This window comes from Hesperophylax consimilis, chromosome 16, assembly GCF_061612785.1.
Source record: "Hesperophylax consimilis isolate HC1 chromosome 16, BYU_Hcon_1.0, whole genome shotgun sequence".
Taxonomy (NCBI): domain Eukaryota; kingdom Metazoa; phylum Arthropoda; class Insecta; order Trichoptera; family Limnephilidae; genus Hesperophylax; species Hesperophylax consimilis.
This window is the reverse complement of record NC_142851.1, coordinates 11153901-11225989: the sequence shown is the minus strand read 5'-3', so window position 1 is coordinate 11225989 and position 72089 is coordinate 11153901. Positions and strand designations below refer to the sequence as shown.

General features: G+C 33.8%; 1 protein-coding gene across 1 annotated transcript; it reads right to left on the bottom strand.

Annotated features, from left to right (window-relative positions):
* Positions 1-26036: 26036 nt before the first annotated feature.
* On the bottom strand, positions 26037-58852 carry LOC149416690 (melanization protease 1-like). The gene is made up of 5 exons (XM_089641300.1): positions 58771-58852; positions 57779-57981; positions 31846-32026; positions 28240-28519; positions 26037-26280 (listed from the first exon to the last, which is right to left on the bottom strand). Exons 1-5 carry the CDS (start codon positions 58850-58852, stop codon positions 26037-26039), a joined length of 990 nt encoding a protein of 329 aa, XP_089497426.1.
* Between the last annotated feature and the right edge of the window lie 13237 nt (positions 58853-72089).

The window sequence follows — 72089 nt, the reverse complement described above, 5'->3', positions numbered from 1 at the left end:
TTTGAATACAGAATAAAACATTTATTTAAAAACAAAAATTACAAAACAATATTTTACACTATATAGAGTAAACATACTAATAAGATTAAAAATTACTTAAAACATTCCTTTTCAACATATGTCACTACACCTAATACCTTACATAAATTAAAAACCTCTGTTTTTAATTTTTAATTTAAATACATTTGTTAACATGTAATTATTGGGTTATGTAATATAATGTGTTTTGTTGGATTAGCTGGAAGAAATAGGATGAAACCTATAAGCTATACCCTTTGTATTCTGTATTTTTGTGAAATAAATATTTTTTTGAATTTGAATTTGAAAATTCAATTTACAATCAGGTTATAAAAAAAATGTTAACTATTAATTGTGTTCAAAACATCTTTGAAAAAATTTTTTGTAAGTTTTTTTGGTACTATTAAAAATAAACGCTACTTTTGCTTATTGTATACCAAATTTTTGTATGCGTGGTTTAAGGAGTTTATAAACTAATTGGTATTGATATTTTTGTTGTGAAAGATATTTTAGTTCGTGTGGTTGTGTATTAGGAACGTGAAATCAATAGCACTAATGCAGGTCTGTCAATAGGAGAATTAATGATTTGAATAAGAAAAATGATATCCAAGTATTATTATTATTTTTTAAAAAGAAATACAAACATTCCCGGGTTGCGAATAACCTGACAATATTTGAAAATCTCCTATCTGAGATTTACCTACATCAAGGGGTTCTGTTTGATTTGGCTGTCATCAGTTGTTTTGTTTTGCTCTATCTAAAATTAATTTTTTACCATTCTTTTTTGTTTTCTGGCAAAAAAAAAGTGTAGTGTGTTGTGCCTTGAGGTTTCTTCTCCCTCCTGATCTTCCAGGAGTCACTTTTCGCTGCTGATTACCAGATATTTATAAACTTTTTTACTTCTGTCATTTTTCATACTATTATTGTAGTTGTTTACTGTTGTGAATAATGGAGGAAGATTTCCCTCCTGGACCCCCTACAAAGCCCCCAGATCCCTCTCCAGACCCCCCAGACGGGGAAAATGTAGAAATTTCTGACAGTGATTCTGTCATCTTGACTTCTACCAAAAAAAGGAAATTTACTCCTTCTTCCCCAATAAAACTTGACTCGCCTTCGACTTCACTGTCCCCACCAGCACTTTCTCAACTTCCTCCAACAAACTTTTATTCTCCTCATTCCCGTGGCCCATTCATAGCATACGCCCAAAAAACTGAGCAAGGAAAAACCATCCACCCTCTTGAATTTGGCAAATTCCTATCAAATAGCAAGAATCTTTCAATCAAACCTGGAGGTGTAAAAGCCGAGGGTCGCTTCCGAATCTCCGTCGAATTCCTCTCAGGGCCAGCTGCCAACAGTTTCATCAAAAATATCTTCATTTCATCTAATTCAAAGTTCAAGGCATATATCCCTACTTTCAATGTCACTCGCATGGGCCTGGTCAGAGGTATCTCGACCGATCTGTCCATCGAAGAAATTCTGTCTTCACTTTCAACCCCCCAACACATTGGCAATCCCATAAAAGCCAGGAGGCTAAATTACAAGGACTCCTCTGAGGGTATAATTACCTGGAAGCCCTCCCAATCTGTTGTTATCACCTTTGAAGGTCAATCTCTTCCCTCCCATATATATTTATTCTTCAACTCATTACCAGTTGAAATGTATACATATCCCACCACTCAATGTTTCAATTGCTGCCGTTTTGGTCATACCAAAGCTGCATGCAGATCTCAACCCAGATGTTTTAAATGTGGAGAAAACCACGCAGCTGACCAATGTCCTTCTTCCTCCTCACCTAAATGTTTTAACTGCTCAGGCTCACATACAGCTATCAACACATCTTGCCCAGAACAATCTCGCCAAAAAAATATTAAAATTTCTATGGCCTCTCAGAACTTGTCTTTTCTGCAGGCTTCTAAATTATTCCCGCCTGTCAAAAAATCATTTGCTGAGGCTTTATCCAGCAACTCCTCATCCAACCCTCTTCCCTCCACTACAACAACTTCTTCTCGTTCAACTAAATTCACATACAAAAACGCTATCTCTAAACCGGCTCCTGGATACGATCAGCAACAACACAACTCACTGCTCTTAAATCCCAATGGTTCACCTCTTTCAAATGCCACAAATGGGTGTGCAAATAATTATAATCCGTCCTCAATGAACTCTCTTAAACTTTCTGAAAAACTCTCCCAAGACAATTCTTCATTTATCCAAACTCTTATTATGCTTCTAATTGACCTTATTTCTTCTCAAAGTAATCTACCGTCCAACGCTGCTACTATTATTTCCACATTAAAATCATTTATTCAAAATGGCTCTTCAGGATGTCAGAATACTTCAGTGGAATAGCCGAAGTGCTATTTCTAACAAATCTGATCTCCTTAACCTATTAAATTCCAACTTTATTTCTTTGGCTGCTATCTCGGAGACTTGGTTTACTCCATCCACCCACTTTAATGTGGGAGGGTATTCCTGTCTCCGCGACGATCGCCCGGAAGGTTCGGGCGGCGGTGCTGCCCTTTTTATTAAAAAATCCATATCATTTTCCCCAATAAATAATATCAAACCCCCCAATGCTGACTTCCAAATGGTTGCAGCTAAAATAAAGGACACATCATTTATTTCAGTCTATCTTCCCCCAACAGCCCACTTCAATAAACAAACTTGGTTGCAAATTGTAAGTCAACTAAGCCCTCCTTTCTTTATATTAGGCGATTTTAATGCCCATTCCCCCGTCTGGGGTTCTGCTTTCTCCGACCGAGATGGTCGAAGTGTGATGGATTTCCTAGATCAATCCAACCTTTTCCTTTTGAATGACGGATCTCCTACTAGGATCTCACGCCCCAGGACAAACCCCAGTGCAGTGGATCTCTCGATATGTTCTACTAGTCTGGCTTCTCTCTCCTCGTGGGTGGTGTCCCCCGACCCTTGCTCCAGTGATCATTTCCCGATCATCATTACTTATCAAACTTCTTTCCAATCGGACAAGTCTCATATTTCGACAAAGATTAAAACGAAACACACCAAATGGGATGAATTTAACTCTCATATGGACAAGTTTCTACTAAATTCACCCGCCACCGATATATTTTCCGTCAAAGATGATTATAATAACTTCAAATCAATGCTCATAACTGCAATAAATAAATCAAATCCTCCCCCTAAAACTAAATCTCTCAAAAAACTCCCTCCAACTCCCTGGTGGGATGAGGAATGTTCCAAAGTAGTAAGAATTCGGAAAGCTAAATCTCTTTCCTATCGTTACAATATGACTATGGAGAACTATCTTATATACAAAAACGCTGAATCCAATGCCAAAAGGGTATTGAGGTCAAAAAAAAGATCCGGGTGGTACAACTTTTGCAGTTCAGTATCTCCGAACACTCCAATTTCGGAAGTTTGGTCTATGATCCGAAGATTTCGATCCTCCTTCAGTTCACCATCTCCTCGAGCGTCCCATTCTAAATGGATAGATGAATTCTTGGACAAAATTGCCCCCCCTTCTGTTCCTAACTTAGATGAAATAACGCCCATCTATAATACTCCCATGTCTAATCATTGGCTAGACTCTCCATTCACCTTAATTGAGCTAAAAAATGGTTTATCAACAGTCAAGGACTCATCTCCAGGCAGAGATGGTATACCTTACAGCATAATCAAAAATAGTAATGATAATGTTCTAAACCACTTCTTAAGCATCTTAAATAAAATCTTCCAGACTGGTATAATGCCTGATGACTGGAGTTCTCAAATAATCATCCCTATTTTAAAAACAAACAAATCTCCAAATTTTGGATCCAACTACAGGCCAATCGCTCTTTCATCCACCCTCAGTAAACTTTATGAAAAATTAATTAAAAACCGATTAGAATTTTTTGTCGAGAGTAAACAGCTTCTCTCTCCATCTCAATTTGGATTTAGGAAAAAAAAATCCACTCAGGATAACCTTGCCATCATCAGCACTGATATTAATTTATCAATTTCTAAACAGGAAGTTTGTCTTGCCGTCTTTATAGATATAGAAGGCGCCTTTGACAATGTTTCCATCCCAATCCTGAAAAAAAAACTTCTAGGCCTTGGCCTTCCCCCCATGTTTGTCCAATCAATTATTAATCTATTTCTAGATAGAAAAATTTTCATTGAACTTCCAGATATTTCTCCTCAAAGTAGGTCTATTTGGAAGGGTTTACCACAAGGCGATGTATTGTCCCCCTTACTGTATAATATATACACATATGATATGCATGTCACTATTCCCCCACAAATAAAAATTATCGAGTTCGCAGATGACATAGCTTTCTTCTTATCATCCAAAATCATCCCTCTTGCCGTCAAATATCTTAACGAAGCCATGAATGCCCTTTGCACATGGCTCACGTTACATGGTCTTGAACTTTCAATCCAAAAGACTCAGTGTGTCACCTTCTCAAACCGCCATAAAAACCCCCCCGTTCAAATTTTATTTAAAAATTCTCCAATCTCCAACGCTTCTGAAGTAAAATTTTTGGGAGTAACATTTGATAGGAAACTTAAATGGTCTTCCCATATTAATAATTTAGTTACTAAATGCGAAAAAAATTTAAATATCATCAGATCATTATCTGGCGTTTGGTGGGGAGCTCACCCTACTTGCATTAAGTTGCTTTACAATGCACTTATTCGAAGCCATCTCGACTATGCCTGCCCACTTTTTAGTACTGCCTCAAAAAATGTACTTAATAAATTAGACAAAATTCAATCTAAATCTTTGCGAATAATAACTGGAGCGATGCAATCGTCACCCATCAATTCCCTTCAAGTAGAATGTTCTGATCCTCCTCTTTATTTAAGGCGTCAACTATTTGCTGACAAATTTGTTCTTAAATGTTTAAATTCTAAATGTCATCAGGTTATCCCCAGCGTCTCGTTGTTCATTGACTCAACTCATTCATCTACAATCAGAGCTTCAACTAAACCTCTTCCTGACATCTGGAAAAATTTTAAGTCTCTCTCAGAGCTCCACATCATCCAAAATGATCTACTTCCCTTATACAAACTAAAATATAGTCACGTCACCCTATCCCCAACAATATTAGAAGGGATCGGAATCTTTAAAAGTCATTCCAATCTCCCGGCCCGAACTGTCAATAATATGTTCAATGACATTATTTTATCTAAATGGCCCAACTTTTCTCTTTTATTTACTGATGGATCCAAATCTCCCGACTCTCCTAACTGTGGTATAGGTATTAACGTTTACCACAATAATTCTAATGATAGAATATTTCATTCAATTTCAAATCAATTTTCAATATTTTCAGCTGAGTGCATTGCAATAATAGAATCTCTCAAATATATAATCAAAAATAATTTTGAACATTCCCTCGTTCTCTCTGACTCTCTCAGTTCCCTCCAAAAACTTAAATCCAGTCCTCTTCTTCATCCTGATGATCATTTTGTATGCCTTATTCGAGAGATGATAGCATCCATTCAAAGCTCTGGTAAATCTGTAACTCTGATTTGGATTCCTGGACATGTTGGTATCATGGGTAATGATATTGCGGATGCCTTGGCAAAACAAGGAGCGTCCAACCCTGTTGTTACCCTCGTAAACCACATTCCCTTATCTGACATTTTTTCCATCATCAAAGAAAGATCCCGCAATGTTTGGTCAGAGTATTGGCACATTGCTAGTCAATCCAAGGGAGCCTGCTATGCCTCAATACAAAGGACTATACCATCAAAACCGTGGTTTCAGCAATTCCCTCATTTTTCCAAAAAAGAAATTTCTTCACTCATTCGAATGAGGATCGGTCATTGTTCCGTTCCTTCCCATCTTTTTAAAATTCACGTCCTTGACTCCCCAGATTGTACATTCTGTGGTCTAGAAGTGGGAACTTTAGATCACATATTTTTTGGTTGTCCCTCTCTAAACAAATATCCTCTCTTCTATCAAGCCTTAACTAAAATTGCCTCCCCTCCATTCAACATTTCATCTCTTTTAAGTCTGAACTCGACTCCAATTTTCATTATAATTTTGAAATTTGCCTATTTAAATAAAATTAATATTTAAATTCACCTTTCAATACACCTTTCTCAATAATTTTAAATGATGGCCAAGAACACCCTTGAAGGGTGAAAGCCAGAAATAATGGAAAAAAAAAAGGGGTTCTGTTGAATTTAATGAGTTGATGAAGGTAACACCGGTTTATTTATATATTGAGATATTGGATTACAAACGAATAAACGAAATGGATTGTTTATTTCGCGTTTATTTAGATTTATGAAAAAAAAAACAAACTCTATTTGACATTTTTCCAGTGAAAGGTTTCTTTTGTGTACCTAACGTCGATGGCATACAAAGAAAAAGGTGTAAATAATTTAGACCTACACAAATTTGAGAATTCTTTGATTTTTAGTTCGCGCCTTTCTGCTCCTGTTTTTTTAAACAACTTTTAGTATGCATAATTTCGCAGGTATTTTCTTTATTCTTTGATTCTGAGTAACTTTTCTTGTTTTTCAAAGAAATACATTTTACTTTACTCAGATTTCGATACAACTTCAAAACAAGTTTAACAAAACAAGTTCAAAAGCAAATGTTTTACACATGTGATAATTGATAATAAATTGCCTGTTATGAAAACAAATTTGTTTTCATGCGTGAGTGAAGTTGCGTATTAAGATAAAATTACGAAGATTTAGAAATTAGTTGAATGAAACCACGCGATTGATCACAAGTGACTGGAGAAGCAGCGTGGTTGTGGGTATTTATATAAGAATGACAATTATAGGTACCTACTATTCAATATATATTATTTTTTGGAATAACTTACTGAGTAAAACCTCAAATTGTAATATTTAATTATTGAAAATAATATTGGCGATTCCTAAGCGAAAATCTGAAACAGAAAAAGATACGGTCACATCTAGAACAAGAACCCAGGACCCTTGCCATGCCGGGGTACCGCTCTACCAACTGAGCTAATGGGACCCTATCTCCTTTGGTCATATTTAACTGTATCACTCTTCGAATAAGAACTACCAACATTGTCTTCATTTTTCTCACAGCACATTTTTATTGGCAACTACCTTTATGTATGATCGCAAGATTCAACCAGAACTAAATGTAATCTAGACAGTGTCTTTAGATAAACATTGACATTTCTGCAAGTCTAGGATTCCTAAGAGTCCTAAATGTGACCGTATCTTGCCTGATTTTTCTGTTTCAAATTTTCGTTTAGGAATCGCTAATATTGTCTTCAATAATTAAATATACTATTTTCATTAGTTTTTTAATGAACCGATGCACTGGGGATCGATGATGCTAGCTCTTTAGAGCAGGCTCCATGAAAATATCTGTAGAAAAGACTCATCATGCCCACATTGCATGTGTGCTTTATAGATGGCAATCGGTCTGTTAACAATACATTGTCAGACGGACTGCCCTCCTTTGCACAGAATTAAGTGGGTTTATCAAGTATTCTCCGGTTCCAGCTCAGAGGTGGCTCCCAAATTTAAAAGACATTCTAGTTTTGTTTCATTTCCGGGAAAAAAAGACAGAAAGGTCTGTTCGCGCAATATAATTTTATCGGAGTAGAGGTATGTATTCGCAAATACTTGATGGAAAGACACCTCAAGAAAGTATTCTGTAATATTGTCCTACCTACTCAATGTACCCATCCCAGATGTGTCACCATGGAAGAATTGTTATAAGAAGAAGAAGATGGTAAAAACTACCTTTTAGTGTAAATTGATACCTGGACAGGGTATATAACTTACTGTGAATTCAGTATTCTTTATCCTCATTTTACAAGTGAAGCATGCAGAAACTGGAATGCTAGGTTTCCTCTTATTATCCAATCTGGGCTTATATTATGTTTCAAAAACCTACATTTAATATATTGAGAAGTAATGGAATTTAACATATATTACAATAGCTTCGATATAGTTTTGGAACTGGGTTTATCCCAGCACCATCTTCAATCGCCAACTTATACAGCGGAGTCGTAATTTCGTGACACCAAGTACTACGAGATATGACGCTGTAGATGTTTAGAGAATTTTTGTGCATTTCCACATTGCAATCAAATCCAAATAAACTGATTGTTTCTAATGTATCCGAAAAATAATAACTGAATGAAATTCGTATTCAATATTTGTTTTAGAAATAAAATATAAATTTTTCAAATAATAACATTTTTAATGTTAACATAAACATATAAGTGTAACGGATGCGTCTGCCCACCAACTGCGTGGTATGCCAGATCGCAAGACACTAGTTTGAGGAGACTTTTTGACCTCTCGATGTGGAATCTTCCAAGGAACATCACCTTGCACCACAGTGGGAGGGATGAATTCATACGTCCTTCACTCCTGGACACACTGACCAATAGATTCCTGCCCACCCCTCATTTTTTCCTTTCGCTCCTTCCTTCCCTGAAAAGATTTTTCATACAGCATCCCCAAAGATGACATGAGCTGAGGGATTTTTTTCTCTGGGCCTTCTGTATGGAGCTAAAGTAAAAAAAAACTCTTTCTTGTTTACACTTTTAGCTTACATAAAGAGCAATATGGAGGATTCTCAATCCATCGATAGTCGATAAGTCGCATTAGCAAGCCCTTAGCACGGAATTGTTTCTTTGGCTGATCACCCCCATGGGTGCCGCAAGTCGCCATGGACAAATAATAACCTCGCCGCAATATTTGTCAAATTACCAGGGGCTTAGCCCTGACGGAAACTGCCGTGCGCTGGGTGAGAGGGGGGATTAAATCTTAAGCCTCTGATTTAGAATATGCAAGATTTGGGGGTTTTTCATCCTCTTTTAGCTATAATAAAGAACCTCGAAAGTCTACGACCAAAGTTATATCACTTATTGGAACCGATTTTATCCGTATTAGGTGGGAGTAAAGAAAAAAAAAACTAAGCCAGTAATATAAAAAAAGTTTTTTTACACCATGTACCTACGTATTATTTATCCTGTGGTCTTACGTCAAAAATTATGAAAATAAATGTCCTAGGTATGTAACTTTTTGTGATGTTTTGTGTCCTTTTTATCTTTTTTTTTTATGATAACCATGGCAACTCTACCTTATTCATAAACATGGTCCCCGTACCCCAAAACAGGCATATTTATTTTGAGCTTTTCAGTCAAAAGTATTAATGTTTAATATTAAAACAGATTTATGATTATTCCACATCCCAGTTCCTACTCAAATTGCCCTTTAAATTGTTTTTTTTTTTTTAATTTTCTACCTTGAAAGAAATAAGATTTGAAAAAAAGACTGACGCAAGAATCATTTGATTTTTGTTCGAATTTTTATTGTACTAGTCGTTGCATATTATTTGGCTTCTCGTAAAACGTCCGTAAAATAGTGCAAATTATCATTATCCCCAAGTTAAATATCTTAAATAATGTGGTGTGGCGATTGCAGGAGCGTTCGTATTGTGGGAACCTCGGTAAAGGTGATTACAAGAAGTTACCATGATTTCTTTCAGGGGTTTTACGCCGTGTTGTGCTTTCTCTTTACTTGTCCAACGTTTCGGACAGCAAAAAAAATAACGCATGCGTAAATTATGAAGGACATTATACCGATTTTTTGATTAAAAACTATGTACCTACTACTTACCTAAGCATAGTCAAAAAAATAAAGATGAAACATAATAAATACAAATAAATAGAGAACCTTTAAGGTAGGCGACACTTTACACTATACGCATAATGGCTTGGCCTATTTCAGCATATCGCTCAACTAACACTGCAAATGTGAATGTATAGCGAGCGATAACTCTGAAATAGGCCAAGCCACGAAATTACAGCGTGGTCTCTCACAGGCTTAATGCGAACAAAACCAGCAACAAAACAATAAAAAAACAAATTTTCTGATAATTATAAGTAGGTACTAAATATTGGAAAATGTACCAGGGTTGGATGAGTGAAAGTGGGTCACGTCGTTGGCAACTAAGCTCAGCCAATAAAGGGCTTTGTCACATGATGCCGAGGAAGCTTGCTGTCTTGTGTGACGTAATAGTTTCATCCTGGTTGTCATGGTAACGGGGACATGTCTTCTGCCTTCCGGGGGATTGGCAGGTTACATTACGGATATACTAGAAGCTGCTATGGAGGATGTGTAACATGATAGAGAATTAAAAATCAATCCTTAATTTGCTATGTATTTTTTTTAATATTATACTGCGGAATATTTTTTCATACAGTGTGAGGGCAATACTCGATAAAAAGCATTTTCTGGAATTGGAGACGAGATCAGAGGTATCAAGTATTACGTATTAGGGAGTCTGGAAATCTTTCTTTGTAAACATTTTAAGTCAATACATTGTATGGAGTGGTAGTGTGTAGATTTCATAAGGGTAGGAAGGAAAACTGCAAGTGAAAATTAAGTTTTTGAAGTATGTGGATGTTCAGCTTTGGTAGTTGAACATACAGTGGGTGGCCAAATTACTAGTGCACGTGTAGTTTGAAGCTGTATAACATTAATAAAAGGTGGGAATTTATACCTTTATTTGTTTTTTTTTATTAAAATTAGGTATTTCCTGAACAATTCAAAATGTATACATATAAATTTAAATAAGTATTTGGGAAAAAACACAATGATAAATGCTTGGAAATATCTTTTAATATTAGTAGAACTTACCTTGGCGTCAGTTACAGCTTACACAATTTTTGGTGTGCTCTGATTGCATTCTCAGAGAAACAGTAACTCCGGCTTCATTCTACCCCACTCCTTAATAGCGTAACTCCTTCGTACATATTCTTTTATTTTCTATGCAAGTGTCTACCATTTTTCGTTCATTTAAAGCGTAGAAAATCACGTTCCTTCTTGTTTTCTGTTTTTTTTTTACTCACTATAGGTATATTTTTAATCTAGTTTATAATTAGAGTGAGCAAAGGCTATTACAAAATAGATAAAATCATAAATGTAACTTTTAATTTGGCCACCCACTATTCATATACGAGTACGTACGTAGCTATAATAAAAATTTCAAAAGAATGTTTCGATTTTGATCAGATGCCTTTTCCAAAGGCAATTGATAGCATTTTCCGCTCTCCAACAAAGATGTTAAAATTAATGCTTTATAAGCATTTAAATTTTGAAATTAAACATTGTGTGTGCATTTTTATTTTTATTTTTTTAAAATCCTTTATTTTTCCCAATTTTTACATTAATTACATACAATTTTATATAAATCAATACTAATAATGGTAACTCGTGTACGTGGGTAATATATTTAAATTATTATATTATTGTGCCTAGAAATAAACAAACTGTGGGCATATAAAACAAAAACAAGATTACATTTTGTCTAAGCGGTATGTATAAAAAGTGTTCACAATTGTGTATAGTGAAGTTATAAGTGTTTAGTGTAATATATGGTGAATATTTTATGAGAAACATAAATTGATACAAACTAAATAAAAATAGTTTCAACTGCTGTATCAAAAAGCCATAATTTTAACTCTTTTAAATATTGAGGAAGTTTAGTAATCACTTGAATATTTTTCGGTAAATGATTGAAAGTACGAGGTCCAATGAAACTGCAGTGTGTTTGCATTTGTTTTGTGTTCGTTTGGGGAGTATAAAATACATTATTATTTCTAATGTAGATACTGTTTTCATTTATATTGAATTTATTTTTGTTTTTAAATATGTATTTCACAGTTTGCAAAATAAATAGTTTGCGGAGACAGAATAGTTTAGATTCTTTGTATAACTCATCTGTTGAAAATGTTCTTTTCCGATTATACATAACTTTGATGATATAATTTTGAGTTATTTGAAAAGGTTTTATATGTGCATGAAGCGCACCGCCCCATCCTATTGCCCGCAGTGGGATTTGGACAGAACAGATCATTTTCGTATGTCATGCTAATTATACGCCATGCGTTACCTTATACTATTTAAGTAAAAGACAGATGAATTAAAATATATATATATTTGACTTTAGGTAGAATATTAAACGCCTTTAGGAGAATCTTACACTTCACACTTGCCGTTTGTTTAATTTGTCAAGAAGAATACACAAGGTAAAAAATGTGTCTATTCTTAGTGTCACCACAAATGTAGGTAATGGGCATAAAATTCGCTAATCAAATGAAGTATATTATAGCGAAAAAGTGATTTTTATTTATTTAGTGTAAAATTTTATAAGAAATTAAAAAGTTAATCAAAGGAAACTGTCACAGATAATCTTAGACACAAATTTATATTTTTAAGAAGTTGTTCTTATAAGCGTTCACACAATTCTTATGAAAAATACATATTTTAGTAGTTTACGCATATATTTTTGAAAAAGTAATTAACCATTTTATTTTTATTCTACTTGGGCGAAACGATAGGAAAAAGCGTATTTTTTGTTATTCGTAATGTAAACTGATTCATAGAAAAGGTTAATCGATAATAGCGATAGCATAATAAAATAGAATAGGTAATAATAATAATAAGACTGAACTCCAGAACGTATGCAGGGGTAGAGCAATGCAATACATCCGATATTTTGATATAACAAAAAATAAATCAAACAAATAATTATAAAAACACAATACATAGATAGGCACTAAAATGCAGAGTGATTAAGCTTTGCCTAAAGGATTTTTACAATGCTTGTACCAACTTAAAATATAATTACTCTAAGCAGAGAATTGTAAATATAACAATAACCTCAATACTAACTTTTTTTTTTTTTTTTTTTTTTTTATTTATTTTTTTAATTTAGTAGCTATATTATACATTTTTTTTACATTTTTATAAGAATATATATATAAAAAATAGATGATGATTATACTACTATTATACTATTATATACAATTATACTACTCTAGTTATTCACCAATTCCAAGAATTCATCACCTTGTGAACTATTGATATGCTTGGTGTTAATAATTTTTTGGGTTTTAACTTTATCTTTTATCATTTCTTGTATTTTTTTTAAATCTTGTCTCTATTTTTTCCTGCGAGTACATTGCTTACTCTTTTTTAGTTTAACACGTTTTAACAAACATGTTAATGATTGTATGCATATACGAACATACTTAATTAATATATATTTATTTTTTGTTGTTCTTTAAACAATAAAAACCTTCTGTTGGCATTGTACTATGCAGTAAATCATGTAAAATATGTATCATGTAGAAGTCTATAAGGGCGTTTAAATTAATAAATAAATAAGCAGAATCTTTTAAAATAATCACGTGTCACCATCTCAGTTGCATCGTTTCATCTTAGTGCTGAATTCCGTACAGCTCTTTGATCTGGTGGATTGGCACGTTGGATTAATGAACTCTAGATGAATTTAATTTGTTTTCATAAGCGATTACATCGGAGGCTGTTCGTTATCGCGTTGGATGCACGACTATTCCTATACATATTTGCCAAATGTTACATTTAATTAAAACATCTTCCCGGGGGTACAGAAATCGACCTGGGGCGCTGCTATTGAACAGTGGAGGAATTTCAATGGTATTTAAAATTTAATAACGTGTGTGTAAATCAAGATGTACACACATATGTAGAAACAAATGATTGCATTTTGATCAGGGGTAGAAATTTTGTATTTTTCTGTATCATCATGATGTAGTAGTTGTCGGTGCAATGTTTTAAATCAATTGGAATGAAATTATGTAAAGAAAAACTTAATTAGTGTCTAGCCTCGCATTTGTAACTACCTACATGCAAAGACAACCTAAGGTAAAACGTTGTAAATTTAGTTTTGCCCGTAAATAATTGTAAATTCAACAACACAAATATTTCGAAAGATTTTGGCTATTAGGGAATATTGTTTTGTTTAATTTATTGTAACAACTTTCGAAGGTTATTCAGTACACACATCAATGAAATATTTGATCAGTGAAAACGATAATATTAATAAACCTAAATCTAAACGACATATGAAACAGTACAATACACAGGATATAAAAAAACTTAACGGTCGAAACTGGGGATTTAACCCAGGTCATTTGCCTTATCGGGAAAACGCTTTAACCACTAAGCAGTTAGATTAATAATAAGGTCTGATTTTTTCCTTCATTTTTGTCGATCTCGTTTTAATTTAATAATTACTAATATTTTCCTCTACTATCATGTTCGTTGCCATGATTTGTTGTAGCACGGCATAGCATGGCAAGAGGAATGTTGCCATTGAATAAAATAAAATAAATAAAGCATTTAATTACTCTTTAATAATTTTTTTATCCCTAATTTCCCAAAAGAGAAAATTCTTGTACCGTAAATGGATTATTAATCTGTCGCACAAAGATTTAAGTTTTTTTAACTATTTTCTGTAATAAATGAATAAATTTAAATGTTTTGCTTCGATAAATATGTTCGACGATCAAATAAAATGCTTTAATTGTATCCAAAATCAAAAAAATACTCATGGTACGGGTTATTTCAAAGAATTTAAATATCAAATTTTAAAGTTCTGTAAAAGTTCTATTCAAGTTGTGTAAATATTTCAATTCATTACAACTGGCCCATTATAAAATAAAAGCAGAACTTGAAAATTAGTTTTGAATTTTTTTGAATTGTTAAATTCTGTAATACAACCCTTCCTTAGACATTATCGTAAAAGCAGAAATATTCTGATAATTGGGTAAACGAATCCCTGCTCCAAATATTTGTTTATTTATTTATTATTATAAGTTGATAGTATATGTATGTAAGTGTAACATGTACATGGATAAAATAGCTAAATATAATTTACTCATAAGGTAATTAGAAAAAAATAATATGGTAAAGTAAATCAAAGTATGAAGGCAAGACCTTTTTTTTAAAGCTTATAAATAATACAAGTTAATAACTAGCAAATAGGTCTAAAATTAGTTGCCTTTTGAAACTCACAAAGTTATTAACACCAAATATATCGATAAGTTTACAATATTTGTTTGCAAGGTGATGAATTCTTGGAATTGGTGAATACATAGAGATGTTTGTATTGAGGTTATTGTTAGATTTAAAAGTGTCTATGCTTCGAGTTTGTCTAGCAGGTACATTCATATAAACTAGCAGTTAAAAACCCGCTCCGCGGGTTTTTGCTGCTAGGCCCTGCGGGCGGCACTTCTTGCGCGGCACTGATATTAACTGTTATGGTACCTAAAATAATTTGCTCATAGGAGACTTGCAGTGTTTAAATATGTGTTACAACCGTCAATGTCTATAAGTTGAATCAATATCGTTATAGTTTGTCACAACAATTAAAGATAGTTATAACAAAGATGACTGAAATAATAGATTATTACATATTGATTAATTGTACCAGTGTTCATGGATAAAAGGAGGGTAATTGTGCGATGAGATTAACAGTCGGTTTAATTAAAAGGTGTAAATTTTACTCCAACTGGTGGTAATTCTTTACCTAAAACTGTTACTGTATCTAATAAAGTTTAAAGTTAGAATATATATACACCTTCATCAGGAGAGTAAAAATCTATAATATATAAAGGTAGATTATTACAATATAGCGCCCCTGAGGTGATATCTCACAAAAGCGGCGCTATGCAAATTGTCCAATTAATAAATAAATATAATGTTTACATTTTATTATGTACGTATGCATTGATATACAGTGGAAATAGATAAAATAATGTTATCCTATTAAACTTTATTTTATTAAAAAACAAATAACTTTTTTAACATCACTTTATTATATACAACCAATACATGTTTCATGAACGAAGTATACACCGAAGTAAAAAATTAAATATAGATTACAATTGGAAAAAAGAAGTGGCAGGAGGGGGGAGGGGTAAGAGTAGGCTGGGTTTATAAGAATTCGGAATTACAATATGAAAGACCAGTTAAGTGGGAAAATATTTAAAAGAGAGTTTATAAAAAAAATCTTGTTAATTATATCTACTTTTATAAACATGTTCTCTTATTTCTAAAATTTCGAAATTATTTATTTGTGATGCTTTATATCCTGTGTGAAGTATTTTAAGACCTGAAAAAAAAATTGCATAAAACCATAAAACAATATATTCATAAGACAAATAACATTTAATAACGGTTATTCTAATAAATTGAAAGTTGAAATACTAAATAAAAAAATTAAACATATTCTCTTCAATCGGTATTTTTACCCTATTTCTTAAGATATAAATAAACAATCAGGATTAAAGCATCGCAAATCAATAATTTTTAAATTTTAGAAATTATAAAACATGTCAATATAAAATCAGATATAATTAATAAGCAAAAAAAAATATAAATAATAATGAAAAATGCCATTGCAAAGTTTAAATAAACTTCCAGAAGAAATCTTCTTATGAAACGCTTAATGGTCAAGTAATTTTGCATATTTAAATATTCGCGCCAGTTATTTGGTTAGTTTTTACACCGCCAGAGGTGCGCTCTGTGTCGGCCAGCTATTGCCGGCCATATTGAATGAACGCGTGCTTTTTTCGTCAAACGTCAAACGTAATCACGTAATTGTGGATAATTTTCACTGTAATTTAATTAATCCAATGGATTATAAACTTTCTAAAACATATTTTCTTCGATATTATCCAAAAATTATATGAGGAGAAACGATATTTTTGAAGAAATATCGTATTACATGTGGCGATTCTTTTTCAGTATGAAATCGTGTCTTAATTTTTGATGTCTTATTTTTTTTGTATCCAGTCGCCTGCAAACCGAAATGAACCTTACGGTCGCTTAAAATTGAGGGGCAGATTGGTATTTTTTGCCTGCAGACCCCCAATGCAGAATTTATCCGAATCACATAATATGAATTTGACCTATCAGAGGGCCTACATCGTCCAGACGCTGGGATAATAATACTATCAGATTAATTCCAATAATTCAGGGCTGTCAATGAGAGATTTTATAATTTTGAATAAAAATAATATATCAGTTAGAACTCTTCTATCTTCTATAGTTTGAGAAGTCTGGTTTCGGTACGTAAGTTATTATAATTTATAAATTCGATGGAAATATTAATTTTAAAATTGATGTACCGAAGAAATTTATTTTGTACCTTTTCTAAGGCTTGATAATGGACTTTGTAGAACGGTGACCATACTGTTGAATTATATTCTAATTTTCTTCGTACTAATGAGCAATATCATGTTTAATTTTTTTTCGGTGAAAGCAATGAAATTAGTTTGCTGTAATATCTTTTTATAATCTTCAACACAGACGCAATTAAATCATCCTAGACTCGTTCACATAATAAAAATATACGAAAATACATAAAGTTTCCGAGGAACGAAAAAGACGCCGGTAGCGAAACGTAATTAAAACGTGTAATGGGTTTTCCTCTGTTTAGTCATTTGGTGTCCGACATTTCCACATAGATATGACTAAACCTTTTACTGTACCTTTCTAGAGGAACATCATAAAATAGTTATCAACTAGCACCTTAATAATAATCGCTAAGTCATATACAGACAGCTTATTCTGGGATTGGTTTTTCAGTTGTTTTGTATTGTTATAATCAGTGGGGGTTCAAGATTTCAAATCTCAAACACTGAACACTCTGCTAATAGTACGAATGAAGTTAATTTGATGGCTTTTACATTATATTTTGGCGCTGATAATTTATGAGAAAGGCCAACACCAAATTCACGTACGAAAATTCATTCCCTGTTCTTAAAATAATTAGTACATTTACCATTGCCAAAAGGCGAATACCACCGATATTACTTTTGAAAATAATATTATGGAGCTGTTATACTATGGTGTTACTGATTACCAGAAACAAATAACTAAAATATTGCAATAAAAATTTTAACACGAACAAATGAACTTGTATATTAAATTACGATGTATAGGCAATTGTATAAATCAATGATTTTAAACGCATCTTTGGAATGTTTATGTGATAATTCAATAAAAAATAAAATTAATAAGGAATACATATGGTAGTTAGTCCCAGAATTTCTGAACTGAATTAAATCCTGACTTCAAATTATTACGTGGTGGATTCCGATAGCTTATCAATTCACGTAATTCTAGACTATGAAATGCAACATTTGGAATTTTATGAAGAAATCAAATTAGTGAAAATCGTTCTATCCATAGACATATGAAAATTAGTAGACCTGCCCTAAGTGATTAAAAGCGTATTATCCCCACTCCCCATACCGGTTCCATTGGAGCCGGCTGTGTTCGCGTATGGCCTCAATTGAAATTTGAAAACGTGACGTCATCATTCTTTTGCGAACTATGGTCGAGGCATCATCGGTTCATTTTACGAAATAACACGGCAAAATGTTGACTTGTGCTATGAAAACTTGTAAAAATAGATGTGAAAAATAGAATAAACCCAATTGTAGTATTACATTCCATATATAAGCATTATTTTAATTTTTTTTACGCATATTCACATCGTATAATATGGATCAATTGTAGAAACATAATATACTATCACATCGAGAAACGTCTGGACGCGGAACACAAAGCTGGTTGGTTGCTGGGAAGTAAATTATGAACATTTATAAAAGTGTCTTAACTAAATACTTAAACGAAACATTCGACTCTGAAAATAGAACCGAATTTTTTTGCCGAATTTGGACTTCGCAAATTTGTTCATAACGTGGCGAGTAATTTGCGCTCCCATGTAAAAATGTCTATTCATTCAAAAGCAGATTTTACTTTTAAGAAGTAAATGGTGATATTATAATGCGAGATGCCTATTTACTGTCAGATTGATTTATTGACGAATCACAGTCAGCTTCACCCCCTTCGTTCTTCAACAGTTGATTTTACCCCTCGCCATTATCTTCTCGTCTATTAATTCCTATGTCTGTGGTTCTATCTGACAATTAAGCACATTCATTAGATCATTTGGAGTGTTGTAGTAGTTCAACGAAATTGCTGGAATACATATTTTAAATCCTAGAAAACGTAAGAATTTATTTTGTATTCTTTCAATAGCTTGTACATAAGTATTGTAATGCGGGTAGTATATTGTATCAATAGTTTAAAAAGGACTCATTCAAATTAAAAGTATCACGAAATGAGACGTGGGCGTGTTTCCCGATCCAAAAGTCTGACCATACTTTGCTTAAATTTCAAATACAGAACCATGTTTTAGCATAATTATGAAATTTCGATAAAATGGGATGGCGGTATACGATGTCAGGTAAGAAAGGAGGGACAGAACGCGTGGTGAATGGATATACAGGGACGACATTTCTATGAATTATCTATACAGTGTTATTTAAATTTCAAACTCAATAAAAATCCTCAGTAATCGTTGATTTTAATTGATTTGGTGGAAAATTACATCAATTATATTTTACATATTTCGTAACCTCAGTCATGCATTTTTATTCTCATATCCGCGATCTTGCAACTTTTCCCCTGAAAATTGGTCGGCTTTTCAACCATTCACGGAAATAAATTCATTATCTTAAGTATTTTTTTGCTTCGTTGGGGAATAAATATTTTTCACGGCGCATTTTAATTAACCTTAATGGGTGATAGGTCTCCTACAATACGTATGTTTGTATGTATGTCTCTCTGCCTCGGAATAGAATGCATCAGAGAAGCCCTTCACTGCGGATTTACCTAGATATGTCTGGTTCAAAATAGAGTCACGTAGTTTGCCTCCATCTCGTCGAAATTATACAAATATTTTATGTTAGGGCATATCTATTAATTTGAATGTCAGTAGATAGAGTATAATTCTTAACTCATAAAATGAAAATTGCTCGGAATGACTTAATGGAAATAATAGATACATCGACAACAACAAATACTGATAAATATAAATCTTCTTCCAGAGTTGAAGATATTATAAATTGTGCCCTGGCGAAAGACAACCATTCAGAAAAAAACACTATATAAAAAAAAACACTATGGCGATGCCATACGTAGTAATGCAAAATCATGTGTTTTTGTTTTGAAATTTGGTCGTCTTCTTTCAGATGCTTGAATTAAATAATTTCAAAGGCCAAGATGTATTCTACTGCGAGTAGAATACATCTTGGCCTTTGAAATAGTCGAGTATAAGTCATTTTTACGAACCCATTTTCGGTTATGATTTTATTGTATAATGTCGCAAATAAAGTAATTTATAAAATGATCGGAAACAAATTAAATATTTATGCCTGAACATCCAAAAAATAAAATAAATGTTTATTTGGCAATGTTTTTTTCTTGCAAAAATCAAAACAGGCGGATGGTGTTAAGCGGGAATTTAAACCTTATCGCCATCTACGTAAGGGTTGTTATTAATAGCGGCTCATTTTAAAATATTACACGACGTAGTGCATCGCCTTAAATGGATTTTATGTATTGACTAAATCTAAAGAGAATAATTAGCCAGAGTGCAAAATTGAGTTTATGGTGAAATTATGACACTTTATTGTAACTGATACGGTTATTTTCATAATAAAAATGCTAAAACACACAATAAAATAGATATTTTTTCATTTAAGTGAATGAGTTTTGACTCGACCGCTTTGCAATTCGTCTGTTTGTAAATTTGTTTGTGTGTTACGTATCCGGTTAATTCTGTCAACGTGTAACAGTGTTTTGACTAGACCACTTTAAAATTCGTCTATTTGTAATTTTTTTAATGTGTTCCGTATCCCGTTAATCCTGTCGAATGGTAACAGTGTTTGTTAGTACCTTTTTAATATACCAGAGCGCATCACCGTTGCGATTGTTGCGAACTGTCAAGTCGGAGTAATCAATATTACGCGATGTCTGTTGTTCAAAGAAACACCTTTAGTTAAAAAAACGAGATTTTCAAATACAAACCGGAATATTTAACTTTCTTTAAACGAAAAAAAAAGATTTCCAACTTAAGGCCAAAAGTAGATAAATGAGAATAACCAGTCTATTTTTCAAAATTTTATGATATACCTGTGGTATTACTAAAAACAATGCACCATTACTGAAAACAAAAGCTTATTTACTCGGAATATTGTAATTTTGTCACCATAATTCTTAATCTAGTAAATTTCTAATCAATGCTCGTTGCGTATTCAAAATGGTTCCTTTATTCACATAGCTTATTATAAGACTAGTTAATAAGAAGAAAGTTAATTTCCTGTTTCGTGACACTTTAAGGCTAAAGAACGGATGCCACTGAAGGAAAATGAAATATATAACTTATAAAGGATTTTATAACGAATAAAAACAATTTTAATATTTTTTTAGAATACCCCTTGTGTGAGAATTTGATTTGCTCTAGGTTAAATCTATTCATTCTACAAATAACATTAGTTTTAAAATTTTGTCTCTTTATACATACAACAATTTTTATTTCGCTTTTTGTTTTCGTAAATGAATGAATAAATGGAAGTGGAAATTCCCGACAAACGATCGAGCTGAAACTTAGCAGGTAGACTCGTTGTCGATGTCAAGTTTTGGTGGAAATCACGCATACACACGCGGATATTTTGAGATTGGATGACATTACAGCAGTTAAAATTCCAAATAAATGACGGTCCTACCCAATCGTAATTTGACGCAGTTGATAGCGAGGTTGACTCTTGTCCCTGGGGAGGAAGGTTCAATCCTCATTCAAGCAAAAAAAAAAATTACATAGAACGTTATTTTTTACTTTTTTTATGTGAACACATCATAAGAGCTCTAACTGCTCTCGATTGTCCAGAACAGTGGGACAAGACATCCGCAGTTGGGATTGTGTAGCTGAAGAAAGTAGAGAAGGGATGGAGATAGGAAATAAGAAGATTTGGAATTGCCTGGCTGTTAAGATCTGGTCACCAAACACGGCTTCAATTCTGAACTGTGGCGATCACCAGGGCGTTACTGAGGGTAGTCTGGAACGAACATCAGATATACTAACTATACATATACATGGTATTTAGAAACTCACAGAACAAGCGGGAAACAGGTGAAATTACATTACTCTTGGAAACGATTTAATGGTATAATTTGTTTTTGCTTTGAGCTTTCGTTTTCAATTAAATGTAGTTCGAGGTTGGAAAATTCATTTCTCTGCTCCCCGGAAACCTTGATACCCTGACTCGGTAGTCAGATTCACGTCAGCATAAGTATTTAGAAAAGTACGACTCTATAAACACAAAACATTTTCATGAAGAAAATAAATAAATTAGGAAACAATCTCATTGTATCTCATTGCCATTTCCATTCTTCTTGGTAGATAACATATGAAGAATTTATTTATTTCGGATTGGATTTGGGAAAGTTCATATATACTATTAGCTGCTGCTTCCCCATAGTTTATTATGCTTCACACTACAGACCCACCTTAGGCCTACTGATCTTCAAATCCAAAAACAAAGTAATGGTAATTCTACAGGAAAAACACTTTCGCTCTCACAAATTAGTAAACGACATCATGGTTGAGCTCGTCTACATGCGACGAAAGAGACTGAAATAGAAGTAAAAATAAGGATTTTATTCACGAAAAATGAAGGAGGCGTAGTGAAAAAAAATAAGATGAGATTAAATTTTCACCATATTTTATTGTGTACAAACATGAACAATTAGAGTGAGAAATGCGGATAGAAGACCTGAAACGTGGTGCTGCAGAAAAATGAAGAAAGGAAAACAGCAGTTTTATAGTGTATGGTAAAATACATATAATTATTCAACCAATATTAGGTTTTCTATATGTAACGTAATTTGGTGAGTATAAAAGAGTTATTTTATTTTTATTTTTGAAATAACTTAATGAGTAAAAGGCGAAGGTCTTGGGTTAAATTCACAGATGTGACCGTATCTTTTTATGATATTTTATTTAAAATTTTTGTCATTATCTTCAATAATTAAATATAAAATAATTACATTAGCCTATGGGGATGGGATGGAAGGAGGGAGGGGGATGGATCTAGTCTGTGTAGAGTAATATGAATTATGTGAATAATATTTAGGACGGGTTGTTTCGGAGAATCTGAACAATTCATCAAATTTCAACGTTCATTTTCAAGTTCTGTGAAAGATTTTTTCAAGTTCTGTTTTTATTTCAGTTTTGTCAAGCAACTAGCCTACAATGATATAAAAACAGAACTTGAATAAGTCTTTCACAGAACCCGAAAATGAACGTTGAAATTTGATGAATTGTTCAAATTCTCCGAAACAACCCGTCCTTAATAATTTTAGGTTTGAAAATCTGAGGTGCTGTGTTAAATAAGTCGAATGAAATGTCAAAAAAAACCGCGGTGAATTAATTTGCTATGTTTTGAGTTAGTGTTTCATTGAGGAATGTTTATTGTGTGGTTTTGGCACTCTGAATTGAATTATTTTTATTAATTCTGGGAAATTTATCAGATAGGTGGCTATTTTTTACAAAAACAGAACGTCTGCGGAATTTCAGTCACAAAATCTCGAAGAACTCCTCATGGCTTGGATGAGGTCGTTAGCCCCAAATATCAAGGTATCTTAGAAAAAGATTTTGCACTTTCTCAATCCTTTCTACGCAATATATAATATATCACGTAGATACGAGACACATAGTTGATAATGCTGTGCGTGACCACTGGGAGTAGAGTAACCTTGCCAGTGAAATGGAGTGGCAAGGTTACTCTATATAATACATCACGTAGATACGAGACACATAGTTGATAATGCTGTGCGTGACCACTGGGAGTAGAGTAACCTTGCCAGTGAAATGGAGTGTCAAGGTTACTCTATATAATACATCACGTAGATACGAGACACATAGTTGATAATGCTGTGCGTGACCACTGGGAGTAGAGTAACCTTGCCAGTGAAATGAAGTGGCAAGGTTACTCTATATAATACATCACGTAGATACGAGACACAAAGTTGATAATGCTGTGCGTGACCACTGGGAGTAGAGTAACCTTGCCAGCGAAATGAAGTGGCAAGGTTACTCTATATAATACATCACGTAGATACGAGACACAAAGTTGATAATGCTGTGCGTGACCACTGGGAGTAGAGTAACCTTGCCAGTGAAATGAAGTGGCAAGGTTACTCTATATAATACATCACGTAGATACGAGACACAAAGTTGATAATGCTGTGCGTGACCACTGGGAGTAGCTGCCAGTGAAATGAAGTGGCAAGGTTACTCCATATAATACATCACGTAGATACTAGACATATAGTTGATAATGCTGTGCGTGACCACTGGGAGTAGAGTAACCTTGCCAGTGAAATGGAGTGGGGGTCACGATCTCCAGCAACAAGGATACGCTTAAAACATAATTTTCCACTTATTAACCAGCCGGTTTGTTATTCACGAACAAGTTCCACGACGTAAAAAACAGGAATGGTTCAGATATCAATAAAAAATAATAGATTGCATGTAATTTACTACAACATATTACTGAACTAAACAAACGGATCCGGCTACATAATAAGGATGAGTGATGCATAATATGTATTTATTTATTTTATTTATTTATTACACACCCTAGTGGGCTTTTCTTTAAAAAAAATACAAGCATTTTGTATCAGAGTAAACACTTAAAAATTAATACAATAACGAAGAATGTAAACATAATGGCAAAAATGAATCCTCACGCATATAATTGAATTTAAAAGATTCAACAAAACAAAATTGTAGAAGCGGAGAAGTTATATGGGCACATAGGTCTATTTGTTTCTAGAAGAATAAAAGTGATAGAAAATACAAAATTTATACTGATTAGTTTTCAAATCAAATATATCACCCATATCAGAATATTTGTTTCCGAGATTTTATTAGAAATGTTTCGAAATAATCGATTGTTTATTTTACCAGCTAGGTACTACTTATACAGGAGGATAATCAAGATGTCCATTATGAGTTGAAGGAGCTGTTAACACTTACGATAAGGTATGCACATAATTAAAGAAAACATGAAGGACCGGTTGGTGGCTGAGTTGACATCGCGTTTGGGTCCCACCCACGCGTAGTGTGTTCAATTCCTGATATCTTGAATGTGCAGGGAGGGGGAGGGGAAGGATATGGGGGAGGAGGAAGGTTGGAAAGTTCTTGGTCAGATCTGGTCGCTAAAACTGGTCAAGTTTTAAGCAACGCCTTGATACAGAATGACGGTTTTTACGTATTTACTGCTCTGGAATAAGTATGTCGCGTAAAGGAAAAAAAAAACATTCGTATTTTTCGATTCGGTAAAAGACCATTATAATTATTTTTCTTAAGTTTTGTAATTTTCACTATTAAAGCGCCGCGATGTCATGTGATGTGAAGAAACTTGTTAAATTTTTGAAAAACGTACATGGTGTCCCAAAAATAATGGTACAAACAAGAAACTGGTAAATCTACATCACGATTGGAATCGAATTCGAGTTCGAAGTTTGAATTTTTTTGGTAAAATTAAGTTAATTAAAATTAGCTTCCTTTAAAAGACGTCGGAGCGTAGGTCCGATTCCAATAGTTTCATAATCTTTTGGTTGCTGAAAGTGCAAAAAAGTAAGAATTCGAAATGCTCCAATCGAAACATAAAAGCTTTTTTGGATTCTTTATGTGCCATGGATTCACCAGTTTCCTGCTTGTACCACTAGTTTCCGAACACCGTGTATAAATAAAAAAGTGACTTACTAATTATCACCATACATTATTCAATAGGTTAGCTGTAGTGGAATAACTGTAATATTGAATCATTTAAGGCTTAGAGCAAAGCCCGGCAAGGCTGAGGTTCTGGGTTCAATTCTTAGATGCGATCGAAGATTTTTCAGACATAATTGTAACACACAGTGTAAAAAACACATAAAAAATGCACAGGTATAATATTTTATAGGTTCAAAAAAGCTGTTTTAATTTTATTATTTTTTTTTATTTATTTTTTTTATTTATTTATTTTTTAATTTTATTTTTTTCAGATATTGATTTTTTATTTATTTATTTAACGCCCAGAGGGCTTTCACAATTTTGATTTGCCCCCATAAATGCTATAATAATAACTCTAACGTTTGTACGGGCAGTCAGCAACCAGTAAGTAGCCTGCGCCGGTCGTAGCCAAATTCGAAACTTTGAACATTTAAAAATTTTACATTTATAGTTCAACTATCAGAATAACAAAAAAAAACTTGATACATTGTATAAAATGTTTGTGTAAATACCACACGCCTTGTAATCCTTGCAATCAAAAACAGATAATAATAATTCGACATCACGGCTTTATGTTATCAAGTATCCAGTCCATGTAGTACAACACGTTGGTGAGGATGCCAGGTTGGTCCTTTACGCCACAGATACTGTAACCGGCGCTGATTACTCCGAACTGCACATACCGTACCCTCCTTTTCACGGTCATGTCTAACATCATGGGGCCTCCGGAGTCTCCGGTGCAAGTGCTGACCCCATCGATGCCACTGGCGCACAAGTGGCGAAAGCCTATGCCACCCGTGTTGGAACTGTAATTAAATGGAACTGTCAATCACTGAAGATCAGAGATATTGATAAGTGTAAACCAACCGACTATCGACTAAAGATATTCTGTCCGTACCTCCTAAATTATTGAAAATAATAATTAATATTTTAATGTGTGTATGCCAAAGATGAACCATTCTTGATCGAATAATAACATGGATTTAGACGTTGCCGATCAACCACTACAAATTTAGTGATATTACTTGGCGATATCTCTCGATAACAATGAGCTAGTTGACACATCATACCATGACTCTGGGAAGGCTATCGATAATGGTGCGGGTGCATAAATAAACCACTCTTGCTCGGGTGTTTACTGATATAAGGGTACGTATACATTTGCGAACCGTACCATGAATTACGGGAAAGGAACGAATCAACTGCAAGCGGCGTTTCGCGCCATTTGCGGTTGCTTCGTTTCTTTCCCATAGATGATTCATTGATGTATACGTAGCATAACGAGCTATGGTGTGAGGTTTGCAATAAGTTACAAAAAACGGACATAAACAAAAGGTTACTTTTTACTGTAAAACAAACAAATAAATAATAATGTATAGGCTGTATTATAAGATAATATAGCACGAGACGTATAGCTGACCCGTTGACTCATGATTGCATTTTATAAGAGAAATATTATTACTGTCTTGTTTAAACCGTAGGTCAAGATAATAAGAAAAATTTATAAGGAAGCAACAAAGTTAATCAAATGAAACTGTCAGAGATAATCTTAACTATAATACTGTATTTTTAAGGTTTATTTAAGCGTTCATACTATTGCTAAAATGTTTTTTTTAGTAGTTTACATTTATATTTTTTTATTGAGTAATTTATTTTTTAATTTGTATTCTACTCAAGCGAAACGATAGTAAAACATTCAATTTATATAAAGCATATTTTTTGGTATTCATAATGAACACCAATACGTTATAAAGATTAATCAAAATAGTGATTTGGCATTAAGCTTCGTCTTAACTCTGTCGCCCGGAATGGTATGTACCTCGGATCGTACCCGTGCGTGCGGCGTGGGCGTGCGGAAAGCAAAACTTGTATCCGCTATAAATTATCCTCAACCAAATTAATATATTTAGATTTCATTTTAATTTTTAACATTTAAAAAAAAGTTTGTCTGCAATTTTATAATTAAAAATATTTTGTAGTAATACGATGAGCTGTAAAATGTTTTTTTAAAATTTTGTTGGCGGTTCAGCGCACGAGTGAACGTTAGCGCGAGCGGCGCCTGGTTAGGGTCCTTATTATGTTTAAATTTAACAAAAAATGTCCGATACGTACGTTATTTACTATACGCTGATGAAATTAAATTCAGCTTGAGAAAATTTAAAATTTCTTCAGCAAATTTGCTAAAATAGAAATAACAAATAAATAACCCACTTGTTATATTTCTCGGCGCACATGCGGTTCGAAACAATCGGCACGGAAATCTGAAGAAGCCTTGAGCTGGATAAGTTTTTGAAGTCTTGAAATGTATTTGTTTTTCCCCATCCTGTGATCACGAGTTTTCGTCCCGTCAGATTTGCTTCCCTCATTTCCTTCGTGGTCGGCAAACATATTGGCGCTACGTTTGCTTGAAATAAAATTGAAAAATATTAATCAACTTCGTCAATAGTTGTAAAATTACTTTATGGCATCACTTTGATCATATAAAAATGAAAAGCTTTGTATAGAATAATCGATGTTTTTAGAAACCAATATTTTATAACCCATAATATAATTTATAATTTAAAATAATATATTTTCTTCCTCAATAGTTGCAAAATTACTTTGTGGCTTTATTTTAATTATATAAAAATTAAATTGTATACATTACTTTTAATATAATTTTTTTAATGACTAAAAGTGGAAACAGAGTATTTAATTTTCATCTTAATTATCAATACCGGAAGAAGTTTTTCTCAATTAAAGAGAGGAGTGAGCTATTAGTATACGTACATGCAGTAAGATTTATGGGGCTCGATAGCCTCAAAAGCCCAATGTCATTCCTGAGGTCACTGTTGCTAGACATGTATCCTGGATGAGGAAGGACCTCCTCAATGGCGATGTCCTGGTAAGGAGGGGCGCAAAATTCATCCTCGCAGTCTATTTCCGTGGACTTGTCCCACTCTCCCAGCCGGACTCCTGCCAGCTCTCGTTTGTTGAGATTTGTAATGCAGTGGGCAGCGGTGAGGATGTAGCGATTGTTGATGACGGTACCTCCGCACGTGAAATCTAATTCTATGATGCCACTGGTGTCTATAAAAAGAAGTAAAAAGTATAGATTCACTATCGAGAGGATACCTAAATCCAACATCCACAAACAGCCACGTAAAACATTTAAAACAACTGTGCATGGCCATTAAGGTGTTTCTTGTTTGAAACTTTTGGCGTTTCATAACCGAATAGCTACATATATCTTATTTTGTTAAATTCATTAACTTGTATAATTAGAAAACTTGTGGAAGAATCACTAAACGGCGCTCTACAATTCATATTCAGAAATGCAAATAAATAAATCTCATTCGACTAAAGAGTATAAAGAGGATAAAGATCCTCCTTTATTTCTTATATACCTACATCTGTTGAAATTACTCATTGAATTTCTGAATATTTACAAGGTATTTTAAATTATCCATGTACACCTTTTGAAGTTATCATTAAAAATTATTATTAAATTTGGCTTTTTTATTTATTATTTGATATCAATGTTTTATAAGTGTGAATATTTCAATTTCAAACGTGGACAAAGTTGAAAAAAGCTTATCACATATATTTTTATTCTGTACAAGGATAAATTTTACAGTATGCGATATTTAGAAAACATATTCCATTTTTAGGGAATCAGGACGAAAACTGTCGCTTCATTTTTCATCTAGTTCATACAATATTTTTTTTTATTAATATTGAGGATGCTTAGAATTTCCAAAAAATAACAAAAAACAAACATCATAGATTCATTGTTTTCACATCATAAACGTTCATTTCTTGGATTTATATTTACTCACATCGGCATGAACAATTTAAGGTTTTAAAAAAAAGTATTTATTCGGGATCGCTGACTACGCTACGTATACTATATATAAAAACCTTTTGATTCACCTTAATTACTATAAAAAGCAACTATATGGATTTGGAAATTATAATTTTAACATTCTAATTTTCAATTAAATTTAATTAAAATCAATATTCGCTTTCCTTGTATGACAGTCATTTACGATAATTTAATAAAGCGTGGACAGAGATCACGAATATTTACCAAAAAATATCACTTTCATAGAATTCTTATTAAATTCAAATATATGAATTTAGGAATAACCTCATTTTTTACATAAAATGATGCTAAATTTACGAAATGACCTTATGGTATAACTGTTTAATTAAAACCGACGAAAAATAGGTGGTTAATATGTAGTGGCACGTCACTGATATAGCGTTCGAGCTGTGACTGCCACTACTCTAGTCGGACGGTTCCGGGCACTACTGAAGTACATAGTACCAAACGCTAAGGTACTAAATTACATAGGCTGTCCTAGAACCTAATGGACATGTCGGCCGTTGCCTAGAGGCGCCAAGCGCTAAGGTACTACAGTACCTAGGCTGTCCTCAAACCTACTGGACATGTCGGCCGTTGCCTAGAGGCGCCAAGCGCTAAGGTACTACAGTACCTAGGCTGTCCTCAAACCTACTAGACATGTCAGCCGTTGCCTAGAGGCGCCAAGCGCTAAGGTACTACAGTGCCTAGGCTGTCCTCAAACCTACTGGACATGTCGGCCGTTGCCTAGAGGCGCCAAGCGCTAAGGTACTACAGTACCTAGGCTGTCCTCAAACCTACTGGACAAGTTGGCCGTTGTCGAGAGGCACCAAGCGCTAAGGTACCACAGTACCTAGGCTGTCCTCAAACCTACTGGACATGTCGGCCGTTGCCTAGAGGCGCCAAGCGCTAAGGTACTACAGTACCTAGGCTGTCCTCAAACCTACTGGACATGTCGGCCGTTGCCTAGAGGCGCCAAGCGCTAAGGTACTACAGTACCTAGGCTGTCCTCAAACCTACTGGACAAGTTGGCCGTTGTCGAGAGGCACCAAGCGCTAAGGTACCACAGTACCTAGGCTGTCCTTGAACGTACTGGACATATTAGCCGTTGTCTAGAGGCACCAAGCGTTAAGGTACTACAGTACCTAGGCTGTCCTTGAACCTACTGGATATGTTGGCCGTTGCCTAGAGGTACTAAGCGCGAAAGTACTACAGTACCCAGGCCTTCCTAAAACCTACTGGACAGGGGGGTATAACTCCGATCGAAAATTGGAACCGAAATATTTGTCCAACTATATTCACCAATGAAAAACTCTGAAAATCATTGGAAAAAACTTTAAAAGTTTTTCATTGGTGTATAGTATAATAAGTAGGCTCCGAATGAGAATTTTACTGTATATATATTGGCATATCTATGATTTTTTAGGAAAAAATTGTTTCATACAAAAATACCGAGGTTATCAATCTATAGAAGTTGATTTATGCTGCTGGAAATGTCGGCCGTTGTCTATAAGTACCAAACCCAAGGCACTTTAGTACCAGTTCCGGGAACTCAACGGTCAAATCGGGCGATAATAGAAACTACCACGCTGTTCATGCAGGTACTTGGCGACTGCTAGAATCTTCAGCGTAAAGGGTGATTATATAAAAGGCAGCAGCAACGGGCACGTCACCTAGTCAACCAGTCTACTTCTTGCAAATCTTAACGCGCTAATCAAGATAACTTAATCACCCTCTATGGAATGTGTGGGATTGCCCTCAACTCCACACATCCTGAAATAAAGAATTTATTAGTATTTATTTATTTATTTTCGCATTACAGAAGCAGTAAATAATCTTTACTGCTTCTGTAATGATTAATTACTTGTGTGGTTTATATTTTTTTCACGGCTGGTTCATCCCGTTAAACAGAATAAAACCATTGTAAAAATATTGTATATTTTAATTTCGTGAACACAAAACGCATCCCCAGCCTTACAAACTTATTGAATTAACTAACTAACTAACTTACCATCACGCCGTTTCCCACAGGGGTAGGCAGAGATAACGCCAAACAACACGGACTTGGCACACACTCCTTATCTTAATCTTATTTATACATCGTCTCATATATACTCTTCTATTATTCTGACTCTTGACATGGCTCGACTCAAGTGTCTGATTCACTTGATCGTGCCATATCTTCCTCGGACTTTTCCGGCTTCTGCTACCATACTGGCCTTATTTTGAAGAAATTATTAACAAGAACGCGATTCACGAAAAGCTCCACAATGACTTCAAAATAGATCGTATACAGTCTTTATTTAATGTGCAACTGAAACACCGTTCGACGGTTGGTAACTATTTTTTATTAGCAAGGTTGATAAAATATACTATAGCGTTCGATTTAAAGGTACAATTTGTTTTTCTCCTGAATAATATTAGATTTCGCTTTTATATATTTATCCTCTTTAGAGGTTAAATTCAATTCAATGGTGCAAGTAATATAGACTATAATATATAAAATAAAAATCAACTAGATACGTACTACTAAAAGTAGAAATGAGGGCCATCCAAGGGAATTCCTGAAGATCTGTCGTATTCGCGCCTAGTAAGAGTCTATTTGTCAACGCTTTTTTTCCGCACACTGGCGGGAGCAGACGCAGGTTCCTGTGACCCTCTACTAACGGGGGAGGTTCGGAATAAGGGGTGTCGTTCGGGCAACACACCTGCAAACATAATTTCAACATTGAGGCTCACATACTAATTCACATTCATTGATTGAACCATCGCAGGGTCTTGGCCGCCCGACACGGGCACCAGATGCTGTATGGTGGGTCTTTTTAGGGAAAGAAGAGTCGGTAGAAATCTGAGGCTCAGTGTGTCCAGGAGTGACGGACGTATACATACATCCCTCACACTGCGGTGCAAAGCGATGGGTCAAAAGAGAATCCGGCTGGAGAGGTCAAAAGGTCTCCCTCAATCAGTCTCTTCCGATCACTACACGTAGTAGGTGGGAAAACACATCCACCGTCAAGACCTAGACAAACTTCAACCCATGAACCCGGGCACGCCTGCTAAGTCTCCACACGTAGCGAACCACTTGGGGTGACCTCAGGCAGGGGTGTTGGTTTGTGTATCCAATAAATGTTTCCCGGGCGGCGGTACCCATACCCGCCTCCCAAATCAAAAAACAGTGTATGCTAAGATATTTCGGGCAGTGCCCGCCAAACTGAACAAAGTGGTCCGCGTCTAGAAAGTCGGTGTTCGCGGACCTTTGTGCAGCAAAAGACCGCGAGGAGTAGAGAAACCTTGTTCACTAGGGATATTACGATCTAAAGAATAAAGAAGAAGAAACCGTCTCTGGTCTCTTTCTGTTTCTTTCCGTATCCTTACCCACATTTTAGTGTCCATACCACCCAGCTACCTAAGCTTAGGCCTCGTCTTGTAGATGTAGTAATAAATGGAAACTTTTTGGTGGTTGGATTTCTTCCACTCTACCCACAATTATCCTCAAGAAACGGGGATAATTTCAGAAATAATTGGCTGTATAAAGTTTTACCATGCCAGAAATCATTGCTGGGGGATCTTTTCTGCTTCGGTAAAAATGTATAGAATATTTTTACTTTTATTAAGTCAATCTTCTTACCAACGTGCTCCTTGGACCGCATCGCCAAGAGGACAGCATATCTTTTTGATTCCTCGGGCTTAGTTTTTTAAAAGAGCTTCTCGTTAGAATCTCCTTGTACGGCTCGCAGGACTCCCTGTTGACGCATTCTCCCACAATTTTTTCGGATGTTTGACATTGTTGAGCCATTGCTGCAAAAATTCAAGTTAAACAAGTTAAAGTACATCTTTTGATAATAATTCGGTGTATTTCTACCATTTACATATACATTTAAATTTACATTTCCGTTAAATTTAATGAAATGTTCAAATTCTGCGCAACAACCCATCCTAAGTGTATCTAAACTATAATTGGGTATAAAACCAGATTACATTATTTCCCTTCATGGAAGTAAAAGGAATTTAAATTAATAACCACACTTAAAAAGTAACATAACATATTTTAAACAACAGCGTGTGAGAGAAGAATCAATAAATAAATGTTAAGGTTTTCCTTTTTACAGGTGCAACACAAATCCAAAGTATTCTTCTAACCTTTCTTTTAAACTATACAAATCTGACAGCTGTTTTGGTGCTGCGCTCTCCATATAATAATGGTGGATGAGCTCTCGTGGGTGCCGACATAACGGCAAAAACAATGATGTCGTAGAAAATAAATGTCTTTTGTAAAATATTTATCAATATTTTAGGGATGAGATTTTGTGGCATGATACATTTCGATTTATAGAAAAAATCTAGATTCAATTGTCAAAAAGTTGGGAAAGAAACATATGTTTTGAAAACCTTGGAAAAGCTGTTGTTCTCAAGGAAAGTGTAAAGATTTCGCAACCTAAGATCCTGAAGTCATTGAGAGGAAGCTACAAGCCAAAAATGTTTATATTCTTGGTATACCTTATATTGTTGTTCGATTTCAAGCAAAAAACTTGTTTTTATTTATTTTCTAAATAATTTTATAAGAAAGCAAAAAAGTTAATCAAGTGAAACTTAGCTATGATAATGTATTTTTTTAAAGTTGTTTCCTTTGTGCCTTCATATATTTCTATTGAAAAAAAATTTTTTTTTAGTAGCTTACATTTATATTTTTTATTTAGTAATTTATTTTTTTATTTGTATTCTACTCAAGCGAAGCGATAGGAAAACCTTCAATTTATCAAAACGCATATTTTTTGGTATTCATAATGTTCACCAATTCATTATAAAGATTAATGAAAATAGTGATTTGCATTAAGCTTCGCCTTAAAGAAACTGGCGTTGTAAAAAAATGAAACAACGAGAGGGAACAAACAGCAAAAGGCAATTTAAAAAAATATATACATTTTAAACGTGTATTGGTTGATTCATTTCGATTTGATGTAATGAAAGTATTGTCAGTAATAAGTATATAGTAAAACTTACTTAGACTTGCACCAATCATCACTAGGAAAAACACTATTGCCTTCATGATAAAATAATGTTGAAGCACAATTAGGTACTAATGAGTCGTTTACACGTTCTTTACAAACAAGTGTGCAAGTCCCAGCGGCTGGAGATGAACTGGACTAACCGTTTCTGAAAAATGTAATATTAATACTGTAATGTAAAATATTCATTGGCCATTTAAGTACTTAACTTGTCTATTAAATTTACTATACGTCATTTGAGGAAAACATGCATGCTATCGTAATTACACCTGCTGCACTTCTAATAGGGAAGTACACATTTATTTTCATTCTCTAAGCAGGAATGCTGTTTAAAAAATGTCTTATTATTTATTGAAACAATGACAAAAACGTGTAATTAAATTACTTTGAAATATTATTTTTAAACATTTTCCTGTCACCTCATAGGCAGAGAATAAAGATGGGTATGATGTATAAGTGATTTAAAAAGAGATTTAGATTTTTTAGAAATTAAAATTAAAAGCAGAGCAGTATATTGGTGGCATTATTTTAATCAAAGGCTTATTTACCTTCGATTTGTCAAATTCGTAATACTACAAACACGAATTTGGCCACAAGTGAGGATATCCGTTTTGATAATTCTCATTTTCATGTGTAATAAGATAATATAATAAACTAGTGGACTATTGTTAATGTCTCTCTCGGGCGTCTCCGACTTATTTCACCATTCACTAGTGTATACCACAATATTACCGTTAAAAACTACAGGGTTTTCCAATAAGAGGTGTTATTTTGATATTCAATCGTAAAAGATCAATGGTTTCGTTGCTTGTGTGGCACGTAGCGCCGTCTGGTTGAAAGTAAACGTTGTCCAGATCAATACCATCCATTTTCGGCCATAAAAAATCATTAATCATCTCTCGATAGCGCCATCCATTCTCCGTAACTGTTGCTCAAGCCTCATTTTAGAAAAAAGTAAAAAAGTACCAATGACTCCGCCGGACCATAAACCGCATCAAACAGTCACACGTTGAGGATAGAGAGGCTTTTCAACAATAACTCTTGGGTTTTCCGAGCCCCAGATGCGACAATTTTGCTTGTTGACTAAGCCACCGAGGTGGAAATGGGTCTCATCGCTCAAGATGATTTTTCGATGGAATTCTAATAATTAAGAATAGTGAATTTTAATAATTTCAATGCGTTGTTGAAGCGTGCATCGTTCCATTTTTTATTAATGGCGTAGTTTCTACTTGTCAAATGTCAAAAAATGACAGCTTCAAAAGTAACATCTACCGAAATAGCGGGCTATTCAAAATAAAACCTCTTATTGGAAAACCCTGTACATAACAGTGTCATTAATTCCACTTCGTATCTAATTCCGGTACACTGTAAATAAAAACAAACTTTGATATTTTCAGCGATATCGTTCGAATACTTTTCGAGTTTTGAGAGCAAAAACATATGCAGGCTGAATTGAAAATATCATTTGTCAAGCATATTTAAAAAAATTGTTTGCGATAAAACTCATTATTTTTTAAGTTCTACTGATCTATTTAACGCCCGCAGGGGTTTTACAAAACATAATACAAGTCGAAATGTGTATAATTTGCTTAAAAAGACCCTTCACACAGTATCCCCAAAGATGACATAGGACCTGAGGGAAATAACTTTCTTAAGGGCCTCCTGTATGCGATTAATGTAAAAAGAGGCGTGACTTGTAGCTCCGTGACTGGAGATCTACTAAAGGCCCTGACTTATAATAATAGAATAAAAATACAATTTAATAAAAAATTGACTTTTTACCAGAACCGGGAATAATAATATAAAAAATGAAAAAAAAAAGAATTTGGCATTCTAAGACTATAAAAATATTACCATTCGTTATTTCGGTTACTGGCATTATACCTAGCTCTCTCATTAAAAATTTAGGCGTATTAGATCTATCAAAAAATTTATATATAAAGATGCAAAAGTCGGTCATTTTGAATACATGTAGGATAACGAAAGATTTTTTTAAAATTTATGTTGAGGGATCAGTGGGATTTATAGGACCTGTTAGAAGTTCTACCGAGCCGAACCCTCTGATATGAAAATATCTGGAGTCGGTGAATTATTTTCCCATTCGATCTCTGGTGAGTTGATGTGTTGTTCTTGTATTGTTTTGTATTTGTTTTGCTTACATAATGTTGATTGACTAGATAATCATTTGTGGAAAAGTGTGTGGAAGGGTTTAGTTTTTCCTATGGGGAAGATTTAACCCGGACAGCAAAATCGGAAGCATAAAAAAAAATAATAATAAAAGACATAAAAAATTAAATAGTTAAAATGCCATCTTCCCCCATTTCGTCGGGGTAAGATGCCACAAAAGTAGTTAAACTGCCATCTTCCCCCCTTTCGTGGGGTAAAATGCCACAAAAGTAGTTAAAATGCCATCTTCCCCATTTCGTCGGGGTAAGATGCCACAAAAGTAGTTAAAATGTCATCTTCTCCCCTTTCGTAGGGGTAAGATGCCACTAAAATAGTTAAAATGCCATCTTCCCTCATTTCGTCGGGGTAAGATGCCACAAAAGTAGTTAAACTGCCATCTTCCCCCCTTTCGTAGGGGTAAAATGCCACAAAAGTAGTTAAAATGCCATCTTTCCCCATTTCGTCGGGGTAAGATGCCACAAAAGTAGTTAAACTGCCATCTTCCCCCCTTTCGTAGGGGTAAAATGCCACAAAAGTAGTTAAAATGCCATCTTTCCCATTTCGTCGGGGTAAGATGCCACAAAAGTAGTTAAAATGTCATCTTCTCCCCTTTCGTAGGGGTAAGATGCCACTAAAATAGTTAAAATGCCATCTTCCCCCATTTCGTCGGGTAAGATGCCACAAAAATAGTTAAAATGCCATCTTCCCCCCTTTCGTAGGGGTAAGATGCCACAAACCTATTATTATTTAAAGTATGTAGGTTTATTTTTTATTTATAGAGCAATATTATGCATTTTCAAACGTTATTTGATAATGTGGGCCTCACTGGGTACCCGTGCTGAGGACCCCATTTTAAAATTTAATAAAATTTAATAAAAAGATAATAAGAATAACTGAGATGAAATTAAATATAATACAACAATAAAATGGAAATGCATAAAAAAAGAACGGCAAATATTATGAGGCAAGACAGTACATAATTAAGTGTTTATTGTGATGGTATTGTGTATAAAGTTTATATGTTTTATTCTTTTACCATACACATTTTGTAATATTGCCTTTTTTGTTTTTAATCCATTTTGAATGTTAAAGGTTTTTTGTTTCTTTCATTTTTTTATCGAGTGAATGATTGTTGAATGCTTTTGTTGGCTGATATTTGTGTTGTTTGTCCAAAGCTTGTGTTTACCGTCGGAATTTTGATGTTTTTTTGTACGCTTGTCTAACTGGTCTATTATTGATATTTTGTGTTTTTTGAAAGTTGGTTTCTTGGTCAAAAATGTAGTTTAGTAGTGTTTTTATTTATAGTTGGCCTATAGCTATTCCGTGAAACATGTTGAATATTTGGTCTATATCAGTCATTCTATATTTAAGTATTATCGTAAAGATGGTTGTCTGTGCGATTTCTATACGACCGAAAGATAGAGAGTTTATTACTACTCCCCAAACAGTGATTTCAAATTTTATTATGGATTGACAAAATGTAAAATATATTGTTTTAATTTATATATGTTTCTTTTGTTTAGGTTTTTATTCGGCCTTATGTATGTTTGGGGAAAAAAGAAAGAATGACAATAGAAACAGTATGAAAAGAAATTATGTTTATAGTAGAACCTGTTTGTGTCAAATACTTTCTTTGATCATAAAGGTATCTATCAGTATTCGTGGGAAAGAGGAAATGAGATGTCAATTATTGATTTTGCGGTAATTGGCTCAAGGTTGAGAGCCGTTACCGAATACACAGGAGTTTTCAGAGGGGCTGAGGTTGAAACTGACCACTTCTGGTAGTGTCCAGCGTAAACCTTTTTCACGGTTGGCGCTTTGAAGAGAAAACGATATCAACTCCAACAAGAGTCAAAATAGAAGATCTTTAGTCTCTCGAACGAAGTATGTATGCAGAGTGAGTTAATGATGAATATAAGTAAGTCTAAAGTAATGGTGGTTGAAAGAGAGAGAAAAAACAGAGAGAAAACAGTGTGCAATCTAGTTGTTCATAATTAATTCTTGGAGCAGGTGGATGAGTTTGTGTACTTGGGAAGCATGTTTATCAGAGATGGGAAAGCTGAGATATTTAAAGAAGGGTAAATACAGGTAACTCCCTTAAAAGAGGGCAGAACGCGGTTGGTGCTAACAAAAAATGTCCAAAGAAACGAAACTTGCAGTCCACAATGGAGTGCTGGTACCTACAATGATGTATGGCAGTGAGGCATGGTACTGGCTGAGGAAGGGTGAAAGTAGATTGAATGCTGTAGAGATGAGATGAGGCGTGTGAGAAATGTGGAGATCCGCAAAGAATGCAAGACAGACGTAGGCGTTGTGAGTAAGAAAGGACGCAGAGATGGTTTGGGCATGAAGAGCAAATCAACGAAGACAGGAATGTAAGGACAATGTATGACACAAATGTGAATGGAAGAAGAAGTCAGGGACCCCCGATCAAGTGAATCAGATACTTAAGTCAGAATAATAATGGAGTATATGTGAATTTGAATGAGGCAAGGAGTATGTGCCAAGACCGAGTTGTTTGGTGGCCCGTCTTCTCTGCCCACAGTTCGGGGAAATGGAGTGATGGTTAGTTAGTTAGTAAATCAGTTTTATGTTTACGAAAATGTGTATTGGTTTGAGGAGTTTATCTGTGATTTGTTTGATGCGATGTGTCAATCGTAAATATATTATTCGACACAAATACTGCTTGAATTAAAATGTAAATTGTGTGATGTATTCAATAATGAGGTGTGTAAATGTGTAGTATTCTTGATCTAAATCAAAGTTCATTGAATATACCTCATCTTTATTATTTCCCAAAACTTGACGTAGCAAAATTTCAATTTCGTTGATGTTCTTGTGGAAGGCGTCCGAGACGTCACGGCGGCCAACGTTTGTAGACAGTTTCTTCGATGACAATTTTCGACCTGGTTGTTCCATAAAAAAAGTGTTTTGAATGAGGATTGAACCTTCCTCTACAGGAATTGGAGTCAAGACCGAAAACACTTAAGTCAAAACCAAATTAGAACCGACATTCCAAGTTCCACCAAAATCGATGTCGAGAATTTCATTCGTTCATTCATACATTCATCATTCTTTCTATCGAGAAAACAAAATCGGAATTGAAAGAGATGTATTTAAAAATTGAATTTAACACTTTTAGTGAGACGATTAAGAAAAACTTTTTATGTTTAAAAATATAATAATAAGATTAAGAATAACTTTTAACGGAAAGTCACAATAAATATGAATGATAACGTACCCACAAAAAAAGTTATGTTCGTATTTATTGGCTTGGTAAAAGGGTTTGGTATGATTGGCATTTATTTCGTATATTTATCGCTGTGATTGTCATCGACAATCGCTGTCTGACAACGTTTAAGATCGATCGGATGTCGGAAAGTGGGTTAGTTTCCACTTCAGAAAACAAAAAATGCATTTCAATTCGATGTATACATCGTTAGTGTAAATAACTAGGATACGATAAGAAGTAAATGCTACTTGTCTATATATTGCACTACCATCATTGGACGGAAGAAATACATACATATGTATGTTGTTTTTCTCGTACAGGGTCAATTTGTAACAAGTTGTTTCCTTAACACGCGGGTACATTATACATTAAGTAATTAAATTCTCGTATCCAGGGCCGGAAAATAATAATAAAAAATGAAAATTTTAATAAATTTTAAGTAATATACTTTTAATATTTGTTACCAAGACCGTATAAACGTTGTACTGGTACGTAAAGTTACGTAGGTAAGTAGATAGAAATTTTTGTTTAGTCGTTATTTTAGGTCCATGTATATTAATTAACAATAACAATATCAATATCAATATCAATATCAATACCAATATCAATATCAATATCAATATCAATAACAATAACAATATCAATAACAATAACAATAACAATAACAATAATTAAAAAAATAACTTATATCATTGATGTCGCTATTCCAAATTCCTGTAACATAAAAAAATCTGTTAATGAAAAAATTAGAAAATACACAGATTTAGGAAACGAAATAAAAAGAATTTGGCATTCTCAGACTATAAAAATATTACCATTCGTTATTTCGGCTACTGGCATTATACCTAGCTCTCTCATTAAAAATTTAGGCGTATTAGATTTATCAAAAAATTTATATATAAAGATGCAAAAGTCGGTCATTTTGAATACATGTAGGATAACGAAAGATTTTTTAAATATTTATGTTGAGGGATCAGTAGGATTTATAGGCCCTGTTAGAAGTACTACCGAGCCGAACCCTCTGATATGAAAATATCTGGAGTCGGTAATTTTTTTTTTCCCATTTGATCTCTGGTGAGTTGACGTGTTGTTGTTCTTGTATTGTTTTGTATTTATTTTACTTATATAATGCACTTGCATAGTGTTGATTGACTAGCTGATCATTTGTGGAAAAGTGAGTGGAAGGGTTTAGTTTTTCCTATGGGGAAGATTTAACCCGGACAATAAAATCGGAAGCATAAAAAAAAAAAAAATAACAATGACAGTAACAATTACAACAGTAAAGGGAACAAAAAGATTTATAGTAACTATAACGATAAATATAAATATAACAATAACGATATTGATAGAGGTAACAACAACATCAACAATAATAATAAATAAAATGAATAATGGAGAAGATATGACTTTTATACAAATACAAGATAAGTGACAAAAAGTAGAGTTAATATTTATTTTAAAATTAAATGCAGGAGTTCACAACAGTCGAACGTATAGTGTATTGTTCGTTTGTTTTCCAACCAAAGTTAAAATTTTTAAATATTTATTCATATTATTGAAATGGACAATTCATTCAATTTCTTCCAGAGAAACATAAAAGAACCAAGATTTGGTTGCGACTAACAACCGAAATAAAAACCCTCCACTAACCAAGTGGAGGTCTACCCTAATTATTGTGATACTTAACCCACTTTCCATGTTATAATTTTATTGGCCTCTCGAATAACACTTACATTTGAATAATGTTGTTTCTTCGCGGTTTTCTCACAAACTCTCTCATTCAATAAATCTCCGCTTCAACAATTATACACTTTTACTAATAATATAATAGATGGACAATCCTACTTATCAGGCGGTTGAAATGATATGGACCCTGACCTTGAAGTTCTCATCTTATTTATTAATCTCCTCGGTTAGCTCAGCTAGCACCATCTACGGGAAAGCTAATCTTGTGCCATGTATGGGTGAGCTCTTAAACTAATATCAAGGATTATTACAAATTATTTTATACTGGTTTGATTATCCAGCCGCTGATAAATTAGACTAGCGTAGCGCTGATAGGCCGAAAATTGGCTGTTAATAAAACCCTAAAGATGCCAAAAAAATCAAATTAGTGCTGATCGCTGAATAGTGACGACGTGAAAGAAAAATACTTATTTTACGGTATTCTTCTGTCCTAGTCCGCACATGTATTAAACAAACGTTGATAATTTTATCACAACTTTACGCGTATCGTCATCATCTACAATGAGGTTGTCTCCTTCAACGGTATTTCATGTAATTTGTAATGTAAATACCGAACACAATATTATAAGTCGTACCAAAGAAATGGCGTACGTGACGTCATCATGAAACATGTTACGTATATCATATCTTGCTTCGTATAATTATGGATGGCTGATGGATGCTGTGTTCATTCTTCTATAAATTAACAGGACCTTTAAATAGGCCACTTGCATCATATTTTTAAATTTTTTTTTCCGGTTAAGGAAAATATTCTAAGACATTCTGTATTATTATTATTTTTTTAATCGTATTTTTGAAACCCTGGGGATTTTTTGAAAATTTCTTTCCGAAAAATCAGACCTTTTTTTATAAACCGGAAAGACGGGACATAATTTTATAGGTGAGAAAAAACAATTATTACATTTAATCATTTAAATCATTTAAAAAAAAAGAACGTTTTCCACACGAATGACACAGCAGAATAACGAGGCATACCAAAAATATTACATCTCATAAATATTTTTTTCCTTGATCCATCTTATTGATCATAAATCATTATAATGTACAACGTCTATATTAATAAATCCAATGTAATATACTTGTACTTGTAAATTATAATAATAATAAGAATATTATAAAATTTGATTTTGATAAAATCAGCACCATAACCATTATACCTCTAAAACACGTACCGACATCTAAATTGTACGGGGTTTTCTTCACATCTGTCAAAAATTCAAACCAAATGAAAAGTTCGCAGAGAACAAACAATAAATCTAGTGAACGAATTCAAAAATTCGCCTGAAATCAAAGTGATGCCATATAAAAAAATTAAATCAGTGTGGAATTTTACAAAATTAATAGGAACATTTTCAGTAGACGGGACATTTTCATGTAGTGACGACACGAGCCCAAATAATGGATTTATTTATTTAAAAATAAAAATAAATGTACATTTCTACAAAATTTTACTAACATTTTCGTAATCTTAGTAAAAAGATCTATCCACACGATTTTTTCCAAGTCGTTATGAAATCCATGCAAGTGGCCTATTAGGATATAATTTATTTTAAGTATTAGAGATGGATTATTTATAACTACCTACATCGATTATTAAACTAACTAACTAACTAACCATCACGCCGTTTCCCCGCAGGGGTAGGCAGAGAGGACGGACCGCCAAACAACTCGGTCTTGGCACACACTCCTTGCCTCATTCACATTCATACATCGTCTCATACATACTCTTCTATTGTTCTGACTCTTGACATGGCCCGACTCAAGTATCTGATTCACTTGGTCGTGCCATGTCTTCCTCGGGCGTCCCCGACTTCTGCTACCATTCACATTTGCATCGTATATTCTCCTTACACTCCTTTCTTCGCTCATTCGCTCTACATGCCTAAACCATCTAAGCGTCCCTTTCTTGATCTTACTCATTACGCTTACATCAGCCTTGCACTCTTTGCGGATATCCACATTCCTCACACGATCATACATGGTTTTACCACACATACGCCTCAGGGATCTCATTTCAACAGCATTCAATCTACTTTCATCCTTTCTTTGCCAGTTCCATGCCTCACTTCCATACATCATTTTATTTGTGTTCATAAATATGTGGAATCCGTATAAAAAATCGAGTACAATCATTTTTTGTATTAATATGTGGGTTCATATACTTGTTGCGTCGAATATTATTATAAATGAGGATATCTGTAGAAGTTATTATAAACATCTAAATAAATGTATAAAATCGTATTAAAATTACTTTGTGGCATCATTTTAATCAAATGAAAATAAAAATTATAATATTTTGACGGCGGCCCGTGGTCGAGAGTTAAGGCTTTCGACTAGCAGACTAGGTCATGGGTCCAAATCACGGCGTGCGCATGTAAATTTTATTAAATTAATTCGTGTTATTTCATAAACTACTCATTAAAAATAATATATAATATTTTTGCGGCATCTTCCACAGTAGTAGAAACTCTCAGTATCGCCCTGGTGTGAGATCACAATTTACAATTGAAATGTTGCTTGAAATGGCTTTGGCCGTATTTGGTGACCAGATCTGAATAGCCAGGTACTTTATCCTAACCAACGTTTTATTTCCACATCTCCTTCCCATCCCCATTACCTTCAGCCACTGGCTCTGGACGGTTGGGAGCAGTTGGGACTATTGTGGGGTCTCACATAAAAATAAAAAATAAAACTGTACACAGTGAGGTTCACGTAACCAGATCATATTTTATTAAAAAATGATTTATAAAGAGCTGATTAAACAAAGTTTTTTTAATTATTTGATATAAAAATGTTACGAAATAAAATTGAGATAGTTAAATTTTGCAACAAATAATTACAGTTAAAAAAAATAACTTTCCGAGAACCAGAAAGACTTTTTTTTACATTAAGAAAAACCGATTTATTCATTAAATTTTTTTTTTCTTTTGCCCAATCACATTTGCACTCAGCGTAACTCCAGGAAGTGTTAAATTTCTAAGTCATCTTATGAATTTTATTAGTATTGTGTGCATTTAGCACCATGTATCATAAAAGTTCTACGATTCGAAAGAAACAAATATATTCGCGAAATTTCCATTAGAATGTGATGAAATACATTCGCCATTCTAGCAGTCTTAGTGAAAAACCACCATTCGGAATCGAATTTGTCTTGAAATGGCTTTAGCCGTGTTTAGTGACCAGATTTAAAGAGCGGAGTACCTACTTCTTAACCTTTTTCTTACCAATCTCATTTCCCTCCCCACTACTCATAGCCGCACTACATTCCAAATTATTATTTGTGGATGCCACAGACATATGAATATATAGACTAGAAATTAAAGGTGAGGGGTAAAATTAACTGTTGAAGAACGAAGGGGGTAAAGCTGACTGTGATTCGTCAATAAATCAATCTGACAGTATATAGGCATCTCGCATTATAATATCACCATTTAGTTCTTAAAAGTAAAATCTGCTTTTGAATTACTCGCCACGTTATGAACAAATTTGCGAAGTCCAAATTCGGCAAAAAAAAAATTCTTCTATTTTCAGAGTCGAATATTTTGTTTACGTATTTAGTTAAGACACTTTTATAAGTGTCTTAACTAAATATTGTTCATAATTTACTTCCCAGTAACCAACGATACGTACAGATATATCTCGATGTGATAGTATATGTTTCTACAAACTGATCCATATTATACGATGTAATTACGCTTAAAATAATGCTTACATATGGAATGTAATACGACAATTGGGTTTATTCTCTTTTTCACATCTATTTTTACAAGTTTTCATAGCTAAGCCACCATTTTGCCGTGTTATTTCATAAAATGCCTCGACCATAGCTCGACGCTAGTTCGAACAAGAATGATGACGTCACATTCTCAAGATTCACGGGAAGCCATACGCGAGCCCAGCCGGCTCCAATGGAACCGGTATGGGGAGTGGGGAATAATACGCTTTTAATCACTTAGGGCAGGTCTACTAATATTCATATGTCTATGGTGGATGCCAAAGTCCCAGAGTGTTGGGTGATTCGTGCTCGTGTGCGGTATGTCATCATTTATAACATTTCACTATTCCATTTACCTTAATACTCCATTATTACATTCAGTATTCCTTTCACCTTAATACTCTATTATTACATTCAATATTACCTTCACCTTCATACTCCATTATTACATTCAATATTCCCTTCACCTTAATACTCCATTATTACATTTAATATCCCCTTCACCTACATACTCCATTATTACATTCAATATTACCTTCACCTTAATACTTCATTATTACATTCAATATTCCCTTCACCTTAATACTCCATTATTACATTTAATATCCCCTTCACCTTCATACTCCATTATTACATTCAATATTACCTTCACCTTAATACTCCATTATTACATTCAATATTCCCTTCACCATAATACTCCATAATTACATTCGCTATTTCGTGCATCTTGGTACTCCATTATAACATTCATTTCACTTTAATACTTCATTATTACTTTCACTATTCCCTTCACCTTAATACTCCATCCATCATTAAATTAATTTAAAAGATTAAAAGTATTTGCTTTATCCTGATTAATTTTTGGGATATTCCTCATTCTTTAGCCAACGTTTCAGACAACGTAACAGTGTCCATCATCAGGGCATTTGTGTAGATTGTGATACCATTCGTCATTTCAGTATATTAAATAGTTACATTTAAAACGTAAAAATGTGGATAATAAAAGAAAAATTTGTGAATCTTTAAAAATATATATTTTTTTATTAATTACACAGGCTAAAGCATTTAATCCATTTCTTATTTATTACACATCTAGTTTCACAGTCCACAACTTTTACTCCGTAGACTATTGATTCTTCTGGTGTCTGTGAGACAGTTTAAATAATATTTTTCACTTTTCTCTAAACGTAATATTTGTACAATTCAGTTCCAAGCAGCTTTGAGGCAACTTTAATGGACAACTTTTTTAAAACAATAATTATATATTAACTATATTTATTGTTATAATTACATAACAATAAAATAAAAAAAATAAATGAACGTTGTTTTAGGCTTTTATTTTTGGGGTAGACGTCAAGTACCGGATTCCATGAACTATGTAGCGCGGCCTCATTGTCTCAATGAATTAATGGGGTTTTTGTGGCGTTGCCTTCGTAATAATCATCCCTTTGATTTAATATTGGACTATCTTCGTGTCACCTGTTCTTGTTCTTAATTTTAATTAACTTAACTTACTTTATTTTTGTAATATTTATATTTTTTGTAATACCTGCATCAACTGTAAAGCCCCCCTGAGGTGATATCTCACAAAAACGGTGCTATACAAATTGTCCAGTAAATAAATTAATTGATAATATGGCGCTTGATTTATCGGATTCCTTATATTGTACATTATCATATTTTACGAGGTAATCTCAAGGGTCATAAAGAAAGTATATGTCGCTTAAATGAAATGCAACCTTAACATAGGACACTGGCTAATTAAATTAGGCTCCAAGACATGTTTTTACTGTTGCGTCTAAAATCCGTAATGAATTTGAAAATTTGCCTTTCCCACTTCCTTCATCATTTTGGCAATCATCAAACGTAAATCAACTCCCTCTCATTAGCATCTTAAATTTGAGTATATGGTCTTTCATTTGCTCATCTCGAGGGTGGCATCTGAGCACCTAAGTGTAGCATCTGAGGCATCTAAGCTTAATACGGTCACACCTATTCCGATGGGTTTCAGTCAAATTACACCGGGAATCCAAGTAACCCTATATTTCCCAGAAAGATTCGGATATGTTTAGATAGACATGGTTCACAGCCTCCGCGGTCGAGAGGTAATGCTCACGACTAACAATCCGAAGGTCGCGGATTCAAATCACGGCGTGCGCAAGTAAATTTAAATTAATTATTTTCTACTATTTCACAATTTATTAATTAAAAATAAATTAAAGTGTATTTGATTCACGTTCAAGAGTGGAAGATACTCTCACTTTCACCCTGGTGTAAGACCACCATTCGGAATTAAAACATTGCTTGAAATGGCTTTAGCCGTATTTAGTTACCACATCTGAATAGCTTAGTACTTCCCCACCTACCTCTACCCTCCCTACTACCTTCAGCCCAACTGGGGATGGTATAGTCTCATTGGCACCAAATGGCTGGGAGCAGTTGTCACTCTTATGCAGTATATTCAAAAATTATTTTCATTCCCTGTAAAACTTACACCATAAACCGTCGGAATAAAATATATATTTTTTTAATGTGTTTACCTTTCCAACTGTTTTGGGTATTAAGGAAGTGAAGAGGGGAAAGATCATTGTTGTGGTCTAACACCAGTGTGATACTGAGAGTATCCACCATACTTAAAGTTATTAAATAAAATACAGAATAGAATAGAACACTCTTCGTAGGGAAAAGTTAATTCTGGGAAACAATTTGATGTTTTTTTATACATAACAAGAGAATGACGTGGTCGAGCATTTTGTGCTTTGTTTTAAACAGTTGGAAATAAACGAACAGCGCTGTATTTCTGCAGTTGCCAGAATTAACACGGCTTTACACTGCAGGACTTCATAAACCTCGACATTTGTAGAACAGAACTTTTATTCTAGCTTCATACATCAACAAGACTTTGTTCTAATTGTTTTGGAATTGTTCTTTCTTTAAAATCATCACCATAAACGTAATTTGTTATTAATTAGAGGGGTATGACAAAACTGAGTAGGTGAAATAGGATTTCGCCGTTCTTGGTGTGCAGCTACAGTGAACATTACTAAGTAACTATCATGCCATTTATCTGCAGGGGTCAGCGGAGTGGATGGTCCACCATACAACTTCGTGTCACACTCGCTAAGTGCTTAAGGCTAAGCTTAATGCCAAATCACTATTTTGATTAATCTTTATAACGAATTGGTGTACATTATGAATACCAAAATATATGCTTTAGATAAATTGAAGGTTTTCCTTTCGTTTCTCTTGAGTAGAATACAAATAAAAAAATAAATTACTCAATTAAAAATATAAATGTAAGCAACTAAATTTTTTTTAATAGTAATGTATGAACACGTAAAGGAAACAACTTCAAAAAATATAGTATCATAGCTAAGATTATCTGTCACAGTTTCACTTGACTGATTTTTTTTTTCTTATAAATTTATTACCAAAATAAATAAAAACCAGATTTTTGCTTGAAATCGCACGTTTCTAGATTCCGTTTGTCAAGCGATTTTAAAGCATATTACCTACAATATAAGGTATACCAAGAATAAACACATTTTTGGCTTGTAGTTTCCTCTTCATGAAGAATGATGTCTTACATAGTTTTTTATATCACGTTAACGGATTTTAAAGTTTTGCATTATCACTGTGTATATTGCATAAAGTTGAATTGAGATTTTAATATGATCACAATGTGAAAGCGCACATAAAAACGTCTTTTAGTCTCCGTTGTCGAGAGTTAAGGCTCTCGACAGCAATCCCGAAGTTGCGGGCTCAAATCCCGGCGTGCGAAGAAAATTTGATTAATTTTTTTTTTTTTTTTTTTTACAGTATTACCGCACAAGAGTCCCAACTGCTCCCGTCTGGAGCCAGTGAGACTATGGCATCCCCAATTGGGGTATGTTGTGAGGCTGAGGGTATTGGGGAGGGGAGGGAGATGGGGAAGAGGAAGGTGGGGAAGTACCTGGCTATTCAGATCTGGTCACCAAACACGGCTAAAGCCATTTCAAGCAACGTTTCAATTCTGAATGGTGGTCTTACACCAGGGCGATACTGGTAGTATCTTCCACTCTGGAACGTGCCGCAAATATACTATATATTATTTTAATTAATTAATTGTGAAATAACACAAATCAATCAAATAAAATTTATTTGCGCACGCCGGGTTCGAACCCGCGACCTTCGGATCTGTAGTCAAAAGCGTATACCACTAGACCACGCCGGCCGTCAATATGTATAATTTTTCAATTAAGGCCCGTAGTAAGCGTTCAAAGATGGTTTGAAAGCGAGATATGCAAAAACTAATGTTAGAAAGAGCGGGCTAATATAAAAAAAGATAATAATTAAGCTAAAATGGTGAAAATATTTAATAAAACACGACTCGTTTGAAATAGGGCAAAAATCTTTTGAAAAGTGCTTTAGTCGCATTTAAAAATACACTGTGATTTTTTTAATGGCTATAACATTTTAAATAACAGACAAAACGTGTTTTTAATAATTTTCGGAGCTTGCGATTTTTTTCTATTGACGGAATTTAATATAATTAATGTTTCGGCATAAAAAATGTATAGATATTATCTTAAAACAATAATATATATATTTTTAGGAACTTAAAAACTTAAAGAGTTAACGAGAAACTTGTTATAATTAATAATATAATAATATTAATAATCGGTATAAATTGAGTATGCGGGGGTTTAAATCATTAAAAATTAAATGAGGTATATTTGCGGCACGTTCCATAGAGGGATATACTCTCAGTATTGCCCTGGTGTAAGACCACCATTCAGTGTATAATATAATTTACTAACTATAACGCCAGTTTCCCGCAGAGAGGAAGAACCTCGTAATAACTCGGTTTTGGAACACACTTCTTGATTAATTCACATTCTCTTATTCTGACACTTGACATGGCCCGACTCAAGTATCTGGTTCACTTGATAGTGGCATGTCTTTTTCGGGCATCCCTACTTCTTCTACCATTCACATTTGCGTCATATATTCTCCTTACATTCCTTTCTTTGTTCATTCGCTGTTCATCTGTGCATCTCTTTTTACTGACGAACTCTTAGGTTAGCCTTGCATTCTTTGCGGATCTCCGCATTTCTAACATGATTATGCATAGTTTTATCACACATACGCCTCAGGGATCTCATTTCTACAGCACTGACTATATTATGACTGCAAAATTCAAATAACAAAATGTTCGTGAGAAAAGACTTTCATAGTTTATTTGTTGCAGTAACCATTGTATATAGAATAACAGAAGAAATGCCGTGATAGTAACAGAGAGAAAAAAGTAATTACTCATTAGCATGCATTTTGATTAGACAGGGACAACAACATCGGCAGCACGCACGTTTATGCTTGACATTGCATTGGGCTTTGTATGCTTGCAATCTTCTCTTGGCTTCGCACATTCATTGTTAGACTGAGACAATAACTTCGGCAGCACGCACGTTCATGCGTGACATTGCATAGGGCTTTGTATACTTGCACTCTTCTCTTAGATTCGCACATCCCTTGTTAGACTGAGACAATAACATCGGCAGAAAGCACGTCCATGCTTCACATTGCATAGGGCTTTGTATACTTGCACTCTTCTCTTGGCTTCGCACATCCCTTGTTAGACTGAGATAATAACATCGGCAGCACGCACGTTAATGCGTGACATTGCATAGGGCTTTGTATACTTGCACTCTTCTCTTGGATTCGCACATCCCTTGTTAGACTGAGACAATAACATCGATAGCACGCACGTTCATGCTTTAAATTGCCGAGGCTTTTTACATTTGTTTAGATTTATTTTATTCTTCAGATATGTTTAAGCGAACGAAATTTAACAGTGTTGTTTGTTAATATTTGGATTCACCAAGGGGCATAATTTTAATAAAAATTAACACAGTTAAATATTGCATTTCATCATGTTAATGGTCAGTTGTCAACAAATTGCCTATCGACAATTTCAATCACACGTAGGCGCAGCGAAAACGGGCCAAGCGTTAGGCTTTTGTTTGTAATGATGTTAGTTTACTAGTGAAAAGCACTTTAATAGTTGCACAGAAAATTACTCGCATTTTATTTTATTGTCTTTTTGATGAAAGTTTAGGCCTAGTTGCGTCACATTTTATTTGTGTACTACCACCTACCATCATCAAAGGTCATTTGATGGAATTAAGAAACATGTTTGTGATTTGCATTTTCCAGGTGTTGAAGTGGAACACATGTCAATCTGCCAAGATAATCGTAGATAGAGGCTATACGGTTGAAAATTGGAAACCGTGTAAGAATTCACTTCTACGTTCGCTACATTTTGAAAAACGTTTTATCAACAGGATCTAAAAGATATCTTTTTTCATGAGTGGTTTTTTTGCTATAGTGTCCTGTAAAGTTAAAAGTTATCATACTATTTATAAGTTATTTGTATGGAAAACATACAATGATAATGTATTATAACCTTATTTATTATTTACTATTTTATTTAAATTGATGTGTGCTGAAATTATTTATTCATCATTTTAAATTACAACGATAAAATCGGTGGTGGTTACGAAGTTATCTGCGTTTAACTTGACATAGCTTAATAATTGTTTTCAACTCCAAAACAGTTGGCACCAAAAATTGAATTCTAAGAATTACAGACAATGTGCCTTATTACTAAATATGTTTTATCAATATTTCGTAAATGATTGTTTATCAGGCGTATATGTTTGTTTAAATAAGCAGAGCTTGGTATGTTTATTTAATTTTTAAAATTGTTTTAAACACTCGAGAATTTTTTGGCATACAAATATGGCGTGTTTGCAAAACATCTTAGTAGTACTACTAGGTACTACCTAGAGTACTTATAGAACCTGAAAATATAGACGAGCCAATTTTGTAGAAAAAACTCCAAGTTAGGACAAATAACGGTAAAAGGTCTGTGAATGTTTTTTTTTCATGACCAGATTTTTTCATTATTACTTCGACGGCTTCCGTGGTCGAGGGGTAAGGCTCTCGACAAGCAATCCGAAGGACGCGGGTTCAAATTCCGGCATGTGCAAATAAATTTTATTTGATTATTTGGTGTTATTTCACAATTTAATTAAATATAATATATAGAATATTTGCGGCACGTTCCATAGTGCAAGATACTCTCAGTATCGCCCTGGTGTAACACCACCATTCAGAATATTAAGCTAGCTTGGAATGGCTTTAGCCGTGTTTGGTGACCAGAACTGAATATCCTGGTACTTCCCCACCTTCCTCTTCCTCGTCTCATTCCCCTCACCTACCTTCAGTCTCACAACATTCCCCAATTGGGGATAGGCCATAGTCTCACTGACTCCAGACGGGAGCGATTGAAACTCTTGTGTGGTATTCAATTCAAAAATGTACTGATAGACGTAAAAAGTAGAAGAACAACATAATATAACTGGAAGTGAGTGTACAAGCGTGTCTCCTGGGCCACAGAAAAAATATCATTGTGGTCCTGCCCCATGGTTGACCTTGGTTAATCTCGGTAAACCATGGTTATCGTAATAAATATTCAGAAAAAAAATCTACTTATTTAACGCCCTGGGGGGTTTTACATGTAGGTAGTACAATTTTAACATCACAGAAGTTAGTAATAATAAAAATTAAACTATATTAGATAAAAGATACAACAAACAAAAACTAAAATAAGACAGCAAACAGAGAGGTTATTAATTTTCTTTTGAATTAACTTAATGATTATAAGGTAAGGTTTATGCATAGCACAAAGGATTACAAATTATTATAAGCAATAATTATTGTAAGGCTGCGGTTGAAACAAATTCCTGTAATATCGAAAAATCTGTTTTTGAAAAAATAAGAAAATACACAGATTAAGGAAATGAGTTCAAAAGAATTTGACATTTTCAGACTATAAAATATTACCATTTGTAATTTCGGCTACTGGCATTATACCTAGCTCACTTATAAAAAATTTAGGCGTATTAGATCTATCAAAAAATTTATATATAAAAATGCAAAAGTCAGTCATTTTAAATACATGTAGGATTACAAAATATTATTAATATTTAATTTTTAAAAATATGGTTTAGTATCATATAATTTAATAATAATAATATTTTAATATATTTTAATTATAATATATATTTTAATAATTATCATATAATAATAATCATAGTGTTTTTTTTTTTTTTTTCTTTCGATAGTGTCCCGCACTCGTGGCTGATCAAAGTATTAAAAATATATAAAATTAACCCCATTATTATTAGCTTTTTGGAAAATATTATGTCCTTTTGGAATACCAATTTACTTATCAATTTAAAAGGTAAGAAAATAGTAATACCGGGCATTTCAATTAAAAGAGGGATTTTTCAAGGAGACTCATTGAGTCCTCTTTGGTTTTGCTTAGCATTGAATCCTCTATCTAAAATGTTAATTAAAAGCAAGTTTGGAATAAAAGTTAAGGGTAATACAAGGGAGAGTAGTACAATTTCGCATTTATTATTTATGGATGATATAAAATTATTTTCGAATTCTGAACAAAATTTAGAGAAAATGATCGAGGTAGTTAAAAACTTTTCAGATGATATCAAAATGACATTTGGTTTAGATAAATGTAGAACGATCCATATAGAGAAAGGCAAAATTGTAGATGGGGACGAGAGTATATTTAGAAATTTCCAAATTACTAGTATGAAAAGGGATGAGGTTTATAAGTATTTAGGATACCCACAATCAAATAGATTAGACCATAGTAGTATTAAAAATGATATTAGGATTAAATTTCAAACTAGGATAAGGAAAATTTTAAAATGCAATCTATCTGCTAAAAATTTAGTAAAAGCAATAAATACTTGGGCAATACCTCTATTAACGTACTCATTTGGCATAATTAAATGGTCTAATACAGATTTAGATAACTTAGAAAGATTAATTAGAACTACGCTAACAAAGTTTAATTGCCACCATCCAAATTCAGCTATAGAACGAGTTAATTTACCTAGAAATTTAGGAGGTAGAGGTATAGTCAAAATAACTTCTTTGAAACATAATCAGGTAGAAATGCTAAGAACTTTTTTCCATAGGAAAGCTCATAGCTCAGAAATGCACAAAATAATTTGCAAGGCAGATAGAAATATTACACCTTTAAATTTATACGATGAGAATGCCAACATTTTTATAAATCCCAACCAGGAATTATTAGATTCCTGGTCAAATAAAATTTTACACGCAAAACACTTCAATTATCTCAACCAAACGTATGTTGACAAAATTAAGTCAAACAAATGGTTGAGTATTGGAGAGTTGAGCGCAGAAATAGAAGGATTTATGCTTGCAATTCAGGATAGAGTCATTAATACTAAAAATTATAGAAAGCATATAATCAAAGATACAAATCAAATTGATGATTTGTGTAGAAAATGTTTGGCTTTTCCGGAAACTATAGAACATATTATATCGGGATGTTCTATATTAGCACCGTCCGAGTATACATTTAGGCACAATCAAGTTTTAAAAATAATTCACCAAAATTTGGTAATTAAACATAACTTGATTGACTGCCGTAATGTAGTACCATATTATGAATACGAACCAAATTCATTTTTAGAAAACGAATTTTATAAAATATATTATGATAAAACTATACTAACAGACCGAGCGATTAGTCATAATAGACCCGATATAGTTTTACATGACAAAATTAAAAAAATAACTTATATCATTGATGTTGCTATTCCAAATTCCTGTAATATTCAAAAATCTGTTAGTGAAAAAATAAGAAAATACACAGATTTAGGAAATGAAATAAAAAGAATTTGGCATTCTCAGACTATAAAAATATTACCATTCGTTATTTCGGCTACTGGCATTATACCTAGCTCTCTAATTAAAAATTTAGGCGTATTAGATCTATCAAAAAATTTATATATAAAGATGCAAAAGTCGGTCATTTTGAATACATGTAGGATAACAAAAGATTTTTTAAATATTTATGTTGAGGGATCAGTAGGATTTATAGGCCCTGTTAGAAGTTCTACCGAGCCGAACCCTCTGATATGAAAATATCTGGAGACGGTGAATTTTTTTTTTCCAAAAAAAAAAAAAAATAATAATAATAAAACAATACCCAAGACTCCCAACATGATAGCGCCATCTGTTGGGATATTTAAAAGAAGCTTTTAGTTCGATGTTTTACCGTATTAAAAATTTCAAATAGGCGCCATCGGACGGCCTGTATTGATAAAAAATTAAAAATTTAAGTGTTCTTTCTTAAATTGTAGTATAAAAATATTAAATTAACTTTAAAAAATGGAAAAATATAATACCAATAATTTATCGTTTAGTTTTGTTAAATAAACGTATCCAAAGTTTTATAATCTGCATTTTAAAAACAAGTACAATTAGTGTTTATGAAAAAATTTAACTACGAACCTATTTTATTTATTTTTTAGTTTTTTTTTTCGTACGTTTAAAGAAAACCCCTTCAGGTATTTTTTGACGATATTCAGCCTTTAATAGTATTTTTTAAAACGCACGTATTACGGTCTGAAAAAGGTCATATTTTCGATTTGATTTTGATAATTACTAAGCCTATGTTAATTTTAAAAATGTATTAAAAAAATTTACTTGTTGAAAACACTATCATTATCGATTTGCTTAGTAATATTATCATTATATTAAATTAATAAAAAACTACACTCGGCCTTAAAACAAGTTTATTAGTAAGGGAGATAAACTTTAAAATATACCTACTACAATTTTCTAGATTTTTGACCGTTCAATGTCAAGTCAAGGTTACCAATATCTATTGGTAACCATGGAAAGGATGTGTGTCATTTTTGGCAGGATATTTCATTGGTATGCGAAGTCTTCTCTTAGTAGATATCTGCAATTTTTGCTGGGTGTTTTCCAAAAACAGCGTTATTTGCAGGAGTGCGATCATTTCTTCCGTTAGTGTGACTTTTTATATGACCCCATTTAATTATTTGATTAACCTACTAAGTGTCACTCACTTAACCTTGTTGATTACGTATCCCTTCATCAACCTTGCATTAAAATAATGAGGTAAGAATGTCCCATTGATTGGCTGCATTTACATGGTCACATTGGTATTCTGACTTCATAACAATTAATCAGACTAATTGATGAGTAGTACAGATCATGAAGGATATATTGGATCTGCAGTAAATCCTTTGCAATAAGCTCAGTTAGCGCTAAACAAGAAGATGTCAAGATGTCAGAAGTACAGCTGGAAATTATAATAATATTATTTGTAACTCAATATTTTACACAACGTAATTAAATTTATAAACGACACACTCGACCTGTTACTCGCAAGCCCAGATTAGCAATGCCGCCGTTTATTAAAACCTTGTGCACACACAATTGTGCTCTCATTCTTGCATCACATATCTCACTCCCCCGAACTCACATACACTACAATAAGCAATTATTATTCACTTGTAGACTCTAATGAATTAAATATAATTCACAGGAAAGTTTTTCGGAAGCGTATCGTAATGCATATTTCAGAACTAGTGAAGAGGAATAAATCATGCCGTTAGTGGATTATGTTCTACTGACGAATATTTTATGAATCGTTAAAAAAATCACGTCCCGCTCGTCGGATTGTTACGAAATTGATTCTGCTCCGTTAGATCATCAAGTTGGCAGGCACAAATGCATTATGCTGGACGCATGACTTTACCATGGCTGGGTATCGGGTAGGCTTGGTACTAGGCTCCGCGCCAGTCTCGTATAATTAGGCGGACAATGCATTCAAATCCGATTAGCATGTAATATCGGTACTTGGCTAGAGAATGGGTATACCATAAGGACTGTTCGCTGTCACCGGCTGATGGAATTTTCTAGGTAGAAACTCAAAAGGCACTTTACAGTACTTGCTCGCTTTTGCTGTGGGTTTGCTAATGGCTCCACGATCCATTACAGCAGGATTGATAATAGTACTAACAATTGTTTTTTATGGTAACCGGATAAATCATCACAATGATAATTCATCACATCTTTAAAAAGTTATATAGTCATGGAAAGTGATGAAACAAAAACATTATTAACTGAGTTAAGTAGGTTAGGTTAAGTTAGGTTTAAATTTTTTTTCATCGTTTCTAATGACTTTATATCACTTTTTAAAAGTGTCTTGGATTGTCACTGTGTTGAGTTATCATGAAACCGTTTTTGATACACCTCTCACACTGTGAAGAGTTTTCACATTGGTTATGAAGATTTTTAAAAGGCAGAAGTAGGGGACGCCCGAGGAAGACATCGCACGATCAAGAGAATTAGATACTTGAGTCGGGCCATGTCAAGAGTCAGAATAATAGAAGAGTATGTATGAGACGATATATGAATGTGAATGAGGCAAGGAGTGTGTGTCAAGACCGAGTTGCTTGGCGGTCCGTCCTCTTGCCTACCCCTGCGGGAAAATGGCGCGATGGTTAGTTAGATACTTAGTTAGTTAGATTTTAGTTGAAGAAGTACAGGGTGCGGCAGAGAGGACGGATGGTTTAAAAAAAATCATAAAATAGTTAATTTTTACTCAAAAAAAAAAAATATTGATGGAATCAGGTTCGCGAGGAAATAGCATTTGAGACAGTTAAGTGTGTAAAATCACATCAGGCATGTGGTGGCCAAAATCGTTGATGCAGTGCTGCAGGCATTCTTGGAAGTTCGCGTAGACTCTCTCCAACATCGCTCTCTCAACTTGGGCGACTTCCACGCGAATTGCGTCCTTCAATTCGTCCAGAGTTCGGGGCTTGTTCTCGTATACTCTAGCCTTGAGGTGTCCCCATAAGAAAAAATCGCATATGGATAAATCTGGGGACCGAGGAGGCCAATGAACATCGCCAAACCTGGTAATAAGGCGACCAGGGAAGAGAGGGCGAATAACGTCCATTGATGCTCTGGCTGTGTCGGTCGCCCCATCCTGCTTGAACCACACACGTTGGATTGGAACACGTCGCCGTCGTAATTCAGGGAAAAAGAAGTTGGTGATCATTTTGACGTAGCGCTCTGAGTTCACGGTAACAGCACAACCATTACCGTCTTCGAAAAAGTAAGGGCCAATGATGCAAGTTTGCGATACAGCGCACCAAACCGTTTCTTTTGGGCTGTGCAGCGGTCTTTTGTGTAACTGTTGCGGATTTTCATAAGCCTAATAACGTAAATTCTGCTTGTTAACCATGTTATTTAGGTGAAAGTGGGCTTCGTCACTCATGAAAAAAATGAGGTTCTCATTTTGATCGATCATTGCTTCCATCTCACGTGCGAAGTTTATTCGTTGTGCATAATCTCCGGGCTGTAACTGTTGCACAGTAGCCAATTTATAGGGGTTAAAACGGAGATCCATATGCAAAATTCGCCTTACCGAACGATCACTGAGGCAAAGTGCAGCAGCATGTTTCCGGGCAGATCGAGTCGGACTGCGAAGAAAGGCTTGTCGAACGCGTTTAACATTTTCATGAGTTCGAACTGTTCGCAGAGTTCCTATTGGTCTTCTGTTGATCAGTTCACCACGCCTGCGAAGTGATTCAACCCAACGAAGGATCGTGTTTCGAGAGAGAACAGCTCTTTTCTGATGAATGTTGAAGTGGCGACGAAACTCACGCTGTACGACGGTGATTGACTCATTATTTTGGACGAAACAATCATAGGCGAAAACGCGGTGCTCCACCGTCCACGGCTCCATGACGACAACTGGTAAAACAATGCTAGGAATAAACGAGTCAAGCGGCACCCCCCCCCCCACCTCTCTCGTAGACGGAGGGGTGAGTAGCACCCATCTCAAAAACGTCCGTCCTCTCTGCCGCACCCTGTATTAAAGACATAGAAAAAACTTTTTTTTCTTAACACGTCATCGCTGAAATGACTAAATGAATACCTGTGTTTCATAGGCATCTAAATTGTGTCTATGCTGTCTGTACAAAAATTAAATAGTTTGTTTTTTCATTTTCAAGACGTCAGAACTCTCAAACTTGTATAGGGCTATCCGATTCTTCAATAGTGGTCTCAATTACACCCTACAAGTGAATTTGGGGAGCACCTCTAGGCTGGAGCCCCACGATACTGTATACTTACTTGATTCTGTGCAAAATAGGGTGGTGCGTTTGATGGTGGAGCCTGCTGTAGGGAGCTAGCAGCATCCCCGGTGTACCGGTGCACGTGCGTGAAACTCGAAAGACACAGTTGATGTTGGCTTCATGAGAGCGGGTCGTTTCTTCGACTCGTTTTTTTGAAGTCGGCTCGTATGTAGAACGAGCTACCGACATCTTTTTTTCTCCTTCAAGACCTGCATTCGTAAATCCCATCATACACTACTCATTTCTGCCCAACCGGGTGTTGAGATCGTTCCCCTGCCTTTCCACTGTACATACAGGGATGCTATTGTGAGGTGTCAAATAAAAATAAAAATCGATCGCATTTCTGCTTCCGAAATTAGGCAGCGTTTTCAGCTTAAAAGAGGAGTTGGCATCAAAATTAGCCATTAAAATGAAAATATCATGAAATTCATTGGAACAATATTTTTAAAAATTAACGATTATAAAAATCCGATTTTAAAATTTAAAAAGGGCGAAATGAAATATCAATCATTTAATTGTCAGAAGCGTAATTAATATTGTAAATATTAATAAAATTTTAATTTTTTAGTTCTTTATCGGGAATTATGTAGTTTGATGTATTTTTATCAAGTTACCCGTGTATTACCCGTCACAGAAGCTGTTATCCTATCGCCTTTTTACTATTTGACACACATCATAATTGAAACGTAAACGTATCCCAGCTCTCAGTATGTAGATTGTAGATATATGCAAGTCTCGCTCCGGCACATATTGTGTTGTCAGTGCAACAATATCGTAACTACTGATACTATCGTAAGTTAACTGACGGAGTTACGTGGTTAGAAATAGTGCACACGTTTCCTGAAGGTTGTAACGTAGTATTTATCTCATGCTCGGACATTATAATATATTATATTAACTTTATGTTAGACTAAATAAATTTTGTTCATTCATTACGAAGGTAAATGAAAATATAAACAATAATTAAGATAACACATAATTTTTAAGCAATAAGTTTTAGCCAGAAACACCTATATAATTTTTTTTAAATCTTACGAGAAAAAATACATGCCGCCGACGGGAATTGAACCCGCAGCTTTCTGACTCCCGGTCAGACGCTCTACCAATTGCGCTACGTTGGCTTATTCAAAACCCGCCAAATTATTGCTCATTAGATTTTTTTTTAAATCGAAAAAGGTCTCCGAGTCCAAATAATAATTGTACCCAAATATAGATTACAACTTATTAATAAAAGGTTCAAATCAATATAATTTCATAATGAGCAACGGAGCTTTGAAATATCTGATAATATTTGGCTAATTTATATAGCGCTGTTTTCGTGAGAAATCATCTTGATGTATAACATTAACAAAAAGCATAATCATGCAATGACATCATAACGCATAAAATGATCAGAAACTCAGAAACTAAGAAAATCAGAAACAAGTTCTGTGAAAGATTTTTTCAAGTTCTGTTTTTATTTAAGTTTTGTCAAGCAACTAGCCTACAATGATATAATAACAGAACTTAAATAGGACTTTCACAGAACCCGAAAATGAAAGTTGAAATTTGATGAATTGTTCAAATTCTCCGAAACAACCCGTCCTTAGTGTTTGAATGTTCAATATCCAGGAGATTGAACAAATAAGAACTGAAACATTATTCCGTGAGTGGATATTGGCACTAGAAAAATGCTTAAAATTTCACTTAAAAACCAAAAAATATGGTTTTTTTGAGCTTCATTAATGCGCAATAGGCAAATGAACATATTGGCATTCATAACTCAGTTTTGCAAAAAAAGATCTATTAAACATACGAGAACTAGGACAGCGCAATGTAATCTAGATTCAAGCGAGTGTTTGAAATGCTCAGTACTGGTATTTTTACATTATAACATGCTTTTGGAAAGAGTAGCTCTTTAGGTATATGAAATTCGATGAGCTTAAGTAAATCAGGGCAGTCTATTCTAAAATTTACAATTGTGAACCTAAAAATTAAGTCGGATATAATCCTTCGATCTGAGAGATTCAATATAATCATATTGTCAAACAATAAGACAGTAAGGTCAAATTGTTTGGATAAATTAAAAAAATAATAACAGGAAAAGAATAATAAAATATGTGTTGAAAATCGAATGTCTTGTACTAACCATCAGTTAATTAAATAACGTTCTGGAATTTTCAATTAGTTTTGTGTTCAATCTTCATTATTATTTATGAGATTTTTTCGGAGGCACGATTACCAATCGCGAATTATTTCACAGGTTCCCAATCTCCGGGAGAGCTATGAAATATATGCTATGCTCAGTTACAGCAGCAAACGTTAAAGTGTTAAAACTGCGATACATAATTCACAGAGCCACAATAAAGACCCTTTCAGGACCTGTTTAGAAGCAATCAACATTTAACTATGGCTAAGTGGACACTTGTTTCTGGAGAGAAAATCCCCTGTGACTTTATTCAGCAGTGCAGTCACAAAATGTTGGCTTGAAGCTCGAAACAGTTTTTACTGATTTAAATATTAACTTTATATAATAATTTAAGCTCGAACATCGAAAAAGTTTTTATCTAATCTATATATTAACGTTAGATACTAATTTAGGCTAAAAGCTCGAAACAGTAATTAACTTTGGCATCGACATTTTCATAATTCGACAACTGGACAATCCAAAATACCATTTTATGATTTTTTATGGATAGTCGGATGGCAATTTTTGAAAAGAATGAATTATGAATGTTTATGGAAATTAATGGATATGTCTGGAAAATTTTGGTTATGTACGTATCATGCTAACAGCAATGGTTATGTACGCATCATGCAAACTGCAATGAGTATGTACGTATAATGCAAATAGCAATGGTTGTGTGAGTATCATGCAAATATCAATGGTTATGTACGCATCATGCTAACAGCAATGGTTATATACGTATCACGCAAACAGCAATGAGTATGTACGTATAATGCAAACAGCAATGGTTGTGTACGTATCATGCAAATATCAATGGTTATATACGCATCATGCTAACAGCAATGGTTATATACGTATCACGCAAACAGCAATGAGTATGTACGTATAATGCAAACAGCAATGGTTGTGTACGTATCATGCAAATATCAATGGTTATATACGCATCATGCTAACAGCAATGGTTATATACGTATCACGCAAACAGCAATGAGTATGTACGTATAATGCAAACAGCAATGGTTGTGTACGTATCATGCAAATATCAATGGTTATATACGCATCATGCTAACAGCAATGGTTATGTACGTATCTTACATTTAGGCTTACATCTTGATTAATTCTGACGAATTCTTAACATATTTTATTTTATATATTTTTTTAGAGCGATCTCTACGGATGTAAGTTATTTATATTTGAAATTAATTTAAATAGTACTTTATCACAAAAAATTTTTTCTTGTAAAACTTTTTTCATCAATAAAATTAGCGCCAAGTACCAGATTTTATTTTTCTAGACGAAAAACTATTAACTTCCCGAGGGATATCTTTAGAAACATCTGAGATTTTAATAATACGTTCATCAGAAATTATTAAAATATACCTCACGAAAAGATCGATTTTCTAGTCCTGGTAAGACAAATTCGAACGTAGGTCCATCCATTACGCCTGCCACGCGACGAATATTGTTTTTACAAACTTATGTCGTTAAGATTCACACTTTATTTTAGAGATTTGTTAAGGCAAATTCAACCGTATGTCTGTCCAATACACCAGGTCCACGCGTTGCATATTTGTGTGCACGGTTACATCACTTACATCGTTAAGATACCGACTTGCTTTTATGGTATTGTCTCGTCTTAATGCTTAAAACTATCAAGGATTTTTCTTAACTCCCGGGAAACAATGTATAAGCCGTGAAAGAATTTATCTTGAAACTTAAAAATGAACGCAGAGCGAAAAGTTTAACGCCTCCGACTTTGTTACGACAAAAGTTACGGTAAAAAATGAATGGAAAAAATCCCCGATGAAAATCGTACTAAAATTAATATCCGTTACAAGACTTCCTAATTGTTTCGTGTTAGAACTCACTTCACGAACAAAAGTTCCCCATAATAAAATATATACAGATAATAGAGACGTTAGTCGCTGCGGCAGGGATGTTCTCTCAACTTCGGGTACCCACTTCTGGGGGTAGGAAGTTGCACTAAGTAAAAAAGGCTTCTGATGTTCAATCAGGTGGAATCCGTGAATGATTTATTTGATTTTGGAAGGATCGGCGAATAAGTGACTAAAAATTCGCAATGATACAAGTAGACAGATATCTCATTTTTGTTATTTATTTTTTATTGCCATTCAAAAAATGACTTAAAAATACAATGCATTCATTGAGAAACCTTACTGATATAAAATGTTGTTAATTTATTAAGAATAACTTCAAATTATTCCTAATAAATTAACGAATGAATTGATAGGTTTCCTAATAAACTTTCAGTAAAACACGAATGTGTTATCGCGATATCGGAACACGTGTTCGTAAACCTTATAATATTTTCGCATTTTGTCATTAAATATTATCAGGAGAAACGCAGGCGCATGAACACGTGTTCCGATTAATTGGCAATGTACTAAAAATTTTACAGAAAAAGCCTGCGGTCCTGTTTTCTCTTATGAAACATATATCTGACTGTAGTGATTTATGTAATTGTAAAAAGCATTCACTTTGTGGCTCATCATAATTTATAATAAAAAAAACACATAAATTTGTTTTTGACCACGATAGTTTTATTTTCACTCTACCGGTTTCGGAAGATCCCTTCCTTCGTCAGGAGAATATTTAAAACTGTTTCAGGAGAATATTTAAAACTGGTTAAGTTTTAAATATTCTCCTGACGAAGGAAGGGATCTTCCGAAACCGGTAGAGTGAAAATAAAACTATCGTGGTCAAAAACAAATTTATGTGTTTTTATTATAAAGTAGTGATTTATTTTTGTTATATTGTGACGTGTTGCGTATCCCCCTTCTCTAGTAAACTTTTCGGACGGCGTTTCTGTGCCCGTCATCAGGGCATTTGTGTTGATCGTGGTGAAGTGTGTGTTTAAGTAAAGCGATACCGTGTGGCGCGTGTCAATTCTCTTATGCCCGGTATTTCATAATAATTGATTGAATCGTGTGGTTTTCGGCGTTAAGTTTTGGTGTATCCGTCAAGTATTAGAAACTGAGAACTGTTAAGCTTCGCTCCATTAATATATATTAATGGGTATTTTGTGGATTTACATTGCCTCCGTAATTAGGCACGCTCGATGTGTTTTGGGTCTACCCAGGACTTCAGGAATAAATCCAAAGTAATGGCCAATTTCAATAGTATAATAAGTGCTCGATATCAATAGTGATCGAATTTAAAAGTATGTCATACTTACTTACATACTTTTAAAAAAATAAGTAAGATATGATTCGAATTGAACACTGGTAATTTGTTGCAACCTTTGTCGCATTGCATGTTGCATTGCTAATATATGTACGCGTCTTAATACTATGGAGCTAAATTGTTAACTATACTACACTTCTTACCGCGTATGACGAAACCTTATGACGAAACCGTATGACGAACTCAAACGGGAGTGTAAAAATGTGCCAAATAATTTGCATTTCTGTGGCCAGGTGATATTTCGGTCTTATGTCCCGCTTTTACAATTTAAATCCCTCGTTATTACAGAGACAGATGTAAAAAAAATATACGCCAGTAGTTGTAATATAAAAATTCTCATCTCCCAATCAACAACATCTGTTTTATCATTTTGTTATAAAATTTATGAACAAAAAGTTTCTTGATAACGATAATGTCGATCGTCAGTTAAAAAAAATAAGAGATGAAATAACGTTAAGCTTTGTCAATTTGTTCATTATACAACAGTCTGTTTTAATAACGGTACTTTTATGACTGGCTCTAGTTGTGTCATACTCTTTTCTGTAGGGCACAAACTGATTAAAACATGAAACGGAATGAAGAAATAAATTTATTGGGTGCTAACAACAATAAAAAGACTTGAAAAAGCACTCACTTTGTAATACTGTGGTGCAGCACGTCATTTTTGTGCTAAAACACGCATTGATGTCGAGTCACTGTGAAAACCTTAAAATAAAGGGATGTAATAACAGAAAATGTTTTTTCAATCCGTCAAGAGATTCAAAAATACGGAATTGTTGTTGTTTTTTTTTTAAAGAAACTCATAACATATAAATGTTATATAAAATATAACGTTTTCCTCTACTACCACTACAGCGGAAAATGTTGCTTATTTTGAATATGGAGGAATAAGCTAGCCGATGAATTAAACTCACGACGCCTGGGTGGAAACCAGAGATGATGCAATATCAGCAACTGATCGGTCTAAATACATATTATCATAATATGTACGAAAGAATAACAATCTATTACAGTTACATAATGCATGGTGCTCTTGGATAAATAACTCAAAAACCACAACCATATATTTTGCCAATTTATTTTGGAAATAAAGATCAACCACTCGAGCGATAGAGATTTTCAGGTGTTCGGTTTTTGATTCGGCCAATCGATTTAATTAATATGGTGCTTCCAAATATTGATGCTGAAACATGAACTGCTTACAGCCGTTATAAACCAATGAATCATAAAAATATATAATTATTAAAAAACGTCTACCTAAATATTTGTAACTATCGCTTGAAATAATGGTGAACCAATGGGTAAAATATTAGAATTCCGCTTCAGACTTTACACGCACAAATTATTGTAATAACGACGCCATGTTTTGTTATTGTTAGTAAGAGTATGACGTTTGCCGGAATGTTCCGTTTAAATACAGTTTCATAAACATTATTTCTCCCCGTTCTATTTAAGATTTAAAAGGTGGCCATTTTGTAATCCGAATACGCGCATTCCTGGCAAAAGTAAAGCTACGATTACACTGGGTAATAATTTTTAATGCAATGTATTTTTTTGGTAATAAGAATTGCTTTGTTTGAAAAAATTTTAATGGGATTTTTTTCTAAGATTATCATGAATAACCACATCTCAAAGCTTTGCGATATGAGTGTGGAACGCGTGTACCTGTATATATATATATATATATATATATATATATATATATATATATATATATATATATATATGCTTCTGGGGAAGCGTACACGATGGCCGACCCATACACTGTAGAAATAACATAGAATAAAAACCAATTTCAGATTCTTAGGTTCATAGTTTGGGGTTTAATAAAAGAAGAAGAAACTAACCTTAAAAATTTCAGATATTATTTTAACGTGATACCTATTAAAATGCATCATAAAATTCATCTTACATTTTCAGTGACTGATATAGTTGTTTTTTTATTGTTATTAAATTGATTCAAAGTGTAGGCAGCCACTACGCGCATTTAGTAGCCATAATATTATTTTTCTATATGGTATCCCCAGCGTGCTACTTACCTGCTGAGTGGAATAATCGCCATCTTCATTCGCTGTTGGAGACTGGTTTGGTGTAGCGGCTCGCGTACGTAGCTCGCCTACATTTCTTCTGATATTAACGTCGTGTTTGTAATATTGCGAATAAGTGTAATAAACGATAGATTCTGTGTCTAAAAAAAAATTGTGAATATAAACCGCTTTTTGTAATTCTTAATTTTCGCCTGACATCGGACACGTAAACACGCCCATAGTTCACTTCTGTCAGTTTATTTTTTCAGAAAAAAAAAAACAAAAAAAGTAAGGCAAACTGAGTTAATTTCAGGTACACTTAATCTTTTCAGTGATTGGTGGGAAAATACCTTTCAATGAATTATTGTCAACAATGCCTCATTTTACCAACCCCATTTGAAATGATACTTGGTTTGCTTCGGTCGATTTCAAGGAAACAGACTTCTTACAGAGTAGTAACCATATTAAAAAGTTAACAGTTGCAGTCTTCAGCCAGAGAAGAAATTGGTCGCTAGGGGAGCTTCTGCAGAATTAAAAACTTGTTGAAATCTGAATAATATATTATGTCGCCGCAAGCGACAAACTTTTTCGCGATTGAATATTATTATCATACGGAGAAAAATGGCTGCGGATTAAAAAAATCAAGAAACTGTTAAAAATGCAGCTGCATGTCATTCAGAATATATCTTAATACGTGTTACACGCAGGTGTCCTTATCCGAATAAATATAATGGACGAGATGCGATAATATTACTATTTTTAAAAACACGTGTTTCGACTTCCTCGTAACATATTCGTGCTTTACTGATGGTTAACTATTAAATTTGTAATAGGTGTTCAGTCCCATTTTTAACAGATTAATTTTTTTTGAAGATGGTGTAAAAAAACAAAAAATATACTCAGAAACAAAATAAAATAAACTTATATTTTTTTTTTTGAAATATAATTTTATATTTATAAAATGGAAAATTTTAAAAAAATATATATTTTTACTACAACTTTCGAAAAATTGAGAGAATACTACATTTTGAAAACACGTCAATTTTATTTAGGGAATATTTAATAAAACTATCACCTCATTTTCATCCCGTTTATGCAAATACAAAAATTAATATTATAATCATTTCCCGAGAATAAAAAAAACAAAAAATGGGATTTTAAATTCATGATTTACATTTAGCTACACACGCATAAAAATTTTATATTAATAAAAAAAATAATTACGGTAACAGTAATTTAAAAAATAATATGCCTGAAATAACCTAACTTGTCTGTCGGCTGAAATGCGACGTTGCCAGGTGTTTCGGAACCTATTTACATATTTTTTTATTAGTACCAACTCGAATCTAAACTTTTACAGTTTTCATACAGTGTGTAACAAAATTGATGTGATATTATTAGTAATTTATAAGTGCATCATTCCACATGCCAACGCGATGTGGTTATGCACCGTACATCATGTTTATACCGCAAAACTTAGTTAGGTACTAACATCAGCTGGTTACCTTGCTTTAAATTAATTAGTTTCCTACTACCTGCATTCCATCGTGGTAACATTGTATCTTACTGTTTCGCCGTTCTAAGCTGGAGTTCAGTAGCAAACTTTTCGCAAACACAATTTCACCCGAGGAAGCCAAATTTCCGAACTGCGCGATTTGGCTTTCCAGAAATATCTCCAAGAGAGTTTGATCGTCTTCCAAACTGGTAGACAAGGAAAGAATACTTTATGTAGCAGACCACAACATAGTCCAACTGATTAAATAAACAAACAAGTTATTGCTTTGCTGCCGACTTGGCTTTCAACAAATTTACACATCATTCCAGTGTTGACTCGGGGCCACATCTGCAAACATTCACCCAAGAGTTCTAATAAACTTCATTGCATTCTCAAATTTGCTGATTTAAGCATTCTTTATCCTGATAATAATTGTACTTTTATTAAAAGTTTGTGTACATACTTTGAATAAGGAAACAAGGGTTAAAATTCCTCACCGTAATAATAAAAGCAAAAGATTAGATAACTTAGAAGCCCTTGAAATCAAAAAATCCCTAAATAATAACGCTAGTATATTGAATATCCAAATTAATTTATCGTTTAGTCCCATTCTAAATATATTTCCAGTAAACCGCTCTGTTATTGCTGGAATTCCCGTAATTACCCGCCCCCTTTGATAACCTCCCTCTCAAACACCTAAATTATATTTTTTGTGTATATATCTGTCAATATTTTGTATCATAGGTTAGTTTTAATATTCTCCTGACGAAGGAAGGGTGCTTCCGAAACCGGTAGAGTGCAATTAAAATTAAAATGGTCTAAAATTTTTTTATCTTTTATTGTACTTTTATGCTTTTGTAGTATTTTAATTCAACGCTATTTAAATTAATAATAAACGTCCTCTAGCCATCGAAGTTTTTTTTCAATTTTTTAGAGGAATTATTATTTAATTATGTCATTTCAAGAAGAAGTGTGATGTAAATATATAAAACAGATACATAATATTGTCTTAGTCCTCCTCAGTAGGAGATCCAGAAGCAATGAGACCTTTTTCAAGGATTGTTCTCTTAAAAAGTTTCGTAAGCATGTTGCACATGTATGTATGTTGTATGTTTTGCCATCAGACGGAGAACCGGGGTAAATGTTCTTTAAATCAACTATCATAATATATTTTGCACATTTTCACAGGAGATTATCCCCATTCTGCGTTGCAATGGCGCTTTACCCACGCCATAGATACGGTTGCACGGCATACGAATCGGCCATAGAATAACTTCACATACACGTTTCTCCAACCGCTAGGTGCTTATTCGCCACCATGTTCTCATGACAGGGCGGCGCAAGCCGCGGCCCGCGTATCACTAATGGTAAGCAAGCACCGGCTGCTCGGCGTAGAATTTGCAATCGCAGGCCAAACATAAAGAATAAGCAAATAATTAGCCTGTGGCGCATTTAGTACACCAGCGTTTATCGGATTGCTGATAAAAAACATTTATTTCACAACAGCTTATTGCATATTTACACATCTTCTTTTCTTTATAAAAGCAGCGCCTTTATAAATAAGATATATTAAATCTCTAAAACCACTAGCGCCATGTAGTACTACTCGCAGTACTAATCTGTCTACAAAAAACATGTCCTTATAAAACTCGTTCTATTATTATGGTTTCCTTTTCTATTATGGTCAAACGTAAAATAAAAACATATAATAGAAGGAGAAAACGCTAAGCTCACTTTTTTTCATTTAAATGTTGAAAAATGAGAATATAAGGACGGGTTGTTTCGGAGAATTTGAACAATTCATCAAATTTCCACGTTCATTTTCGGGTTCTGTGAAAGTCCTATTCAAGTTCTGTTATTATATCATTGTAGGCTAGTTGCTTGACAAAACTGAAATAAAAACAGAACTTGAAAAAATCATTCACAGAACTTGAAAATGAACTTTGAAATTTGATGAATTGTTCAAATTCTCCGAAATAACCCGTCCTAAGAGTTTCAATTGCTCCCAAACACCTGCAGCCAGTGAGACATCCCCAATCGGGGTATGTTGTGAGGCTGAAGGTAGTGGGGAAGGGAAGGAGATGGAGAAAAAAGAGGAGTGAGAGTACCTGGGTATTCAGATCTGGTCACCAAATACGGCTAAAGCCATTTCAAGCAACGTTTCAAAACTGAGATTATCTTCCACTCTGTAACATGCCGCAAGTATCTGATAGTATTAATGTCCCAGCGTCTGGACGATGTAGGCCCTCTGATTGGTCAAATTAAAATTGTGTGATTCTGATAAATTCTGCACAGGGGGTCTGCAGGCAAAAAATACCAATCTGCCCCTCAATTTTAAGCAACCGTAAGGTTGATTTCGGTTTGCAGGCGACTGGATACAAAAAAATAAGACATTAAAAATTAAGACACGATTTCATACTGAAAAAGAATCGCCACATGTAATACGATATTTCTTCAAAAATATCGTTTCTGCTCATACAATTTTTGGATAATATCGAAGAAAATATGTTTTAGAAAGTTCATAATCTATTGGATTAATTACATTACAGTGAAAATTATCCACAATTACGTGATTACGTTTGACGAAAAAAGCACGCGTTCATTCAATATGGCCGCGGCAATAGCTGGCCGACAGAGCGCACCTCTAGCGGTGTAAGAACTAACCAAATAACTGGCGCGAATATTTAAATATGCAAAAATATTTGACCATTAAGCGTTTCATAAGAAGATTTCTTCTGGAAGTTTATTTAAACTTTGCAATGGCATTTTTCATTATTATTTATAATTTTTTTTTGCTTATTAATTATATCTGATTTTTTATTGACATGTTTTCTAATTTCTAAAATTTAAAAATTATTTATTTGCGATGCTTTAATCCCGATTGTTTATTTATATAAAGAAATAGGGTAAAAATACCGTTTGAAGAGAATATGTTTAATTTTTTTATTTAGTATTTCAAATATCAATTTATTAGAATAACCGTTATTAAACGTTATTTGTCTTATGAATATATTGTTTTATGGTTCCATGCTATTTTTTTTTCAGGTCTTAAAATACTTCACACAGGATATAAAGCATCGCAAATAAATAATTTAGAAATTTTAGAAATAAGAGAACATGTTTATAAAAGCAGATATAATTAACAAGATTTTTTTTTATAAACTATCTTTTAAATATTTTCCCACTTAACTGGTCTTTCATATTGTAATTCCTAATTCTTATAAACCCAGCCTACTCTTACCCCTCCCCCCCTCCTTCCACTTCTTTTTTCCAATTGTAATCTATATTTAATTTTTGACTTCGTTATTAAATGTTATTTGTCTTATGAATATATTGTTTTATGGTTATATGCAATTTTTTTTCAGGTCTTAAAATACTTCACACAGGATATAAAGCATCACAAATAAATAATTTCGAAATTTTAGAAATAAGAGAACATGTTTATAAAAGTAGATATAATTATCAAGATTTTTTTTTATAGACTCTCTTTTAAATATTTTCCCACTTAATTGGTATTTTATATTGTAATTCCTAATTCTTATAAACCCAGCCTACTCTTACCCCTCCCCCCTCCTTCCACTTCTTTTTTCCAATTGTAATCTATATTTAATTTTACTTCGGTGTATACTTCGTTCATGAAACATGTATTGGTTGTATATAATAAAGTGATTTTTAAAAAGTTCTTTGTTTTTTAATAAAATAATGTTTAATCGGATAACATTATTTTATCTATTTCCGTTGTATATCAATGCATACGTACATAATAGAATGTAAACATTATATTTATTTATTAATTGGACAATTTGCATAGCGCCGTTTTTTGTGAGATATCACCTCAGGGGTGCAATATTGTAATAATCTACCTTTATATATAGATTTTTACTCTCCTGATGAAGGTGTATATATAATTTAATTTTAAAATTTATTAGATGCAGTAACAGTTTTAGGTAAAG

What these genes read in the sequence shown, in the direction of transcription:
- LOC149416690 (XM_089641300.1), bottom strand. Translation starts at nt 58,852, where the DNA reads ATGGAGCCGTGGACGGTGGAGCACCGCGTTTTCGCCTATGATTGTTTC. An exon ending in CCTCATTTCTACTTTTAGTA is followed by an intron (nt 28,520 to 31,845) that starts GTACGTATCTAG and finishes TCATAGAATTAG; the next exon opens with ATTTCACGTGCGGAGGTACC. An exon ending in ATAAATCTTACTGCATGTAC is followed by an intron (nt 26,281 to 28,239) that starts GTATACTAATAG and finishes ATTTAATTACAG; the next exon opens with TTCCAACACGGGTGGCATAG.